The 70,608-nt window shown below is 53.2% G+C and overlaps 2 long non-coding RNA genes across 2 annotated transcripts; one reads left to right on the top strand and one right to left on the bottom strand.

Moving 5' to 3' along the window:
• The first annotated feature begins 26,612 nt into the window (after positions 1-26,612).
• LOC119086766 lies at positions 26,613-38,469 on the top strand. The gene is made up of 3 exons (XR_005090123.1): positions 26,613-26,791; positions 35,000-35,216; positions 37,218-38,469. It is a non-coding gene; the product is annotated as an uncharacterized LOC119086766 (long non-coding RNA).
• LOC119086765 lies at positions 34,305-39,864 on the bottom strand. Its single transcript, XR_005090122.1, has 2 exons — positions 39,094-39,864; positions 34,305-37,424 (listed from the first exon to the last, which is right to left on the bottom strand). It is a non-coding gene; the product is annotated as an uncharacterized LOC119086765 (long non-coding RNA).
• Between the last annotated feature and the right edge of the window lie 30,744 nt (positions 39,865-70,608).

Below are 70,608 nucleotides of genomic sequence, written 5' to 3' on the forward strand. Positions count from 1 at the left end.
AGTCTTATTTATGGCACATTCCCCACCCCCCACCCCATAGCTCCAGGAGCCTGGAGGCTTCACAATTGCTAAACCTCAGTCACTTACCTCAAGGGACACTCGGGGACGTGGCCTGTTCCTAGCTGCCCCAGGAGTGGCTGCTCTGGTCATCGTGTTGGGCTGGGAGAGGCCCTGCATTTCCACGCGGCTTTGAGGATGTCACCTGTGCATCTGGAGCCAGCCAGCGTGTGCCAGGTGCTATGTGAGGTGGGAGAACATCAAGGGAGGGAGGGAGGGAAGAACTGTCCCGTCCCTTCAGGAGGGTGGTCTACCAGGGTATCTTACCTATCTCTCACACATCCTGGAAGGTCACATTGTTGCACACGCACGGCCCGATGACCAGAGCTTAGGACACAGGACCCTATGGGCATGGGAAAGAACGCAGCCCCAAGGCCCAGCCAACTGGACTTTATATAGTTCTCATAAATTCACAACTATCGCCTCATTCCTGTCTCGGCCTCCACGTCTTCATGCAGAGTGCCATCCTCCAACCAACAAACAGATCTGTGTCTTCACGGGGTGGTGAGTGCCCAGGTATGTATGTGCATGTCTGAAAGAGTGCATGTCTGAAAGTGCCCTGGGAGAAGCCTGCCCCTCTCTTGGTTATAAAGGCCCTGCCACCCACCACCACCACAGGAGCATCCAACTGGTAGCTTCCGGGTGCCTCTCAGCCCAAGGCCAGGTCAGGACCGCCTTGCACTGGCTTGCACGGTATTTTTGAGAGACTTAAATACATTCCTCAACTTTAAAATCAGAAGATTATTCTCAGGAATCCAGGCTTCTGGGTTAGCTTGAGAACAAGGAACAGTGGGGCAATATCAGGGAAGGGCCAAGTGTGGGTGCTGCAGCCGGCGGGAGCCAGCTCTGCCCTGCAGCCTCGCAGCCTCTGCAGCCTCGCAGCCTCTGCAGCCTCGCAGCTCCTGCAGCCTCGCAGCTCCTGCAGCCTCGCAGCCAGCTCTGCCCTGCAGCCTCGAAGCCTCTGCAGCCTCGCAGCCCCTGCAGCCTCGCAGCCAGCTCTGCCCTGCAGCCTCGCAGCCTCTGCAGCCTCGCAGCCAGCTCTGCCCTGCAGCCTCTGCAGCCTCTGCAGCCTCGCAGCCAGCTCTGCCCTGCAGCCTCTGCAGCCTCTGCAGCCTCGCAGCCAGCTCTGCCCTGCAGCCTCTGCAGCCTCGCAGCCTCGCCTCTCTGCTCGTCACTCACAAGCCTCCATGGCGGCCCCCGGGCACCCTCACAATGGGCTTCTTTGCAGTTCGGGTTCCTCATCCTTTGGCATGAAGTCCCAGCTTCTTCCAAGGGCACAAGCCTTCCTCTGCCGCGATCTCTGATGTCTTGTCTCTGACATTAGCTGCTGCCCGGCTCCGCTCACGCTGACAGGAAGGCCCTCTTGCTGGTGCACCTCCCTCCTCCCTCCCTCCCTCCTCCCTCCCTCCTCCCTCCCTCCCACGGTACCTACACCTCCTTTCCTTGTAGATTTCTACTCACTCCCACTAAGCTTTTAAAACTCAGCCTATGGCAGCTATCTGGAGTGGGGTGTCGGGGGAGTACTGGTTGGAAATCTTTCAAGAGGGAACTTTTGGGGGGCAATGGAAGTGTTCTGTATCTTGATGGGGGTGATGATTGGACACAGGAGTGACAATTTATAAAGACACTGAGCTGGCAACTCAAGCTGGGTGTGTTTATTATTTCTTAAAGTTATAGTTCTTCAGGCGGACTTCCGTTAGAGTTCAGTCCAGTTCTGTCAGGTTCAGGAAGCCATCGCAGGTTCCCCAGGGGGAGGCCCAGAGCCTGTCACTCACCAGCCTAGAATTCCAACACCCATTCTCGCCTCCGGTCCAGTCTACAGGGCTCCTCAACCCCCTCACCTCCAGGAGTGCTGGCCAGAAGGCATCCCGCGTCCAAGCGCAGAAGACAGGCTTAGCCTGAGCCTGGCCCTTTATTCAGGCTTTAGGGCAAACACCTCCCGGGTTCAAATTCCACTTTTGCCACTTCCTAGCTGTGCCTTCTGTATGTGGCTTCCCTTTGAGCCTAGCAGAAATGCCTATGATAGGTGGGAAGCTTAAAGGTCTTAACAGGGGCGTGCGGCACTGCCCCACCAGGCATCGCTTGCAAAGGCTTCCCGAGCCAGGCCCTGTCCACAGGCTTCTCTTGACTCCATGGAGTGAGTTTGGCCGAGTGTCAGTTCTCCTCACTGTGGATGAAGGAAGGGAGACACAGGTGGCTCAGCGCCTTGCCTGGGGCCGAGTGGTAGAAGAGGCAGCCTCGGCCACTCCCCTACACCCAACACACAGTAGCTGCTATTGGTATTCCGCCATTCCCGCCCCTCCCGCCCCTCCCGCCGGACACCAGAACCACTTCCGGTCTTTAAGGTCACAGCGACAGCGAATGGAAGCTGGTAAAGCAGACTCTCACGCCCTCCACAGTATTTCTGAAACAGAGCCAGGTGGACGACGTGAACCACTTTAGAAATCAGGGACCTTGCAGGTCAGGCCGTAGCCCATAGCCACACCCGCACAGCACCAGGCTCCTTGCTTAGCTGTTTGAAATCATCCAACCATACTACTACCAGTGCCAAGAGGGGTGTGGCCCCTCCATTGATTACGCCACTTACTTCTGGCTTTCCCTCAGCTGCACACTCGCCTAAGGGATGTCCCCACGCCACTTACATCACTAGACAGGGACATTGTCGTTCGTCAGCAGGGTGGGGACCTTGTGAAGATGGCTTTGGTGTCGTGTACCATGCCATCCAACAAGCAGAGCAAAGTCCTCCCTCTTCATGTAACAAGGTGGCTCATGTATTGTGTGCTGCAGTGAAGCCAGGGACCCGATCTCCTCCCCCAGCTGACTTAGACTTCCACCTCTATATAGGGCTCCCAATATGCCGCCCAGTGGTTATCTCACCATGGGTTCGACGTGAGAATTTTGGACACACTCCTAGCATTGGCTTGAAATCCAACTGTGGGCCCAACTGGTTGTGTCTTCAGTGATCAGCTCAGGCTTGTTGCCACGTACACGGAGATGACCTCCCCTGTCGAAGTTCCGGCCTTCATTGTGGACAGATTCTCTCATGCCACTCTGTTACTAGAGGTCGGAGCAGGGGCAGCTGGGGCAAGCTTCAGGACATGGGGAGTTAGCACCTGGCAACTTCCGGGAGCTCCATAAAGGCGCAAATACGTAGATGCGGAAAAAACTGAGGGCTTGTTTCAAGACTAAGTCAGACAAGGAGTCCCTGTCAACACTTCAGGGAGAGAGAGAGGACCTCTCCAGCAGCCTCCATGAAGAGGGGTGTGGAGGCCAGGTGCCACCCGGCTGAAGGAGGTGTTTGGCTCTACCGACGAAGATCTCGAGACTGCAGCCGATTCTTTTCCACCCAAGGCTGAGATTCTTCAAACTCATTTAAATACACTTTGAGCTTAATGTCAATAAATTTAGAAGGAAAAAAAGAAAAAGAAAAAGAAAAGAAGCCAGGCCCCGCCAGCCAGTAAATCCAAGTTCTGGTGACAGGAGCCAGGCAGATTAACCACGCAGATGGCTCCGCTTAATCCGAAAACATTTAGCCAACACCCACGAGGTGCCAGCCAGCCTGTTGGCACCAAGGGGCCGAAAGAGGCGGGGAAGGTGGAGGACACACTGAAGCCCGGGGACTGAAAAGTGTCTGAGAGGGCTGGCCGTGGGGGCCGCCAAGAGAGACACAGCAGGTCCTACCCTCCACCCCAGCCACCAAGGGTTTTCTTTTCCTCCCTCCCGTCTAGGATTTGAATATCAAGTTTGGTATCAAGTTTGTTGTTCTCTTGGTAACCTGTACTTAAGAAGTTGATGAACCCCTCATCCTTAAAGCCCCCCCGCCCCCCCAGTGCTTTGTCAGAAGCCTCTGTGACCAGGCAGAGGCCTATGACCCACATTCCACCAAGGTGGGGACCCACAGGATGAGCAACGCTGGAGGTGAGGCACCTGACCCCTCAGGTTGGTTGTGGCTGGAAGAATGAGGTGGGGCCACAGCGTTCCAAGGTGTCCTTTGGTGCAGCCACACAGTCTCCATCCAGGGCGCTTTGCACACTCCTTTTCCACTTCGACACCTGGGAGCTGGTGTGAAGTGAGACCTGGCCTTGTAGGTTTAGTCACTCTGGTGTGCTGGATGGAGAGAAGATGAAGCCTGCAGGGCATGAAATAAATTCAAAACCACTCTAGACAAACACAGCCCATGTGAAGACCTCCCCCATGGTCCCTGACCAAAGACAATTGGTTTGCTTTTCCGCTCATCCTCCCCTCTCTCCCTGGACCAACGCAGACTCTTGTTCTGTGGCGCTCACGCGCCTCACTCAGATCTCCATCAGCATGGAGGCGTCCCTTCAGGGTCATCGCTGCCAGTGACTGTGCTTGTCCTGTTACTCACCTTCTTTCTGCCCTTCCCTCCTGTTTCTTACAGTGCTTGTCACATGACCGCCTTACACAGGGCCACCCTGCCAGCCAGTCCACAGAGGGGTGTGCATACGAGCTCGGGGACCCATGGCCCTGCTTCTCACTGTGGAACTCCCATCCTGCCCTCCTCCACTGTGCTTCCCTTTCTCTTCTGGGTGGGCTGGGAAGCCAGCTACATTTCCCACTACCCTTAGAGTCCAGGTTGATTGGTCTGCCAATCGGATCACAAGACACTTGGGGTTGGAACTGAGTTTTGCAATGGTGTCCAGTGCTCGAGGGCAGCTTTTCTGGGAGCTGCTCAGCCAGTCTGTTTTGTTTCTTAATCTTTCAGCGCTTTGTCAACTGCCTGTGGCCCTTTGTAAGTCCCTTTCTTGCCCCAGGAGATGCCATGTTGAGAAGTGTGATCTTGCCTCACAGAGTGGGGGAGGGGTGACTCCTCCTGCTCTGGGGTCCTCGCGCTGTGCGACCCTGGCTACAGAAACTTCCTGGGAACGCAAGCCAAGCCTAGAAGCCCGGGACTCCCAGAGGGCATTGTACCACGGTAGTTGTTGCTACCCAATGAGGCCAGGGCATCCAGCAGGCAGCCCCTCAACCCGAAGTTGGGTCACTGCGCCACTCAGGACTCCACTGGGTCCTGTGCAGTCTGAGCAGAGACAGTTGGGGGTGGGGGCAGTTTATAGACCTGTTGGAAGAGCTGGAAAAATGCTCTTATTTAATTCCTGATGACTTGCTGTAGTTCAGGTGCCAAGGGGCCCTGTAGCCTCTCCTGTTAGGAGTCCAGAAGCTTCCCTGGCAGTTGGGTGCAGAAGCACTCTGTGTCTGCAATGGTAGGGGACCACCCGCTGCATCAAAACCATGAGGCATCAAAACCGCGGGGCTGTGGCTGGCTCCCACCCACACGGCTTGTGCTGAAAAGCAGGCCCTCCACACACTTTCCCTCCCACACACGACCTGGCTCCAAATTCAGGTCTTAATTAGTGACCGTAAGCCATATCCAGGGCACCTTTTAAAAAACTTTTTAAAACCTTGAGCATTTTCTAAGACATCAACATGCAAAGAATCAAGCCAGCCAGCAAATCCTTTCCTGAGGGGAAGAGGCTTGGGAGTTCAAGACTGGAACCCAGGTCTCCTGACCTGCAGCTGGGCTCACCCATGCAACCCTGGGGCTCCCTGGGGAGGATCACACATCTCTAGGTATCAGGCATGGCAGTCTGACCCCTTGGATTTTCCTCCTGCCCAGAGGTGCAGAGCAAGACAGAGCTATCCTGAGGTCAGAGTAGGACCGGGGTTAACTCTGCATAGGGAAGTGTCTTGTCCCCATTCCCTTCCTTGGGAACAGTGATTTATGTCTCAAAATAGGCCAAACCTTGACTCCTGGCCCGGGGCGACAAGGATAAGGCTTCAGAGCCAGGAACCCCAGAAACCCCAGAGTGGCAAGCCTTCCCCAGAGTAGTGGAGGGCCCTGCAAAAGGCTTTCTTTTCATGCTTCCTGGTGTGAATGTCTTGCAGAGGGCTTGTGAAGTCCAGGGACTGTGTGCTTCCATGGGTCTGTTTTGAGAATTTATAGGCAGTTAATGATTGCCAGGAAGAGGAGAGACTTTTTCTTCAGTGTATTAGCTCTGGGAAGATGCTCCTAAAATAGCCCATACAATCCTAATTGAGAGAAGAGGGACTTGCCCAAGGACACACCCTAATTCCACAGATAATGGGTCCCAGGAGGACTCCAGAGTCAATCACTGCGCTGGGTGCTGAGTACGCCAATCAGGTCCCGGCTTCTATCCTAGTAGGGTAGGTGTTTGCCTAGCTCCCCCAGGAACTTCCAAAAGGGAGCAAGGGATCTTGGGAAAGAGGAAACAGGCAAGGGAAAGATGAAGAATTAGCGCTGGTCACAGGTGCTCTGGGGCTCCTTCCCTGGCTTTTCCTCCTCTGAGTTGAGAGGGCCCAAATTCTCAGGGAGAAGGCCCTTTGGGCTACTCCTGCAAGAAAAAGGCACCTCCCCACCTTCCGAAACAGCTGCCTGCCCTGGTTGGAGGCTAAGCACAGACAGTTTCCCAAGGCCTTGACGCAAGTGTATTTGACAGGGTTTGTGATGATGGGAAGAGCAGGCTTGAAGTGCTGGGAAGTAAGAAGGCTTGAGGTGGGATCAAAGTCCTCTGAGGGGGCATGTCTTGCCTCTGGTGGGCTCCTCTGGACCACCCGAGAACCTGTCACCCCGAAGTCTCATCCCCGAGGAAGGGCACCTTTATTCATGCAAGTCCCCTGCTGCAAAGGGCAGATAGCTCATGCGCCTGACATGATGGAGTGCCAGGACTTCCTGCCTGCAGAAGCTCCCCAGGAGAGAACCCCTGGTACAGGAGCTTCGAGAGCCTGAGATGGGATGGATGTGTGGCTTCATCTGGCAACTGACTTCTCCTGTAGTCAGTTCAAGGCAAAGGAAACCACGGCCTACAGAGCACCAGTGCAAGGCTCTTGAGTCTATGAGGAGGATGTGGTCTCGGCGGCAGCGGCCTGGTCTGCGCTCTTCCTGCCTGACTTCCTTGCTCCAGCATTTGGGAACACACCTGAGATCAAAACACAACCCAACAGGAGACCGTTGTGATGGTGAATCTTCCTTGTCTGTTTGACTGCACTTGAATCGCCATGGAAACACACCTCTGGGTGTACTTTTGAGTGTGTTTCCGGAAAGGGTTAACTGAGGAGAGAAGACGCACCCTGACTGTGGTGGCTTCCTCTGGTAGGCTGTGGTTCCAGGCTGTACCAAAAGAGAAAGGGAGCTGAACACTGGCCCTCATCTCTCTGCTTCCTGACTGTGAGGCCAGCATGCCCAGCTCTCTCCTGCTGCGGCCATGCCCTTCCCGACGCGGTGGACAGTCCCGAGAACGGTACACTAACACGAGCAGCTCGCACGTTGCTCCCTGTTGAGTATTTTATCTAACTAAGAAGGCCGCATGATAAACCCCCTCTCAGTCCCAGCACCCCAGAAAGGGATGGGAATGCAAGGCCCCAGACAAAAGCCAGGTGTCCCAGGTTGTCCAACCGTTTGGCTTCTCTGGGTCACACTGGACCAAAAATCGTCTTGCACTCCATGTTTAATAGTGAACATCACTGTTCAAATTATTTGTAAGAAATAAATGTCACACTGGACCCACGGAGCCAGTGAACAGAAGCTTGAGGTCCATGATGTATGTTTGGATGTGGTCTACTTCATAGACACATCTATTTCTGCTCTGCTGGTCGCAGCCCATGAAATTGATTTCACCACCCACCACCGGGCCTCATCTTGCTGTGTGAAAAGGCCCCACTGGGGCCACCTCTTGGGATTATGTCAGGGTGACCACGAGAAGCCACTTCTGCTGTACGCTTGGAACGAGCCAGGCTGAAGACAGCAGAGCATCTGCGACCTGCCACTGGGAGGAAGCAGCAGCTCTCGCCAAGCCGCCGCCCCAACAAGTAGGGCTAGGTTGTCTCACGAAAAGAGATCTCCATCCAGAGCACCAGGGAGGCCCTTCAATCGCGTCTCCCTCACTCCCGACTCCCCACAGCCCAGTTCCTCAGTTTCCACCCTGGCGGCCAGGCTGACCTTCTGTCTGTGTCTAGGGCCTCCCTCCCTCCCCTGCTCACCGCCTGGCTGAACTGCATTCCAGCTCCAGCCACAGGGTGCCAGTCCTTCCTGGCCCTGTTAGAGCTGAGAGCCCGCAGTTGCCAAGTCTGGTAGAGGCTTCTTGGTGAGTCGCCTAGAGGCCGCCCTTTGGCCTGGGTCGTTACTAATGGGCCTGGGTCCCGGGATCTGTGGACTCTGGTTCTTTGTTTGCATGCTTTCTAGAACACGGCCCATCCCAAGCATGTCATTTTCATTATGTGAGATCAGCATTTAGTTTCAGCAATGGAAATGTCAACTGTAATTATCTTCAAGGAGCCTTGATGGCTCTGGGAATAAATCAATATAAATAATGTTTTCATAAACCCTGAATCATATTTCTAATAGCATTATATCTATAATTTTAATATTCAAAACCATTTTTCTTCACATCTTAGCAATTAATTGTTGCCAAGTGTTCATTTTTTTTGTTTGTTTTGTTTCTCTGAGCTATCAGCTCAGAGCCTGGGGCTGAGGATGTGGCACAACAAGCTTCAGGACCATGTCCATGATCCCCAAACCATGCCTAGCTTTACTGCCCAGCCGATCAGGCTTGATATCACTCTTCTCCAGAAGACTGTCCCCACTCTCCCAGACTTTTTAGTGGCCGCCCAAATGCCAGTTCTGGACACCTCCCACCCCAACACACCACAGGCCCCTCCTACACACACCCCCGTGCTTACTGTTCCCAGCCACAACCACTTCAGCAGTGACTCTGTGTGGCTTGTCTGCTGTGTGCCACTCACTTTCAAAACACCGACTGTGACCAAGGGCAGGTGTCACGAGTGGGGCACGGAGCTCTGGCTGGTGCAAGTTGCAGAGAGTGATTGCCATAGATTTGAGCAGACACAAATGGGTGAAATAACACCAGACAACAGAACTGACTGTCCTTCAAACTCGGGTGTAGAGCTGCTTCAGGAGATGCCCTAGTACCCCCAAAAGACCTCACCCCAAGGTTTGCACAAGAGCTCTCAGACCTTACTCCTCAGGCCAGCACACCTGCAAAGGCATATGGGAAATTGAGTATCTATTTTTGGTGTTTCGCTCAACACAGAGCAGAGCCTGATACCCAGCATGAGATCTGATGATGCTGAGAATCATGGGAAGAGCCAGGTTCTGTGTCTGGCTGCCCTACCCCTCCTCTCCAAGCTGCTGTGAGGTGGGTGTTCCTCCAGTCAAGAATGTCCAGATGCTCAAACCCTGCATCTAACTTCTGTCCAGCAGGGAGATGATGGGGCCAGCGGGAGGCGTCTTGGGTCCCTGTGGCAGTTCTATTTTTTCAGCGTGAGCACATCTCTGGTACTCTGGGTTTAACAACTGGCCTTTTGGGAAGATTACAGATTATGACCCGGGGTCAGGGTCTGGGCCCTTTGGAGCCATTGGGCTGGCTTTTGCCTCAGCTGCTGCTGACCTCTACCCAAGACCTTGAGCCTATAGCAAGCTTCAGTTGATTCACAAGAAGGTCTTGGAAATCATTCCCATTAAGGCTTTAGTGCAACACCTTTGCTTTTACAAGTGAAGCTTCACTTGGGATTCTCCAGAAGACACCAGGGCAGGTTTCTCCCCTGTGCTCTGCTCAGTCCTGGGAACCTAACAGTTTCCACTATGGGGTAGACAATGAATGGATGGATGGATGGATGGATGGATGGATGGATGGATGAATGAATAAATGAATGGTTAAAGATCCTAACTCCCTAGTCCAAGGTCTGACAATCTTAATAAGGATTGGGAGTCAATGAATCATGGATGTGGAAAATCTGTGACTAGATTACTCCTTCTTTGCGAGACTTGTAGGGAGGGGTGAGCGTCGAGGAAGGGCAGGGGGTGGTGAGGTAACTTCCCAGGTCCCTCTCTGGGAAGGGTCTCTGAAGATGTCCCAAGAGTCAGGACTGGATACAACAAAGAGAGCAGAAGGTGACCGGTCTACCGAGCCCTGTGCGCTTTGTTTGAAGGGCTGGAGCAGAGGCTCCAGTTGTCCCCGTGTGCGGGACGGCAGCAGCGGGGACGCAGAGGCCCTTCTTTCCAATTCCATTCCTTCTAACAAGAAGACAAACATCCCTCCAGCTGAGCTGTTGTGTGGTCACTGCACCAAGAGCTATGACTCACCTCATTCCTAAGCAAGCTCTCCAGAAATGAGCTCTGTACGCCGAAGGTGGTGTCTGCAACGCCCAGGCGAACACATAAGCTACACTAGACAATGTTTTCAGCGCCCCCAAACTCTCCCTGAAGTTTCCTCTCAACAGATGCACCAACCCCCCTCCCCCCTCCTTTACTCCTGGCCCCAGCACTAGTAAAGAGTGGGTCTGTGCGCCCCCCCCCCGCTACCCCCCCCCGACCTCCCCAGCTCCTGCAGACACAGAAGCCTCCATCATGAAGAGAGGTGTGACTGGATTGTAGGGTCTAGAGGAAGAGGAGGAAATGGAGGAGGCCACACAAAGAAATGGAGCCTAGAGGGAGTGGGGTCAGCGGGGTCAGCGGGGTCAGCGGGGTCAGCGGGGTCAGCGGGCTGGGGTGGGGTCAGGCGGGCTGCAAGGATGGCAGCCTTCTGAGCTGGCTTAAGAAAGAAGCCCAGATGCAATGGGAGTAGGGGTGGTTGGAAGGACTGTCTGATCCCAAGGACAAGGTTCTGGGCTCCCTGCTGTGTTTTCCTGTACAGGGGGGTGGGGGGGTGGGGATGCTGCCAGGGCCAGCACTTCCCCTCACTGGCCTAGGCCTACCTCAGAGGGACGAATGGGCAGTGCCTAAAATGGGGCTAGGGGATAGGGAATGGGGAACTGGCCTCAAAGTAGTTACAAGTACTCCAAAGACACAGACATCCTTCCCTTCTGCCAGGACCAGCTGACTGTGCAGAGGGGTGCCTGGATCAGAGCCATGCGTGAGTGAGCCCCAACCCCGACTTATTGGGGTAGATGTGGTGTGAGCACCAGCCATCTCTGGTATCTGCTACTCAACTTGGGATTCTGGTGGCTCTTGGAGCCTCCCAGGGCTGCCCAGTTCCAGGCAGGCCATGGGGGGGGGCATGCTAGGTTGTCCTTCCCCCCGGGGTTAAGGAAAAGCACTTGTAGACAGGTGGAGATTCTGTATCTTTGTCTGCCATCTCTGGCTCTCCCTGGGTCACTCCCTCCTCTGAGAGGAAGGCTGAGATTGCAGTGATGAGAGAAGGATGTCCCCAGCCTAGAGCTGGGAGCCCCCCTCACTGGGCCAGTCCCACCGACTGAGGCTCCGGTGCTTGAGGACGCCTTTCAGGACCACTAGCCATCGACCTACTCCTACACCGCTCTCCTTCGCCTCTGCATGCCCTCACCTGAAAGCCTGTAACAGGGTTCTCTTCCCCTCCACCCCCGCTGTAAGGTACCAGAGACACTAGAATAGGGCCATGCCCATCATCAGGGGCCTGCTTACCGATCCTGCCTTCCCTGGCCCAAGATCTGTGCTGATTCAGCCTCAGTACCACCATGAGGTAGTCCCGAGACAGAGCTGTGCTGGCAAATCCTACCTAGAGCCACACACCCAGGCACCCTCAGAGTGTCTCTGGTCGGTTCCTCTCTGGGTTTAGGTCATGAACACTCCCCTGGGCTCTGAACTTCCCCCAGGCTCTTTTCTGGCCTCCACTTCCAACCTCCAACTCCCAACCAAGTCCTAATTCCACCGCCCCTCTTCCCCCAAGGAAAGCGCGTCCAAAAGGAGATGTCAGTCTTGGCCGTTTAACTTATTAAGAGATGCAACAGCCATGCGTGGGCCCCTGGAGACAGCGCGTTCCACCCTGGGAACCAGCCTGTCCCGAGCAGCATGTGCTGGCTTCTCCTCTCTTGCAGCCTCCCTGCCGGAGCCCCTTTCCCACCTGACTGTCCTGAGTTAGGGTTCCGAGTGTGTAGGTCAGGGTGTGGCTTCAAGACCAGAGACCCCCTGTTCCCTTGACCTCCGGTGAGGTCCTCCTGCCTGGAGACCCGATTCTCCTTATCTGTAAAGCCAGGGCAGCGGCCCTCTCACCTCCTAGCACACCCTCCAGCTGCAGGAGGCAATTCATTTTTGTTGGGAATATTAGCCCCCTGTCCTGTTAACAATCTGTTTCTGTGGGAGGTGATGGGGAAGTAGCACCCCCTTCCTGTCCTGGGGGAACTTGGCTGAGGATGTGGCACCAATGTATGCCTGTGTGACAGGTCCCTGCCTGAGACACAGGACTCAAAAACCTTCTGCTCCTCCCTCCATAGTGGAGAAGGCCCTAGAAGATGCTCAGATACCGTTGGTGTACACTCAGTAGGGCTGGCTGCCGCGACTGGCCCCTGTCTTCTTGGGGGAGGGGTCACGCTGCACCCTCCTCATGGCTCAGCTGCCGCCTGGGCTTCCTGCAGAGAAACAAGTGTTTTGAGGAAGGATCAGGAGCTCCATAGATCTTGCAGAGGAGCTGGGCTTCTCAGTGGTCCTTCCTCTGATCAGGGTGTCCTGAGGATATGTGTATGGGAAGTGATGGGTAACACCCCCAGCAGAAGCGGGGAGCTCTCTGGGTGTCAGGTGGGCAGTCGCAAGGCTAGTTCCGAGGTTGTCTCTATGGCTGTTGACAGTCCCTGTGTGTCCCTTAGTTGGCCCAGCTGACTCTGGGACAGATGTCACAGGTGCACACAGCGCTTTCCCACTCATCTAAGACTCAAAGAAAGACGGGGCTTAAAGTCACAGTGAAGCCATGCTAACGGCCATGTTGATCCTCTCACTGAGGTCCCAAGCCCTGGGCCTGGGCCAAGGGGCCTGTGGGGACATCGCAAAGGACAAGGAGGGCTTCCCTGTGCACGGACCACCATGCTTTGTACCATGTGACTCAACTAAAGAGGCCAAGAAGAAGAGACCAAAGGAAGTGTGTTCTGGGTGGGCAGGGGCAGCTCTGTAGGTGTGTGTGTGGGGGGCCCTCCTTCTTCCCAGGAGGAGGAAGCAGGTAGCCGGTGAGGAGCACCTCTTCCAGGACCCTGGAGACCATGGCTCTAGGCTTGGCCTGCTGCGCAGCTCTGTCTATAGGTCTGGAGCACAGTGAATGTAGAATCTTGAAATCAGTGCTTTAATAACTCGGTACAGATGCAAAGCCTCCTATCTGCTCAATAAGCTTCTTCAGCATCTTGTCAGATCATCCATCCACCCGGGCAGTTGCCAAGGCAGGTAATATATCTCCATTTTACAGTGAGGACGTGGGCTCATGCTAATGGGGGGGGGGCAGCAGGGGTCCGGCTGGGGACGAGGGCACGGGCATTGTCCCTCCCGGTTCTCCGGCTTCTGCTTTGTTCTCCCTGCTCGTGAACTGGAGTGTGAGAGAAGTGTAAGGAGACTCGTCACACAAGCGGAGACGAACAGAGCGGGCCGTGGAACACTCCAGGGTGGACGGTCTGGAGGAGCTCAGAGCCCCTCGGCTCTCCCAGTGTCCTTGTCTTCACTGTGTACCAACAACTCATTTTCCGCAGAGAATGAAGACAAATCGCTCCACTCCGCGAGCCTCCGTGCAGCATCTCCTTCCTTGTGCGGGGCAGGAAGCTTTCACTACAAAGCATTCGCATCACAGATGGCCTGCCATATGTCACTTCCCCTCAGCTATCACCTTGTAAGCAGATTCTGTCAGGTTTTAGGAGTAAAAGCTTAATTAACAAGTGCTGTGTACAATTATGTACTTAATTATCGACTGCTTTTATTTCTTTGTTGTTTTTTTGTTTCAAAAGTTTGGTAACAATTACAGGCAACTGTCCCTAAATGCGATCCCTCTATCTCTGCCTCTATTTTACGTTTGTCCCCACCATTCTGTGACTGTGTAACTACATTCAGATTGCTGGCGGGGGTAGGGGTGGGAGTAGGCAGGCCTCTCCCACCCCACCCCTCCACCCCAAGATCCACTGCATAGGACACAGTAGACCTCACTCACCCCACAGTGGCTCAGGCAGGCGTGCTTTTTAGGAAGATGCGGGTCTCCACCTGGCTGGTGGGGCCCCCTCTCTCTTTCACCCTCCACCCCTGCACCGGGGTCCCGCCTGCAGGCCAGCACAGGCGGTTACGCTAAGATGGGTTCTGAGGGAGAGGTCAGGAACTGCCGGGGACAGGCCTGCCTGGGGTGGCGAGAGGTGTGAGGACAAAAAGCCGCAGAGGATGGGACCTTGAGGAAACTAGGAAGGAGTGTACTGGCCTGACCTCCAAGCCCAGCGCTTGGGATAAAGTGTTTGGACTCGTCCTGAAGCAGTTCTGTTCAACAGCCACCCAACCCACGGGGGGGGGGGGGGGGGAGCCAGACTACCCAGAGCGGCCATCTTTGAATACCTCTGTCCAGGGGCTTTATTCTCTTTTAGGAAACCCCACTAGGGAGTCAAAGACTCAGTTAACTGTCAGCATACAGTGATAGACGCAGCCCCCCAGCAGGCAGGAGGAGTTTGACCTTTGAGCTACATGCAAGCCAGACTTTCTAGCTACCCAGACAGCAAGCAGAGGGGCTGACTACAGGCGTCTGGGCTGGCAGGCAGGTGCCCTGGGGCTCCTGGTTCTTAAGTGCCCTCCTCACCATGCCACCAGCACAGCTGAGGCTGGATGCAACCTGCAGGGAGGCCTGGGATTGGGGCCGTGGGAGGGATGCCGGTGCAAGGGCAGAAGAATTGCAGAATCAGATGGCTGCTTCCCTTCTTTGAAGGTCCAGTAGTCTCAGAAACAGACAAACCGAGCTGCAGTTATGCCCAGCAGCACCGGAACCAACTCCTTCGGCCTGCCCTTCACCAGGCGGAAGCACCCTCAGGTGATGTATTGCATGCCACGCCTCGTCTCTGTGATCAGTCTCCTCTGCGTGTGACCCCTGCTGAATCTCAGGGCTGGCTGAGTCCCTGGCTTCTGCCAGGTCCCCACGCAAGTTTGTGTTCTGCGGACACCCCATCTCCTGTTTCTTAGAGAAGAGCCCACTAGGTGCCAGAGGACCAGTTTGGCTCTGTCCTATCTTCCTGACAATCTGTCCCCAGGGCCTAGGACAGTGGCGCTTCAGCATCTGCCGGACTCGCCACGTCCAACAGACACAACAGCTGTTGATGCACCATGCTCACACCATGCTCACACCATGCTCACATCATGCTCACACCATGCTCACACCATGCTCACAACAACTAAAGCCAGCTGGCCTGACCTAGAGCAGAGTGCTACGGATCCTAGCAGACCGGAGGGCAAGCCAACCCGAGGCGTCCTGGGGTTAAGAAATGGCGCAGGGTCAATGGAGTCTCCTCCTCAGAGACTGACCCGGAAACGGCTCAGGGCGCAAGGTCACTAACTGGGGACTGGAGTGGAAGGAACAGCTGGTGAGAACAGAGATTGGTAAAGACGACAGACCAGGGACCGCAAGGCGAAGGCAAGGGCTGGCCACTCAGCCTGAGGTGACGAGAAAGATTGCCCAGGCAGAGGCCAGCTTCCCCGCAGAGGCCTTCTCTGAGTTCCCCTGACTCAGTTGCCCCTTCATTGTCATTTTAGAGTGCTGGGGTGGGGGGGGCAGATGGAGGTGGGAGGGGACACGTTCTCATTCCAGCCCAGAAAGCAGAATGTGCCAACTTCAAAAGCTGAAGTTCACTCGGGGAGAGTGGAGTGTGGCTCATCTGAACTGGGGTTCGGGTGTCGGGGGAGCTCTTCTCCCTTGGGGCTCTGCCTGGGGAGGCCAAGCAAGGCTTCGCGAGAGGCTTTGGCCTGGTGCAGTGTGGGAAGCGTGGAGGGTGTCGTCTGAAGGGTGCTGCTGGAGAACACAAAGTTTCTGGGTGCAGGGTTGGCTTGGAAAAGGTGGGAAGTGGACCCCAAAAGCCCCAGGGATGAATGAGAATGCCCTTCTCACACGTGGGAGGGAAGGTGGGGAGACAGGGCTTGTGATGCCCTCTGCCATTTCTGAGGATTACACTGTTGCCGGCCACGTTCATCTGGACTTTCACCCAGTAAATACTCAGCAAATAAATAGCCAAGGAGCTGAGGGGAACGGAAACCGGAGCGAAGCCCAGTGTGGGCCACCCAGGACCAACCACGGATAAAGTTTCCGTCATCATACGCCCTACCCCATCCTCCTTCCTCCCAAGAAAGGGAGGTGGCAGACAGGAAGGAGGGGTCTAGGCTTAGGCCACCTTCTGTTCCTGTGTCCCGGTGGCCTGGAATGGTCCCCCCCCCAGCACAATCACTCCACAGCTCAGGCCACCTCGGGTCACTAAGTCCCCTCTGTCCTCTTCAGTCCAGGGCTTTTCCTCAAAAGGAATAGTCTCCCCTCCCCCCCATTTTCATATATGTGCTAGTGTTGCTAGGAAGGCCTTATGAAATGTTGGTGAGAGGCAGGGGGGACAGTCTGGGAACTGCTAGAGAAAGCTGAAAACTGCCTTCGTGTAGAGGCCCAGGAGAGGGAGGGCCACTCACTTCCTGAGGCAGAGTGCAACTTCTTCCGGACTGGGGAGGAGCTGGTATGCACTGAAGGAGGAGGGGACACACTGCTGTGCTTTCTGGGGGCACCTGCCACTTCTACGTCCTCACCCCAGGCCTCCAGTCTCTCCCACCTCTATTCCTTTCATCCTGGCCTGTCACCACCACATCTGGAGTGGTGTTCCACGCTGGGCTACTGTACCACATCTGGAGTGGTGTTCCACTCTGAGCTACTGCACCACATCTGGAGTGGTGTTCCACTCTGAGCTACTGCACCACATCTGGAGTGGTGTTCCACTCTGAGCTACTGCACCACATCTGGAGTGGTGTTCCACTCTGAGCTACTGCACCACATCTGGAGTGGTGCTCCACTCTGGGCTACTGAGACCCCAGCTCATACTGGCCGAGTTGCAAGATTTCTGTTGCCATGAAAATATCAGGGCACCCCAGGAAGGAGGAGGGGCCGGGAGAGAAGTGCGGCTACCTCGACATTGGAAAGTTGGTTGCTCCATGCTCCTCTCCTGCCGTCTGATGGACCCCTGCATCTATGCCAAAGCCTCTCGCGGAGATTGGCTTGGCCTCCCAGACAAAACCAACCATTCCCTCAGCAGACTGTCTCCTCAAGGGATCATAAAGTGGTCACTGTTACCCCTATCCCAACTGTACCCATTCGCCAATTATCTTCCTGGTTGGATGTAATTACTCTCAAGCCCAGGGCGCCTCACTGGGTACCAGGACTCAAAACCCATGCCCCCCCCCACTCTGCTACACTCTTGCAGCTCGGCTATTGGCACCCCAGAAGCTCTTGCCTGAGCCCCTAGCCTCTCTGGAGTCTTTAGAGCATACCATCCAACTAAGAATGGCTTTAACTATTATATGATGGGCCTAGATGGGTTCTGGAGCCAGGACTAGAAAGGAAGGGCTAGGGAGCAGGCTTCTAGACCTGGGTGCTGGGGCAGGTGGGAGGGAAGGGGCGAGGGAGCCAGCGGGATAAGAAAGAGCAGGTCTGTCTTCCAGCCCGGCTAGCCAGTCCACCGCACAGTGGACTTCAAGGAGCTTTCCTGGTGACCTTTCACTCATCTGAAAGAAGAGCCTGAGGGGTGGGCGTGCCTCCTTCCCAGGAGGGTGAATCCAGCCACCCTGAAGATGTCCCAGATGGAGAAAGTGTGGGGTGCAGTGTACAGAGAGGGGCCTCTTGGCTGCCAGTGTGCAGGGTTCTTTGGGGACAGGAGTGGAGGCCCGTGGAGGCTCCAGGAGGCAAATAGAGGTCAGAACCCTGCATGGGTTGACCCAGCTCTAGTCAAGGATGGGTGCAGGCATCAGCCACTGGGGTCCGGTCCTACTGGACACACGCGTCTTCCTCATGCAGCCCTAGTCTCATTCCTGGGTTGCTTTTCCTTCTGGGCTCTTCTTGGTCAGCACTTCTCGGCTCTCCCAAGCTAGTCAGTCTGTGCGCTCTTCTTGCTGACCTCACCAATTACTTTTCAGTGTTAGGTCAAGGAAGAGGCCCGCTGGGGGTATGCTGGGGCCTCCACCGCCCATTCGGACTAGATGATTCTTTGTGACGCGAAACATAGTCCCTGTTGTTCTCAAACCCTACAAAGTCAGGGCCAAAGATAAGACTTTGGGAGTGGCCTGGAATCCTGGAAACCTTGGCAAACTGCCACCATTGAGAGCTGAAGCTAGGTCCGAGGCCCTGCCTTCTCCGTACTTCGAAGCACACATGAGTTTCTTGACATGCAATTAGCACGTGTCTTGCCAAGTTATTTTTGTGAATGTGCCAGGCTACTAACAGATAGTATCAAGTACAAATTAATGGAGCATCTCACAGCATTATGAGAGACGACCCGGCAATATCTCCCACCTCTTCACAAGAGGTCCCCGGGGAGGAGAGACGGCAGGTGCAGAGGGCTGGCTGACCAGCAGGTATTTAGAGGGAGGGCAACCAGAAAAAGAATTGTTTCAAGGGAACCAAGACAAGGCAAAGCAATGGGCTTCTGCTGCCCACTCTCAGGTTACTTTTTGCCTCTTAACATAGATGAAGAGCAAGGCAAAAAAGGTCACCTATGCAGGTTCACTCAGTCCCGGGTCCCAGTCAAGGGGAGAGTACTCCAGTCAGAGGGTACTCCAGGCCCCATAGGGGTCACAACCCCTGGGGACAGCCATGGAAGGGTCCCCTAGCCCTCTGGTCTAGGAGCCTGCTCTGCCCAATCTGGTCCCCAGAGGTAGTCATTCCAAGACTTTCCAACATCAGCACCCTCTCTCCTTGCCACCCTAGACCTGAGGCTGCTGTCTTGGCTCCCTCTGCTCCTGGTCCACTGGTTTTAGAGAGCAGGGTGCAACCTTCACAGATAGACTCCTCAGCCAGCAGAGATCAACACACCAGGAAACGTCAGCACACTCACACCAGTGCATGCACACCAGCCAGGAGATCAACACACCAGGAAACGTCAGCACACTCACACCAGTGCATGCACACCAGTGCATGCACACCAGCCGGGAGATCAACACTCCAGGAAACGTCAGCACACTCACACCAGTGCATGCACACCAGCCAGGAGATCAACACACCAGGAAACGTCAGCACACTCGCATTCTGTTTATTCATGCACTCACAGCAGTGCATGAATAAACAGAAGATCTTGATGGTCAAGAGGGGGCTGGGAGGAAAAGGAAGCAGACAGCTCTGTCTGGAATAGCTCTGCATTGCCCCTGGCCTCGTCAACATGGGCAGAAAGACTCATGACCCAGGCTAGCTACTTTAAAACCCATGGTCACATTTATCCTTGGCTGACGGGCCTTATTCTCTGGTGGCGAGAGGCCTTTACAGAGGCCCACTAAGCAGAGCCACTGAAGGCAGGCTTATTGTTCATCTGCCTTTGGCCTCCCTGGAGTGCAAGACTCCAGGCCACTGCCTTCATGGGGTGTCCAGTCTGTCCTCCTGCTGCCTTACCAGTTTGCGAGCTCTGAGGACAGGAGCTGGAAGCGGGTGCCTGAGCCGAACATGGAGTGCCTCAGCACTGAAGCACACAGCCAGGACCAGAGGAACTTGCTTCCTTGGCTCAGCTCCCGGCAGTCCAGATCCACAGCAGCCAACCAGCAGAGAAACAGCAGAGGGGAGAATGAATGGCTTCAGGAGGAGGCCTGGCCCAGTGTTCCTTCAACTCGAGTGACCATAACTCTGGCTAGAATAACCACCGGGGGACCGTCACCCACCTGACCCCCCTGCCAAAGGGAAGCGCTTGGTGGTGTCTGTTTGCAGAACTTGGCAAGGGCATGGTAGCTTGGTAGGGTACCCAACAGCCAGGCTGACAGGGCCTCCAAACAGCTCATTTCTGTACTCTGGCCACTAAAAGCTCCATCCTGGCCTTTGAGGAGCACAGGGGAAAACCAGCTAAGCCAATGGTGTAACACAAATCTTAAAAGGTCTTATTAATAAAAAAAAAATGGAGCCAGATATTGGGGTGAAAGCTGAAAGATCAGAGAAACAGAACAGGCCTTCCTGGAATTCTTACCTCTACTACACCCTCAGCTTTGAGAGACTTCCTGTTGACTCACGCCTTATATACCTTCTGTGTCCAGCCATCTTCCTTCCTTCCTAGTGCTGGGATTAAAGGTGTGTGCCACCACGCCTGGCTCTGTTCCCAGTGTGGCCTTGAACTCACAGAGATCTGGATGGATCTCTGCCCCCTGAATGCTAGGATTAAAGGCGTGTGCTACCACTGCCTGACCTCTATGTTTAATGCAGTGGCTGGCTCTGTCCTCTGATCCCCAGGCAAGCTTTATTGGGGTGCACAATGTATCACCGCACAGTGCAGTGACAGCGACGGTTTCTTAGGGCAGGGGCTCCCTGCCAGGTGTGGGTAACAGGACTGGGGTCCCTCTGAAGTATCCCCAGGAGGGAGGGACAGGCTGGTGGCCATTCTCAAGGAGTGCTACCTGAGCAGGGCTTTTCCAAAGGGGCCCAACACTTCCATTCCTATTGCTCTGGGAAGTTCCCTGAATCCTTACATTCTTGTGTAAATCACTTCAAAACTTGATTCCTTTAGAGCTGACACCTAGCTTAAGTCGGCCCATTCAAGGAGGGGAGGGGCACCCCAGGATGAGAGGCAGGAAAAAGAAACAATTGCTAGAAACTGGCCCAGTGGGCTGGGCCAAGTTACTTTGCAGAGTGTGCTCTAGAGAGAGCGGGTGCTCTGGAAGCTGGGTTTCCTTCCACAGATGTGGAAGCTAACACAGACTTCTAGCTTGGTGAACAGAGATCTCTAACGCTCCAAGATAGTCCTGAGAGTAGCCCTGGGAGACCCCAGCTCTTTACTGCGGATCTGTGGCTATCCTTCCTCAGAGTGAGTGGAGGACACAGCAGTTTGGACTTGGGGCCCATGAGAAGGGAGCAGGATGGAGCTCTGAGCTGAGAGTTTCCTCCTCTGGGAGACGGCTGGGGGGGGCAGAGGAGTTAAAACTAAGGATGCCTGTGGTGACTGGGGAAGCTCCGCAACCCCTACATGGTCCGCTGTAGTCCTCAAATCTCTACTTTAATCTGTGGAGTTGGCAGTTTTCTCCAAGTTTTAGGCTTGCTTTGCATATCGGCCCTTGACCTCGAGAAGTGGGTATCAGGAAGCCATAGACCTCAGGACTCATGGTAGCTGGGATAGGGTTATTGGTGACCGTCCTGCTCAACTAGTAGCAGTCATAGCTCTACAGGTCAAGAGCAAGTGGAAATTTATTAAGTAGTGTCGTGCCCATCAGTCTTATTGGCCATTACCAAGGGTCAGCTTTGAGGTGGGCAAGAAACAGCAACTGGGTCTCGGAGAGGTGACTTGTTCAAGGGCATATCATCACTGGAAGATCCAGCAATGGGGTCTGTGCTCAAAGCTCTCACCTCTCCCTGCACCAGGCTGCAAAGGGGTAGTCCCCAAGGAAATCCCTCAGATCAACAAAGAAAGAGTCACAGGACTGAGGCTGCCTGGGAACACTCATTTCCAGGCACCTGCCTCTGCGTTCAAACACATTACAAACATGGCCTGGGAGGACATGACAGGAACCCACTCCATCTGCCACTTGCCTTCACCTTTGAACTTTGTAGATGGGAGACAGGGCACTGGATGTGCCTCAGGCTACTGGGAGCAATTCCAATCCATCACTAGTAAGGAAGGGGAGGTGATGGCCAGCCAGGCCCTCTGGCTCCCATGGAGGCCTGTAGGACAGCTGTTTTTCAGGACTATGGACAGCGGCCTGCCTGATGAGCCAGGCAGAGTGGAAAGCTCCCGCAAACCCAGGCATAGATTCTGAAATCATGGGTCTACTAGCCTGCCTCTAGAATTTCATCTCTCCATGTCACAGCCTTGGGTCAGTTCAAGTAGGCACCCTTTGGCAAAGAAGTCTTCACCCTTCTGGGATCTCCTCGGTGGGGAGGACCTTGGAAGTGTGGGTACCATCAGACTGAATTTCAAAGTTCTAAATCCTAGTGAGAATAATGAGATGGGTTTGAGAAAGACTTTGATCTTGAAACAGGTAGTCCTAGATCTAGGTCTTGGATTTGCCACTGACTAGCTGTGTGACCTTGAGCCAGTCCCCTAAAAACCCTCAGATGCCCTCACCCCACCCCGCAGAGTCTCTGTAAGGATCAAATGAGATAAAGGGCTGGCAGCACTTTGCCGCTGTAAGGCGTTTGCCAGTGGACTTGAACTTGATTCTAGGGCTTGCGGTCCTGAGGTATGAAGGGGCCAGGTGCTTTCCCAGAGAACAGATGCAAAGACGGTAGGAAGACAAGTTTCCTTTACTTTCCCACCTTGATATGGGGATAGGGAACTTTCCAAAATTCTAGGGCTGCCAGCCTGGCTGAGAGCTGCTCAGAGTGGTGAGGCACCCACTGAGCTGTGGGAAATGAAGCTTCGCTGGCCACACCACTTCCCCAGATCTTTTACTACATGACATAAATTACTACCCTGTTTTATTCTCCTTTTATAGCCTCTTCCAGGCCGTTTCTGGCAATTTACTCTGCTCCGGGCCAACTATGTTAGAAACGGTTTCCTGGTCTTTATCTTTCTCTGTCAACACTTGGATCTTGTCACCTGACCCCGCAGCTGGAGGGCAGCTTCCACAGCCACCTGTTGGAGAAAGCATCAGAGCCAGGAATGCAGGTGGATACCAGGGAATTAGAACATCTGGTACCGATCCGGTCCTCGGGTGGCCCTCAGACCCCATTTCTACAGCAGGGCGTCTCCTGGGGGGGGGGGCGAGCCAGTGCTTCTGAGTAGCCAGCCCCCTCGCTGGGAGGGGGTGACAGGAGAGAGACTGCTTAGGTGCTGTTATCAGCAGCCTGGGGTACTACCTCAGCGGCAAGAGGATGTTGGGGCCAGCCTGGGGTTCTGGACCAACATTTCTACTTTAGTTCTGGTTTGGCCCAATGCAAATCCCTCCCTCCAGCTGGGTGCCAGTTTCCTCATTTGTAAAGAGAAGGGGACAGCCCTGGCTGGCAGTGCCACTGCAGCTGTGTGCCAACTGCCACCTCAGCTTGTCTGCCATGGGCACCTGTGACCCCAGAATGTGGTGTCAACAGCCGAGCACAACCTTCTCGTTTTAAACAAAGCTTTGGCTTTTCCTAGGGGCAATGGCTCAGGGGAGATCTGAGTGATGCTCCATGGCTGGGAGACAACATCTGGTGGAGTTTCTGTGCCCTGATTAAGGCAAAAGCGAAGCAAGCTCTCCTGCCATTACTCGACTAGCCCAGGAGCTCTGGTCAGTACAAGTGGCCCTCCATGTAAGCCAGCCCACAGCTGTGCTTTCAGATCTACTTCGAGAAATGGTCTAAAAGAGAGAGCCCTGCACATCAATTGGGTGATGCGAGGAAAGGGGCAGATGGGGTGGGCCTGAGGAGTGGAGCGGAGCTGGAGGAGCAAGAAGAGGTCCGCCTTTGCCACGCCAAACAGAAGGCAGGAGCTGGCTGCCTATACGAAACATCCCAAGAGCTACACAGGACAGGAGAAGCAGACGGTTGGGTCTTGGGTGAAAGCAGAGAGAACGATGTTGAAGCTGAAGGATCGGAGGAAGGCCCTTCCTCTCTGGGCTCCAGTCTCCTCATCTCTAGAATAAGGAGGTTGGGCTAGCTGCACTCTACCCCCTACCTGCCATCCAACTGTCTCAGCGTGCCCAAGACAGCCAACTCTGTTAAAAGAGGGGACAGAGGACGTGAGGGGAAAAGATTCCTGACTTCACAGTACCTCAGAGAACATCCCCAACTACAGAGGACAGAGTAGAATCTACACTCAGTCTTACCAACAAAACAGATTTAAATGCTATTCTCTGGGTTTTGTTTATATTAAAAAAGAAAACTTTAAAAATTAAGAGAGACAATTCCCAGGGCGAGTCACTGGGTTAGTGATGGTCCTCTACTTGGTACTCTGGAGCGTGTGGGCCATTACTGCCTTGGCATGCTCAACTCAAGGGAACCACTGAGATGCAGCACACTTTTGATTTTCTTTTAAATTTTTCATTCTCTCCATGGCTTTTGTGCCAGAGGTTGCAGAGGACTGAGGGGCAGATATGGGCTTGGGAGATGATGGCGGAGGATTTTACAATTTATCAAGATTCGAGTACAGGCCCATCTTTTTTTTTTCAGACAAGAATTCCTTCCCTTGAGTTTCTTAATTTAAGAAGTTTATTAATCTCTTAGTGGCCACCCTGGGGCAAGGCCATCTCTAGGACGGCAATTTAAACAGTCAATGTGAGATCAGCTCAGGGCTTCAAAGATGATGGAGAGATGCAGAAGACCCCAAAGGTGCCTGTTACCGACCACTCCCCTTTGGGCGGGGCAGAGGCTTGGAGAGAGCTTATGGAGGTCTGTCTCCAGAGACATCAGGCCCCAAGGAATGAGTGAGTTCTCAATCAGTGCAGCTTGGGAGGTGGCTGGATTCTCCTCACCCCCCAAATCTCCTTCCATCCCTAGCTGAAGCTTCTATCAAAATGCCCAATTCCTCTCTTTGGGCTTCTCCGATTTTAGCAACAAGCCTTGATTTAGCTGTTCCAGCTTTTGCCTGAGAATAACCTGTTGAAAATCTAACGAAGGAGAAACTCACCCATCATTTGTATATCACTCCACCCATGCCCAAACATCACACACACACACATCTTGTGAGATGAAGTTAATCTGTGAGGTGAAAATATATTTCAATAGCTCACTGAGTCAGCAAAGTCCCATCTCCTGACGATTCTGGAAGGGGGTGGGGTGTGTTCAAGGGCATGAAGATCCTTAGTGGGTAGAGCTTCTGGGAGATTTCCTCTAATGTGACATGAAAAAAGAGTGAGCTGAGACCTGCAAGTATGAACTTATGTACTCTTCAGTGTAGTGTACATGACGTGAAGCTGGATGCTCTTGGGGGAAAGACAGGGGCGCAGGCCTTGAGTCCTATACAGTTTGGCTGGGGTGGTCAGGCTGCCCCCAAATTCACTGAAGGGCTCTGAGAGATGAGACCAGCCATGCTCCATTGCTCCATCTTGATCAAATCCTCCATTCCCTCCCTGACTTTACTACAGTGGCCACCAGGCTCCTCTGGCCCTGAGACATGCCTACAACCACAAGACAGTTCTGAATCCACTTTAGAAGGGAGCACAACCCCTCCCGTCTTTAACCTACTCTCTAGCCCATTTCACTGGTTGTTTCCATGTATTGCAGAGCCCGGAGACCTCATTGGAGATATGCTTCCTACTTCCTTGTGGCCAAAATAGAAATATCACAAATAACAAGACACAGACTCAGCCTTCAGGGGCCTGGCCTCTCATGGTTTCTGACTTCCATCTGGAAGAATTGTTGGAGTTCAGTCCCCTACTTTTAATGCCCAGAGGCAAGAGGACCAAGATTGTTCTTGTCTTTTCTGTGCAGGAGGCTAGGTGGACCAGTAAGCTGCAAGGCCCCCCTGCATTCCAGGGTTATCTGGACTGTATCCTGATAAGAACTGCTTAGCTATGCATACCTCTTGCCCTCTATTTAAACCCAAGCTTCATGTCAGGACCCCCAAGATGGACGTAAAGGTCACTGGACCTCTTTGCTCCTCTTCCCAGCATGGCCACACTGAAAAAAAATCTCCATCTTCTGCTTTTTTTGTTGTGACTTTTTGGACCTCTTGAGGACAGGTGGATGAGCCTAAGCTTAGCTTGTGATGGTCAGGGGCCCAAGTTCTGACCTGACACAAACATGACCACAAACGTTCTGCATCTATGGCAGTGGAAAAATGATCATTTCAGAGTCTCTAAACTGCTCATTTACCGTGTGCTCCTTAAAACATCTTATTGAATAGGGATACTTTGGGGATGGGGGAGGCTGGAGTGCGGCAGAGATGGGTGGCAGAGACTGAGTGACAGCACTTCCAGCAAGTTCCATGAGAGCGCCTTGTCTCCCACCACCTCTCCTTCCTGGACTGGAACCTTGGTGGGTGAGAACAGCAGAGCAGGCAGAGCGGAGCAGACCAGACCCTAGGACAGACAGATGATCCTGGGCAGGAGAGGGCTGTCCGGACCAGGGACATGAAAAGTCAGGCGGCGCATCCATGTCTTGCATCCAGACGCTGCTGGTGGAGGAAGCAAATTCCTGTGACTTCAAGATGGATGGGAACAGGGCCCAAAAGTACTCAAAACTTCTGGCCAGGGCTTTCAGGCTAATTGTTTGAAATGACACCAGCTCCCGGGACCACCCAATCCCTATCTCTGTCTTCGAGTAATACCGGAAGATGCAGTTTTGATTTCCCGTACGACACCTTGGAAGGTCACCACTCTAGCCCACTCCCTAAGAGGTTTTTGGGACTCAGGGGCAATCCGGTGTGTCAAGATATCCGATTTAGCTGAGACTTCCACTAGAGTTCTCGATAACTTCCACGAAGTTTAATTCATGCTCTCTCAAAGTGCATCAGGGCACGTTCTCCAAAGCTCAGGGGGAGTTGCTCAGTCTGACAAAACAGGACAGAATATTTGAAATCAGGGATGTCCCGGGAAACTCTCTAAATTGGTTCTTGTCCCTGGCCTGGTCGTCCAGGGTCGCGGAGGGCTGCACACACACTTGGGACTTCAGAGCCCAGGGACATAGAGGTGGGTGGAGCTGGATGGGAAAGGGCGGGGCTCTGAAGGCTTGGCCCCACCCCCAGGTTCTCCCAACTATGGCGGTTGGAGGCAGTTATGGGTGTGGCCTAGAGGCTGATTGACACTCCCTAACCCCACCTCCGCTTCCGCACCGGTGATTGGAGGCAGCAAGAGGCGTGGTGTGGGCGGCTTGACCTAACTTACACCCCGAACTGGGATGATGCAGTGAGGGGCGTGGCGCAGCAGGTTTGACCACACCCCCAGGCCCACGGCGATCAGCAGTTGGTGGCGGTGAGGGGCGGGGACAAAGGTGGCCACACCCACAACTGTTTTTTTCTTGGGCGGTTGGTGCTCACCTAAGTCAGGACGCTGAAGGCTGGGGAGCTTTCACTTCTCTGTGCCGTGGAGATCTGTCTCCGCGCTATCCCCTAACAACGGCCTGCATCCCTCCACACAGCCTTTTAGGGTTTCCTTCCTGAGAGTGGAAACTGTCTTTGATCCCCAGGAGAGTCCGTACAGGGGCTCAGGAGAGAGCAGGGATCCCAGGACCTTTGTAGGCCCAGCGTTTGCTGCTGCGCCTCCCTCTTAGTACCAGAGAGAGAGATTGAAATGCCTTTTGCTCAAACATGCTGCTGTCCAGAGCCTCTTTTTGTTTAGTGGGTGCTGGTCGCAAAAATAAGATCCAGGATAGACGCCAGAAAGACAAGATTTGCAGACATGGAAACACTTAAGTGCAGGGCAGACATTGCAGGACCGTCACGATAGGTGTAGTATGTTGGGGTGGAGGCCTTTCACCCAGGGATGGAGGATCTGGGTCCCGTCCCGGGCAAGCAGTCATTCCCCTTGCCCAAAGGTGTTAATACTGTGAGATATTCTGGGGATAGAGGTCTTATAGTTTCAAGGCTTGGCACCTCTGGGCATATGCGTACTGGAGCTGCCTCTGAAGTCTGGCACACCTGTGAGCCTTTTGAAGAAATGCTGCCATAAGGGGTTGGGACAAGGTGCCTAAGGAAGAATACAGGGTACCCAGAATAGACTGAGGTCAGATCTCAGCCAGCAGAAATTAGTGACAGGTCCAGAAGGGGACATGGAGAGAGAGAGGGAAAAATCAAGGGACTTGGACCAGCCAACAAACAACGCACGTGCCACAGGAAGGGGCACATGCCAGTCAGGGCTCTAAAGTGGAACTGGGGTATCTTAGGATAATAGAATGGAGGGGGCAGTGATCCACTATATTTAGGGACTATTTCCTGACCATGTGATCGGTGTGTCAGTGGAATAGGGAGAAGATCTGGGGCTTTACCTGATCGAGGCTAAGTAACTCAGAAATGTCTTTTACAGATTAGAGGAAAATCTTTGGGACCCTGAGTTCCAAAAGTATGGGTCTAGAGCAGTCCCAGTTTTTTGGTGGAAAATATCTGGAAAGGGGTTCCTTTCATTCCAATATTCTCTCTGCCTAGAACCCAGAGGCAATAAGACACCGTGCCAATCTCCCCTTCCAGAGAAGAAAGAGCCAGTGGGAGAGGGCCCCCGAGCAGCCACTTGGTAGGGCCACCCCTTCCTTCCTTCCTTGGGTGTGCTGAGAGGGGGTTGCCAGGTGTCAGGCCAGTGATGACCTTAGCTGCATTTTTAAGACTTTGCTCGGATGATATATGTGGATACGTGCAAGGTTGCCAAGGACTTTCTTTCTCCTTAACATTCACCCATTTCTTGACCTTGAGGGGGTAGACTCCCCAGGGAAGTTCACCTATCTACCCCTCCCCCCATCTGGTTTTGAACTGACAAGATGGTTGGTGGTGGTGATTTACATACTGGATCTTGAAGGCCAAAACCATACGTGTATAAGATCCACAACAGCAGTGGGATGCTGAAGGGGGGGGGGCGGGGGTGCATCCGAGAAAGGTGGGACGATTTGAACTCTCCTACTGGGGAATGCAGCCTGGGCAGGTGCCGTTTGCTCTCCCTTTAGATAAATGCATATTTTCCAGACAAAAAGAACCAAGGAGGTTCACTTCCTCACAAACCATGAAGAACTTCTGTATGGACACTGTACCTTTCTGCTCCCTAAAATGTACTGTGTGGAGTCTGTTACCTTGCCTAATCAGGCTAAACCAAAGGACTAAGATTCTAAAGAAAAGGAACCATGGAAACCTGCCTGCTCAGCCCCAGGAGACTGAGTCAAAAGGGGGGCTACCTTTAAGGTGGGATGACTAGTGTAAAGGGGGCCCAGCAGCGCTTGGGTCCTAGCTTTTGGAGGGAACAGATAATCCTGCTTCTTTGTTGAGACTTCCTGGGTTTTCATGCTCTGGACCTGTCCATGTGTCCCCCTACCCTGACTCTATTGTCCCAAGATGATTATGGTAGTCTTCATTTGAGCTTGTTTCATTGGCTGTGGCAGAAACTTTGGTTCCAACAAAACCGCAGAATTAGAGCCTCCACAGGCCAGCAAGGACCGTGAACAATGTGATGCCATAGGAACCACAGGGCCATCACGAGCACTCAGTTGTGAGGTCTCAAGGCTCCGATGTCGATTAGTCACAGCAGCCGCTGTGAAGGTTGTATTCATGAGGAAAGCTTCCGATCCGCCTCTGTGATGGGCTCATCATCTTCCTGGAAGAGGCATTGTGGAGACAGAGGTGGCTTCTCCTGGCCCAAGCACACAGTCGCACCAGGTGCACTTGAACAATAGCTCCTGGCCTTGCTCACCCTCAGAAAAGAGCCCTCTCAACAGAGTATCAGACAAGAGAGCAGAAGTAGGCCTCCCAAACTCAAAGACTGAAGGACTGTCAGAGTTCTGGACAGTGGTCACTGTCAACATCTGTGCTAAAGACTGGGCGACTGGCAAAAGCTCAGGAGGCACTGGTATCTGGGGTGGCATTCACAGTCCCTGCTAGAACTGTTGCTAGAGGGACCACGCCACACTGGTTAGAGAGACAGAGTGGCTTGATGGGTCCCCGTTTGTATGTTGGGGAAAACAGAACTTGAGATGTAGGACTCTCTGTGGACTTTGATGAACCCAGACCACCCATCCCTGCTAAGTTCACATCACCCCACACATACACAGCCTCTGTCACCAGCTAGTGAGTCCGGTGGTGAGCCTTCCTCAGAAATTTGGGCACCAAAACAGGACAGGAATTGGCCTGAGGAGGCTGAGGTACAAATGATATCACAGTGGTCTAGGCAAGAGCAAACCTCCTCTTGGCTGCCTTCCCCCAGATAAAGATGGACTCCAGAAGAGAATCTTGGCCCAGCACACCACAGGGCCTTAGCCACCAGAGAGAGTCATGGGTGGGCCATGGCTGTGGCAGGACTGGGGTTGGAGAGTTAGAGGGGGATGGGACAAGCCACCTTCGGGAGCAGTTTGGCTCCTCACAACCCTGGTCTTTTCTGGCCCATCTGAGTCTCTGGCGCTCTAATACTCTGAGGCACACGGTCACTTGGCGGCTATAAAATTGGCTATGGTGTCAGTAGGAATCTGTGCTTGGAAACACCCTTAGCTTGTCCTTCCTCTGCCATGGACAACTCCAGAGACCAGGAGACCAGGGTCTAGGCGGGGGCTAGGAAGAAGAGAGCCTTGGAGGCAAAGCTTGCCTTTCTTCAGCCAGCTCTGGCTTTGCAAGTACGCGTCAAAAGTAAGGCCTCTGACTGTGCGAGTCCCTCCCAGCTCTCTCCACCCAGCATGTCCTAAGCTGCCTGGCACTCAGAACACTCCCAGGTGTGCTAAAGACTTGGGGCTGTGCTGGCAAGTGTCCCCTTCCCAGCCCAGTTCCAGAAAAGCACTGGGGAGGATCGGAGATGAGATCCATGGGCCTGAATGAACCTTTTCTTCATTTAGGATGTCAGGAAGTCTTTTTGGCCCAGGAATATTTCAATAGCACCACCTGAGCAAAGGTATCCCACATCTCACTGTGGGCAGGGGGCAGAGCCTACCTGAGGGCTGGTCTTTTCTGTTTGGACAGGAAGTCTAATTCCAATTAGACTTTTCCAGATCCATTGGAATAACAGCAGCAGAGGGCATCTTGGCAGGACAGGGTAGAGCAGCAAGCTTGTGGGTGGGTGAGCCAGAAACGCCTACAATACAGGCTTGGGAGAAAGAGGATCCCCCTGGCAGGGAAATCAATAAGTAAACTTGATTGAGTGAGCTGATGAGCAGAGGATCCCTGCCCAGCGATCCTTGAACTCTGCCTGTTGCCAGTAAATACATTGTACAGTAAATATTTGGGGGCTTGGGAGGAGACAGCCACTTAGAACATGCATACCCATGCCTAAGCACAGAGAGAGCCATATTGCTTCCCTTGTTCTGTCCCTTGTCACAGCCTGTACCTCTCTCCCCTACTCTTGTCCGCAGTAGGTAATCTAGAAGTCAAGGAGCCCTCCACCCGTGGCCCTAGCAGAGTACACACGCACCTAAAAAAGGTGATGTCAGAAACTGGGCCATGTTAGACCGCCTCTTAGGAGACGTCCATTTTCCTGCCTTTCAAACATGCTCTCCTGGCTTCATTCCCAGGAGCTTCCAAGCGTCTTGCCTCCTCGGCGTTTCCCTTTGGCGTGTGGCTTCTTTTGCAGATCGTCCTTGCTTTCAACTTTAGAAGGACTAGGACTCCCACCAGCCAGTCTTTCACGTACATTCCTGGACAGAGAGAGTGACTTGCTGCCCAGAGAGCCTTCCACAGCCTCTACTCCCCTGGAGAGTGGCTTTCTATCTTCTCTAGATCAATACCTTGCATCTCAGTCTGACTAACTGGGCCTGGAGAAGATGTCATGGGCCAGTTCTGTACCCTATCAGCTCAGAGGAACAGGGGAGGTCCTGGGGCAAGTCCGGTCCCTCGGCCCACCCTCAGCAGGTGCTGCCATTGAGGCTGTACCTTCAGACGAAGAGCAGACGCAGAGGTTGGAGCAGATTCAGCTGGCACATTAGCTGGGGACATCAGCCAGAAAAAGACCGAGCTGAGCTGAGATAAAATTTCCTGGCCAGGTGGTTGGAGGTGGGGGCAGGGGATGAGGTGTGCTCAGCCTGCTCTGGCCAGATGCAAGGGGACTGGCACTCATTCGCATCATCCCTTCCATGAATTAACTGGAAGCATTTAATTCCTCAAAGCTTTGATCTCCCAAGGGCCTTCCTCGGAGACTCTCTCACTGTTATTACAGCGAGCAGCCTTTTTGCCTCTGAACAGAGGGCTTTGAAATGGAGCAGAACCACATGGAAGCCCACCCCGCTTAACGCCCAAATTGAGAGGTGATAACTGCTGGGTTCTCCACACATTCAGAGCCCCAAATCCCCCAAAGAAGGAGTTGTACCCAAACAGGAACTTCCTTCTAGGGGATCCCTCCCTTTTTTCCAAGGTTAATGCCAGGGACCTGGTCCTGGCCCCAATGAGTTGGGGGTCCATGGCTTAGTGGTTGGTAATCTGTGGATGGATACCAGGAGGCCCAAGTGCCAGCCACAGGAAGCTTGCTAAGGGCCTGCAGAGCTTCCATGGCCTGTGGGTGGAAGCTTGGGAGAACTCCCAAATCTCCATAGCACAGGCCCCTTGGGGCTGAAAACAAGGGGTGAGATGCTTAGGGGAAGAGTTCTGGGCCTTGGAACTTCTCTGGGAGTGGGTAGAAAGGGTCAGGCCGGAGGGGTCTAAATGGGGCTGCTGGGTTCTTTGACAAGAGCCAGCAAATGGCTTGTCTCAACCATGGTGAGGCTATGGTGCTGCATCTCTTCAGCCACCTTCCTCGGGGACAAGAGAGTCCCCAGGATGGCTTCCCTGGGCTTCAGTGGTAGTAGCTTTAGGCTGGAAGCCAAGAGTGACTGGCATGTGAGGCTCCAGAGCTGGTATCACCTGCCTGCCCCAGCATGTTGGTAATGCCCATGGAAGCTTTTGGGTAGCCAGATGGGGCAGCCAGCAGACGAACCACCACCCTCTGGAGAAACTTAAGTTACACAGATGAAGAGGCCGGAGGCCACGGTCACGTTTGGTGGTGGTTTCTGGGGAGTTTGGGCAGCACCTCTGATAAAAAGGGATTAGTGTTTTGGGGGCTCTACTGAGAGATGCCTAGACTCCAAGAGCAGAAATGAGCAGTGGGTAGCAAAATACACCCTGGGCAAGCCCAGTCCGCAGGTGGGACCTGGTTCTCATGCCTCAGGAATCAAGGGGAGATTTGGTAAAGCCAGGAAGGAGTTAAGCTTCCAGGTCAACCGTGTCTTCCTGAGCATCTGCCTTTGCGGAACCCAGAGGCTTTCTTGCCAATGGCTTGTGTAGGGAAAGGGGGCTGGCTAAATAAACCCACCCTGACCCTGGAGCCCAGAGCCAGGGAAAGAAACACAGCCTGGATCTGGGGCCTGAGCCAAAGAAAGGAACACTTTATCCCTAAACCCAGAACCATGGAAACATGCCCTGACTCTGAAACCAGTACCAAAGAAACATTCTTGGTCCCTAGAAGCAGAACCAGTGAAAGAAATATGCTCTGGCCTTAGAATTAGAGTCAAACAGCTAAGAAAGGCCACTGAAAGAAACACAGTTTAGCTCAGATCAGAGCCATCTCTGGCCCTGGCCAACTGACCAGTGAAACCAACCAATCACAGAGTGGGAAAGTAGCACTCTGGCCCTGGAGCCCAGAACCAGGGAAGGAAACACAGCCTGGGTCTGGGACCAGAGCCAGAGAAATGAACACTTTATCCCCAAACCCAGAACCAAGGAAACATGCCCTGACTCTGAAACCAATACCAAAGAAACATTCTTGGTCCCTAGAGAGTCAGTGAAAGAAATGTGCCCTGGCCTTAGAATTAGTGTCAAAAAGCCAAGAAAGGCCATTGAAAGAAACACAATTTCGCTCTGAAATCAGGGCCATCTCTGGCCCTAACCCACAAAACTAAGCAATCCCTGGTTGACTCTGCCCCTAAGACATCCTATATAAACTGCCCTGCCTGTTCAGCTGGGGGCTGTTCTCTCCACCCTGGTAGATGCAGCCACTCTCCTGAACTCCTCCTTCCAAAATAAATCTCTTTCTCAAAAGAGTTCTGAGTGTGAAGGTCTTCACTCACCGGCACAGAGAAGAACCTTGCTGAGATGTCCCTCAGGAGACTGAGCAAGGGGGAGCTGAATAGAAGAACCTTGCTGAGATGTCCCTCAGGGGACTGAACAAGGGGGAGCTGAAAAAGTAACACTTTTTCCTGGAGCCGGAGGAGATGGCTACATTTCTGTAGGGCTTTCCCCTTTCGCAGAGTGAAGCAAAAGAAGCAACATCTTAGGCCAGAGAAGAGGCAGAGCTCTGCTAGGAAGCCCCCTGAAGTGGGGGCTGAGCAAAGCTCAGCTGCAGTGGTTCTCCAGGAGAGGAGCAGGATTGCTATATCCTGCAGGGAGACCATCCCCCATCCCCCACACCCCAACTCAAGGTATAGCCTGACTCTCCCGAGCAGTCAGGATACCTTCGCTTCCAGGGCTGAGCGGTCCCATTGCAGCTCCAGCCGTCAGAGCTGTTCTAGCAGCTCAAGGTGTCGCCTGACTCCCCAGGTAGTCAGGATACCTTTCCCCCAGAGTTGCAACACTCATTTCGGTGCCAAAACCCAGGACCAAACCCACAGAGTGGCAACAGTTACTTACAACTCGTAGGAAGATTTTTGAGGTCTGGCCAGGAGAGACCCCACCTCACACCTGCAAAGGATATGTAGAGACTTAACTGAGGTGACAGAAGGAGGCAGGAGGAGGGAAACACTTGCATTCCACTTCTTCCTGTCAGTGTATGACAAGCCCAAGGACCTGGGAGATGGAGCAAGTGTTTTTGCTTTTATTATTTTCCATGGCTAGGCATGCAGACAAAGTCAAGAGCAGGAATTACATAAAACACACATCCATTCCACCTGCTTGGCTATCCAATGGCCTCATCCAGGCCTCAGCTGAGCAGCAAACTTTATTCTCAAATTTGGATGCCCCTCCCTCCTGGCTCAGTCTTGTGTTCCACTGTGGAGTGCGATCCCCACCCTGCTTCATCACAACCTGGCCATCATTCAGAACACTGTTCCAATGACATTCCCTGGGGGTGGGTACTCTCTGGCCCTCCAGGTCAGGCAGCTGGGGTCAGGGGACATGCAAGGGACACTGGGGTTTTTTTGTTTGTTTTTAATATGTTAACATGCGTTCTCAATGCCTCTGAGTTTGAAGAAGGCTTGTCCTGGGGAGATGGTGCCTCTGGAACAGCTTGAAGGTCCTGGATCAGTGGCAGGAAACAGTTCCTTGATTCCAACAGCATCTAGCCCTGACAGATCTTTCTTCTCTATCCGTGGTTGCCAAGGCACATCCTCAGTGTCCCTACCTATAATTCATAACGTCCCGTCAGCTCTTCACTTCCTCATATTTGCAACTTTGTGAAGATTAGGAAAGTTTCCGGGTGCAATCACATGGTGGCCCCTCAAGCCTGAGTGCTTTGAGATAAGGAAAGTCTGATCCATGCTTCTCCCTTAACTCCAAGGTCACAAGCTGGAAGGCAGCAGCCTTGGCGCCACTGTTAGAGGTCATCGTAGCACACAGAGCCGCAGAGCGGAGTGGACTAATGAACGTCTTTCCTGTTGGTCTGACACTGCTGTCACCGTCTGCGTCAAGAGCACCGACAGCCTTCTGATGTCCAAACTGTGGCGGGCGAGCTGCTGAGCAGCATGATGAAACCCTTCTGTTAAAGCTGAGCCCAGGTCAGTTGGAGGTGGTTGATGTCCTGGTTTAGCAGTTGGGTATAACACATTAAATCTTCCTGTTGTGGTCTTCCAACCACATAGTCCATAACTGCAAGAGCCACCTTTACAACAAGATTTGTGTGTCTAGAGCTGAGTTGAGCATCGGCGGGGGGCTATGGTGCTGGTTTTCCTGTGGCTAGAACTACATCCCCACAGTTAGCAGTATGAAAGGGTCCAATACAGCTCTGAGCTTCATGTACAGATGAAAAAAGTCCACAAAAAGGCTATTGTTAGTGTTGATACAACACCTCCCTTAGTCATGGGAATGACTCTTGCAAGTTGTTCAAGGATAGTCAAGCAAGGAGCCAGCAGCCTTAGCTAGAGAAGGGATGCAATGATGCTGTCTTCAAGGTTGTATTTAGTGCTAATGACTGTTAGAAGGCACTGTGTTATGAAGATCAGTGTAGCCCGAAGCCAGGCATCTCCCTGAAGCCAGGGAGACCTCATCAGTGCTTGCCTCTCCCTTCCAAGGCTGACTCAACCTGGTTGGGAACAGCAGCCTTGATGGCACTCACTAGGTACTCAATAAATATTTGTAGAATGCATGAATGAAAAGGCTCTTGTCTTCTGTACCCTCAGCCTTGGCAGCCTCCGTCACTGGGTAGCTTTAAGTTGTGTGGCTGCTTTCTCTTGCCAGGCTGAGCTGCAGAGGTCAGAGACCCAGAAGGGACCTTGAGCTCTTGGGGAAACTGGAGTCAGAGCAGGCAGGTTTTAGGAAACAACCTTCAGAGTGGGGCAGAAGGAGCTAGATCAGCGGGGCTGCAGAGGTGGGGTGGGGTGGGGGGCGGGGAGGCTTGAGAAAGCGATGAGACATCTGTGTGCAGTGGTAGTGTGGAAGCAGAGTTTGAAGGCCACCGTAAAGGACCCATTATCAGGTCCCCACATGCAGAGGCACATTTACGCACCCCAGTGTTGGGTGCATAGGACCCAGGGCAGCTTTTGTTGTGTTTGGGTGGGATATTTAAACAGAATCAAAAATTCTGAAGAGCCATTCCACTTCAGAGACTTTATTCCACAGAAATACTGCTCTAACCGCGCAGCTCCAGGGGCAAAGAAGTCATAGCAGCCTTAAGAAACTGAGCTGCAGTGGTGGGAAAGGCTGGGCACGATGTACCTATACGGTGAAGTGCAATGCAGTCTTGATGGAGTGATAAGGCGGGTATCAACCTACATGGAACTTTTCGGACAAGTAGATTGAAACAGACCACAGAACAACACACACAGCAGCGCCCCCCCCCCCCGTGTCTGTGCAGAGGGGAAACGACACCCTGCCTGGGTGCTTCTCCCTCCCAGAGAATGGAATTTAGGGTAGCAGAAGAGGGACTCACACTCTGGACTCCCCTTAAACGCTGGGATGAGCACATGCCGCCTTGGTGATAAAAAGGAAAAGGGAAAGTTGTAGGATGGAGCACTGGAGAGCTGAGCTGAGCTCAGCGGCCGGCCGGGGCTCGGACTCCAGGCGAGCCCGGTGGGATGACAGCACCAGTGAGCAGGCCTTCTCCAGACCACAAAGCCCTTCCAGAAGTTTCCCGGCAGAAGGTGTTTTTGAAAGAAGTGTTAGCTGAAGGAAGAGGTCTGGTGGAGAGGTTTGAATCTAATGGAAGACAGGCTAAGCCCAGGAAGGCTTGAACACAGGCAGCAGGCAGGCTAAGCCTAGGGAGGCTTGGACACAGACAGCATGGAAGCGTACAGAGTAGAGGCCGCTTGGCTGGAGGGCCACGGGATCCGAAAGCCGAGGGCAGAAGAATTTTCCATGAAAAAGGATGAGTAGAGCATGTTGTGGGAGGGGTGCGGGCAGATGAGCGGGAGCGTTCACAGGGACGGCCTGGATAGTTGTGACGGAGCAGCTGTGGCCAATTGGAAGGGAGGGGAATTCAAGAAAGGAGTGGAGGGGTTTCAGTGATTGGTGATAGCTGAGATGGGAAAAAGAGGCATCAAGCTGTCAACTGACCCCTACAGAAGCGCTCGGTGCGGACTACAGAGGAGTCAACGGTGGAATACTCCAGAAGTGCTGCATCTTTTAGCAGGACTGGAAACAGTTGAGGTCCGTCTGCTCCCAGGCCGTAGATGGGACAGGCAAGGCCGGCAGGCAGCTTGAACATGGTTGAAACCTGATATACAGCTCTTGGGAAAGTTTCTCACGCAGATTTGTCTGTCGGGATGGGGCTGCAAAAGTAGGGGAAAGGTCAAATGTCTGGGTTGTGCCTCGGTAGGGTGCAATGGGTATTAAAGCAATGAGTCTAAAGCCAGGGTTCTCCGTCCATTCATTCCACAAATATTTATTGAGCACCTACGATGTGCCAGGCTTCCTGTGCCTTTGCGGGGTGGTGCCTACGAAAGTCCACCGGCTCGCTGATGGATGGAGACGGGGGGAAGTGGGTTCTGCAGCAAGTGGGGAGGGATTCTGAAGGGAGGGGTCTAGAATGGTTGGGGAGATAAAGGCTGTGCGGCCAAGAGGGTGCTTTCTGGCTTCAGGGCCTTGCCTGAGGTCTGGGGAGTCTGGGATGGACAGGACAAAGAAGAGCTCTCTCTGGGAAGAAGAACCAACATGGAGGCAAGGCAGGCTTTGAACAAGATGGGAAGTCCAGGGCCACTTCCTTCTTCAGCCCAGCCTGCCCTCTCAAACACCGTGGTTCTCGCAGAAGGGCACAGGGGTGCCTGCTGCCTGGCAGGAGGGTGAGGAGAAGGACGAGCATACCACCTTCAGCCGCCACGTGGTGAGCCCTCCCCTGCCCTATGAAAGTGGAGAGATGGAAGAGCATCCAGAGCCAAAGTAAGAAGCTGGCTGGGCAAGGGAGGAGGGCAGCCCCGGGAAGAGGGCTGGAGGCGGCAGGCACACGGGAGAAACAAACGGGACCCCAAGGAAGAGAGGCCCTGCTTCGTCCAACCAATCAAGGTCCTTCTGGTGGCTTTCTGGGAGCTTGAGGGGAGGCCTCTGGAAGCAGTGGTGGCACCAGGGGCCTGGAGTAAGGACCCTAGTGACAGCTCAGTGACCCCCGGTGACCCGTGGTCCTCTAGGAATGCCGCTTCCCTTCCACATGGGCACCCGGCTCTCTTCCGCGTTCCCCTTTCCAGACTGAATTCCACTCTTAACAGTGGCCGCCTTTCCTTACTCTGTTCCACCACCCGACAGCCTTGTGCACACACGACCTGCCCATCGCTGTGACAGCGACAACCAAATTATACTCTTGATTTCCAGGCTCCTGTGAGGTCTGCCTCCTTAAACCTGAGAAGGTTCCTGCGCGCACATGAGGGAGGGAGGGAGGGAGGGAGGGAGGGAGGGAGGCTCTGAATCTGGAATGGTCTTTCTGGAATGGCTGCTGGGGGAGGGGAGTGTTTGCAGAGCGATGTGAGCAAGAATCCCTACTGGATGTCTTTTTCCTCCTTTTGCCCTCAAAAGTCTTTGGGAGGCTCAGGGAGGGACTGATCAGTGACCTCAGCAGCTCACCAGCAGGTGGCCAAGGGTTGCCCTCTCTTCAGCCCCTGACCCCTCTTCCAGAAAACACACACACACACACACACACACACACACACACACACACACACACGGCCAGCTGAAGAGTGAGAGGACTGGGCAGTCTTGGGAAGGAGATCTGTCTTGCTCTTCACTCTGAACAGTAGCGGGGTTGGGAAGATGTGCTGAGAGGAGGACCCCAGGGCCCAGTGTGGGAAACGAAAGTCCTGGCATGATCTGCTTCCGGGGTTAGTGGGTGTTAATCTCCACAGTGGCTCCCTGAAGAAGGGGAGGAAGAACCCCCTCCCTCTTTCTGCATTCCTGGGGGCATGCTGTGCCAGTGTTCCGAGGCCCTGGAGCCAACCACAACCCTTCCCACACCTCAGGCTTGGCCTTGGTCAAGGCCCTTCCCCAGCCTCAGCTCTTCAGTGCGCTGGCTTTCTGCTGAGCCCATCGGGTGCAGGTTGCTTGGGAACGGCCACGGCTCTGGTTTCTTCTGGAGCCTCCTTTATTTGCTGCATGAAGATCTCCTTACACAACAGTGTGTTGTCCACAGCGGTCTGAAATGCAAGTGCTTTTCGGCCCCTGGGCCTCACACGGAGGGCGGAGGGCGGAAGCTGAGACAAGGCACAAGGCTTGGTGCAGGGCCCGGCCACCCGGCGGGGGAGGGGGGAGCTCTGTCATCCCTCCAGCACTCGGTCACCTGGGGCCCGAGACCCCAGACTCAAGAGAGACAGAACTTCCTGCTTTCTTGTGGGGGGGGGCAGGGCGGGGGTAGAAATGTTGCAGTCCCTGGAGCACAGGTCCTGCCCCCCCCGGGGGGGGGTTGGGGGGCAGCCAGATGCCACACAGGCCAGCTCAACCCTCTTCTTTCTAACGACACCCCCCCCACCCGCCCCACCACTGCCTCAGCTGCCAGTCTCTTGGGGTTAGAGAAACTGACAGGGGACCTTGCTGGGGACAGAACAAGCCGAGCAAGGAGCAAGCATGTTCCCAATGGCAACATCCTGCTGTGGCAACAGTCAGAGGACAGATTCTCCTGGTGACCTTTCACTTCTCCCTGCCCCACGTGCTCAGGGTCCACACAGGCCCCTCGGTCTCTACCACAGACCACTCTGGGAGTCAGGCTCTGCCACTTGCCCATTGTGATGTATCTCTCTGGTCTACCAATTCCTCATTCGCATAAGTGGTGTGAACTATGGCAGCTCCATCATAGCGCCTCAGGTCACCATCTAGTGACAGTTCTCCACTGAGTGGCCTCTACAATCAGCCCTGCTTTCGAGTGTCCTTTTGGTGACCCGTTTCTCCGTCCATTCATGACTTTGACACATATTTCTGTCTCAGATTTCTTCCTCCTTAAAACCTGGTCGTGCAGGACCTGCCCATTTCTTCTTTGCTCCATCCCTGCCTGGCTGGGGGCAGGGGTAGGGAGGGTCTCAAGAGGTGGGAGGAAGGCAAGAATGACTTCATCCTGCCCCCACCCCCGCCACAAACATTCCCTGCACGGGACAGGCATGATGGCTGTCTGTACTGAGGCCTGGAGCAGCTGTCCCAGCGGACAATCCAGGAGGAATTCGGGGAGCCACAGAGGTGGGGCAGGGACCCCAGAGAGGCTTCCTCTTCCTCCTTGAAGTGTCACCCACAAAACTCAGCCTCTTGGGTCCCAGGCGGAGCTGGCCCTTCACTTCATTTCTGCTCCTTCTCACATTCTTCTCTAGGGTGTATCTCCATCGGGGCCCCCTGCCTGGGTTTCCCACCTCCTCTGACCTGCTTGGTTGGGTCCCAGCTAGCATGCAGGCCTGGGTTGCCCCTGTGGGGGCCTGGCTGTCCTCTTTGGGTCCAGGAACAGGCCACTACCCTGCTCTCAGGTCTTCTGTTTCTTACTGAAGCATGACCAGCCTTCGGTGGTGGAGATGCAGCGTGGTGGTCCAGCTATTTCAGACTGCCCAGGATGGGACTCCCATCCCTTGCCAGGCTCTTGTCTCAAGACACAGCTCTTGTCTCCGGTGTGGTTTCTGGACTTTGTAAATGCAGATTTCCTTCTTCTGAAAGACTTTGGGTCTGTGGGGCTTTTGCCTCATCTTTTGAGGAACATGGGACACTCACTCCACTCCAGTGCCCATGGTGGTGGCCACGTCCCTCTGCACCCCCCTGCTAAGTCTGCTGAGTCCTTCAGTGTGATCAAGTTAGGAAGAGCAAACACTTTTGGTTTGTGTTCATGTTCTAAACATAAAATATAAAGACAGCCTTACTCAAAAGACATCTGAGATTTCAAAGCTGGTCCGGGATGTCCGGAGGGAGTGGCCACGTAGGCGCCTGAAATCGAAGGGGAAGTGCAATGGGCCTGGGAAAGATGGTGTCCCCAACATTGTCACACCCACAAGAGGCCCCAAAGGAGAGGAACCCAGGACCTCGGGAGAGCTGCCATTTCAGGGGTGGACTTGAAGAACCAGCCTGCCTCCCCCTGAGCTATGGTATGGTGAAGACAAACTGGGCTCATTGCCGTCTGTGATTAAACCTCTGCTTCCCAAGGGCCCACCTGTGACCTTGACTACAAAGGTTCTGTACTGTTCCAGGGATGGCAATCGTGTCTTTGTTTCAAAAAGTTGTTTATAATCATACTGCAACCCTGCCTTTGTGTCAAAGGTTACATAGCCACCTGTGACTACTTTGTTACGCACATCTTGCGACCATGTCTGCTTCAGGAGGGACTAACTTGTTAGGCTTATGGTCTCCTCCTGTAACCCACCCACTTTGCCCACCAAATCCCCCATTTGCAAAACCCCTACCCCTGAGCTATAAAAGCCTTGTCTTCCTCACATCCAATGCTGACCTCTCGAACCCTGCCTTAGGGGAAGGCAGCCCATGCACATGAATAAAAAAAGCCATGGCGATTTGGGCGGGGGTCTTTCTCCTCCCATCTTTGGGGTTAACAGGCTCTGAGCTCTGAGAGTCAATAAAGGGGATGGAGAAAGCGGTAGGGTGGGGGTAGAAAGTGGTTAGGGAAAGTTTCCCAAACCCAGGGGAGGGGCCTGAGCAGTTCCTATCACCCCTAAAGGCTGAGCTGCCGCTGTAGTGAGGGGTCATCCCTGGGAGGGGGTGCTCTAGAGAGGGAGGGCCTGAGGACTCTGGATGGGGGAGAAGCCTTAGGGGACAAGCCTGGAAGCAGTGAGGACCCATCTGTGGCCTGTGGGAGAGGAAGGAGCAGACCAAAGCCATCAAACTTTCGGCCTCACATTTCCTCCGAGGAACTGGCACAGGGGCATTTTCTAAGTCTTCTCTTGTGGCTGCAAGAAATCTGGAGAAGGTGAGTGGAGGGCTGAAGTGTCTCCATCCCAGCCAGGGGAGGGCAGACCCATAAGCCAGTTATGGCAGGGAAGTAAGGCAGGCTGCTGCCTGGGAGCAGCCTTTCTGAGGGCCGAGAGCTTGGGTGTTGCCTCTGGGTGGGGGACTGTGGCATAGATATAAGAGCCCAAATGGGGTGAGTGTGGCAAGAAGGGCAGAGGCGTTCAAGGTCAGTGAAGCTGAGGTGTCATGTCCGCAGACTGAAGCGCTCTTTGAACAACGGCTTTTTGTGATAATAAGGGGGAAGAACAGCTAAGGCCGAATGCCCGCTAACAAAACAATGGATTGATAATTTGAGGAATGTTTCTAGAATGGAAATGCAAGGGGGCTGTTCAAATGTATACATAACCACGGAGCAAACGAGATCAGAGGTAAAGGGCTACAGAGTATTGGCCATCATTATGTCAAGTCCAAAATGGAGGCCCAGCCAACTGGTGGAGATGAGTTCAGGAGAGTGACCACCCTTGGGCTGGTGGGAGATCCCTGGAAAGGATCGCAGGGGCCCCTGAGGTGGGACTGGCAGTGTTCTGTTTGCTGGTCTAGATGCTAGTGCCATGGTTGGAACACTTTGGCCTAGACACGGTGACTCGGACAATTTTGTTTGTTTACTTCCACCAAAGGTTAACTTTAAAAACATGTGAACATGGAGCAATGCCATTGGGCTTCAAAGCCAGTCACTTCTGATGTCACCTCCAACAAATACCGTCACATGCTCTGGCCAGCCAGACACAGCGAACACCAGAGGGCCAGCAATGTTTCCTGCCCCTTGCTTGTCCTTGGCCACTGCCCTCACATGCAAGTGACCAACCCCAAGGGAACTACTAAAGGCCCTCCTGGAGCTGACTCTGTTTCAGGCTCTCCGCCTCGGCCCTGCACTTAGAGGGTCACCCTGGGGCAGGCTGTATCTCATCTCCTGGATCCACCCAAAGGGGCGCCTTTCCCCGTGATCCCCAAGGTGCCCAGTGGGTTTGCAATTGTCCTGCGGGAGTATTAAGCAGACCTTCTAGAGCTCTAACAAGCAGGATCAGAAACAGACGTTAACAATCAATGGAGCTTGCTTGACACGGCTCTGGAGCCGTCTGCTGTGACTGGGGCAGAGTCAGTTCTGGCACAAAGGGCAGATGCAGCTTGTCTGGTCTGAGCTTGTCTCCTCAGATCTAAAGGGGGGGGTCACCTTTTGGGGTTTCGGCCGGCGTGATCTGCCCTCACCTGTGTCAGCAGCATACCAGACGGTCAGTTGTTGCCATTTAGGTATAAAACACATGTGCCTGGAATCTGAACGTCCTGAGCCCAGTGGAGTCCTGGGACCCTTCTGGAGCCTGTACACAGACGGCATCTACTTGGTGCTTTTGATGCTTGCAGAGAGCATGTCGCTCTCCCAGCAGCCTCTGATTAATGCATGGTGGCCAACACGGCTTTTCCTTCAGCTGCCTATCAAGCCTCGTCATGGGCCTGGCCTTTTGGTTCTATGAGATGTTTCCCCCTCGCCTGTCTTAGTCAGGGTTTCTATTGCTGCAATGAAACACCACGACCAAAAAGCAAGTTGGGGAGGAAATTATTCAGCTTATACTTCCACACTGCTGTTCATCACCAAAGGAAGTCAGGACAAGATCTTAAATAGGTCAGGAACCTGGAGGCAGAAGCTATTATAGAAGCCGTGGAGGGGTGCTGCTTACTGGCTTGCTCCCCATGGCTTTTTCAACCTGCTTTCTTACAGAACCTGGGACTACCAGCCCAGGATGGCATCACCCACAATGGGCTGGGCCCTTCCCAAATCGATCGCCACTTGAGAAAATGCCTTACAGCTGGATCTCATGGACGTGTTTCCCCAACTGAGGCTCCTTCCTCTCTGATGACTCTAGCTTGTGTCAAGTTGACACAAAACCAGCCAGTAGACCCACTTTCAAATATTCTCTGGGGTTTTCTGTTGGTTCTTTAGCTCTTTAAACAGTCTTTTGATAGTTCCTGGCACTGGGGACCCCATTTCATCATGGGTCCCCTTGCCTGAGATCAGGAACCTGGGAAGGGTGTGTTTGGGGTCTTTTCTCTCCCACCAGATTTATTGTCATTAATCAACAATTGTTTATCCTGCTGGAGTTAACACTCGAAGTGCCACCTAAGGCCCCACCTACCCTAGACGACTCTCTGGAGAAAGTGCCCAGTTGACTTTCTCTGTGTAGACTTGAGGAAGTAGTCATTTACCTTAACTGAAAGCTGCCCCTCAACTCCCCGTATTGAGGAAAGGGTAAGGGAGCGAGGACTGTCTCTCATCTCTCCCAGGGGTGAAAAATGTCAACAGTGTGGACGACATATTGAGCTCATTATCCGGAAAAGTGCAACTGGAGAAGATAAAGTTCTAAAAAGCCCTGGGGACATTTGAGGACAATGAGTAAAAATAAGACGTCGCTACTGAAAAAGGAGTGACTTGTGGTTCCATTTTACAGAAGTGTTCGCTTATCTGTGGGTGACAGCATTGGTTGTTGCCTGCGGGGTGGGGGGATGGAGGGTGGGGGGTAGGGTGAGGAGGGGGCTGGGGGATGGGCTGTAGAAGTTCCAGTCCTGCCATCGTTCAGTCACCATCCACGGATCCTTTTCCACCACTTCCACTGAAATGATGGTGCATGCCACAGCTCTTGTGCACACGGAAGACCCTGCGTGCTTTCGGGTCTGTTTTCTGCCACTTCTAAGCCTGTCTGTTGTCAGATTCAGCGGCCGACAGCTGCTGTTAGCCCTGGTTTTCCCAGTTCCTTTTCTGACCGCTGGCTGGCTGGTGCCAGTCCGACCTATAGTTCGATGCTGAGTGGCCTTTCTTCCAGTATTGATGGGAAAACTGCCCTGCCGCCACCGGTGGTGTCTCCTCCCAGCGGCTGAGAGCCCTTACTCCGCTTGCCCATTGGCTCTCAGAGGCCCTGGAGCTCACGTACCTTGATGGGTACTGGGATTTTGGATGTGCAGGATGGTAGTAAGATGAAAATACTGGTGCTGGGAAAACAGTCGCTGGCATCGAGGGGAGGCCCAGCCTGAAAGCAGCCTGAGCCGGGCTGAGGAGTGTGCAGCCAACGGGGCGGGCCTTTGCCCTGTAGGGATGGATCTGGAGGCTGGAGAGAATGGATAGAGTGGGCGGGGCCTCTGAGCACACTCTGGAAAGACAGGGAGGCCTGGGAGACCTGGGATGGGCCAGGCAACTCATAGGGTGGCATGGAGGAGGCAGGTATGAATCTTGGTAGCAGGGAGATGAGGCTGGGGGATGAGAGTCATCCTTTGGACCACTGTAGCTCATCCCGGGCAATCTGATGGAAAATGTGCCTCCACTTCTTCTTCCAGCTCTCGTGTAGGAAGGGACCTGCTGGGGCCTTGTCTCCTGCTGCGCTTCAGCTCCTGCCTTCATGTGTGCCTATCAGCTTCCAATCACCTACCTGGGCCAGCCAGAGCCTCCACCCCGTCAGCTTCTGGACACGCACTGCCCCGACTCCTTCCAGATTACCCAGGCCCTTCCCTATCAGGGAATTTCCCTATTAGCCTTTTCACCCTGGCAGACTGTCTCCAGATGTGCACAGTCCTCAAGTGGTGTGTCGTCACAAGCCAGAGGGAGCTTGGGGCTGCCCAAGGCCTCTGTGTAGCATCTTTCGATACACTTTCTGGAAAACTGCAGGAGAGGTGGAGTATATAAAGTCTTCCTTTGCCCTGAGTCCTGGGAAGCCCCATGGTATCATTAATGGGTGCTGTGGCAATATGGAACTGGTTCTTTCGGGACCTGCCGCTTCCCACTTGCCCCTCTTCAGCATCCTCCCACTCGCCAAGCCCTTCCGTTCCAAGAAGTCCTCTTGGCTTGGTCCCTATCTCATCTTCCCAAGCCTAAGGCTGCCCCTGGAACTCTGTAGTCCATATTTAGGTACCACTTCTTTTGTGCTCTTTAGGCACCAACTGCTCTGATCTCTTAAGAGCTCCTCAGGCAGTCTTTTCTCTTTCTAGCAAGATGACACACCTTTTGAGAAGAAGGCTTGACCCTTCCCCGCCCCCCCCCCCCACCGCTTCCTGGGAAATATACAGAGACATTCAATGATCATCAGGGACCCTAGCCTAAACACCACTGCTGGAAGTGGGAGGCAGATGGTTCAGGACTGACTGGCCTGCATTGTGTGTTATCTGCTAGGGACAGCAGTGGTACCCACTCGGCTGCAGTAACAGGCAAGCATCTCACAGGGGCTGAAAGACATGAGTTCTCCAAGGAAAAGGAAAGTGAAACACGGTGCTTAGGACCCTCACGGCACCAGTGGGATGTGAGAAGGATCGAGACACCCAGAGGTGGGGTCAGAGATGGGGTGGGACCAAGCATGGAAGGGTGTGGACACGACGAGAAGTGAGCCAAGAAGACACCCCTAAAGGTCCCTGGGTCAGACCTGCTATCCAAAGTAGGTAGGCTGGGCTGGTAACTTTGTGTTAGGAGACCGTAGAGACCCAGAAGCCACCCCTGTCCTCCCCAGCTTAGCCCAGACATATGGAGGCTGTGGAGAAAGTGGGTAAGTTTGAGCTAGTGACAGAAAAAGAGAGGCCTCCCCAGGCTCTTCCCAGGGGTGCACAATCCAGGGGCTGACCAGTGCAAGCTGAACTGGACTGCAGCTGGGGTGCTAATCATGTCTTCATCTTTCCTGTATCTTAGGAAGGAGTGGAGAGGACTCTGCTGAGACCCCATTCATGTGCATTTCCATTTAGGAGCGCTTTGCTTAATCCAGGCCTTGGCCTAAAGGCAATGGGGAAGTGGGGGGGGGGTGTCCCATCAGAGACCAAGGCACATTAGACAGCCTCCCTGCAGAAGCCACCAGAGGAGTCTGCACAGTCAACCATTGTTCCTTAGGAAGCCACCTCAACTCATCATCTGCTCTTGCTCCCTTGGGGCTTTTGTGACCTCCCTGTCTTCTTCCGAGGCCTTCTGGTCCTCTGACCCTGAGAGCTAGAGGTCAGTTCCCAGAATAGAAACTGTCCCTCAGGCCTTCAGTGTGGCTTTGCCAGCCTCTGGGGAAAGGCTGTGGGGCTCCCACAGTAACAGACTATCCGTCCTCAGGCCGCCTTGCCATCTGGTAGTCTTGTTTTCTTCATAGCACTTATCATTATCTGGACTCATCCATCTCTTGCTAGTTGTCTTTTTCAGAGCCCTGTAGAAAGCTCCAGGCAGGCAGACGTCACCAGGGTGGACCCACCCACCCAGACAGGACTCAATGAGTGTCCCACCCACCCAGACAGGACTCAATGAGTATTTGTTGAATGGATGAATGGGTGGATGACAACAGATGGAAAAGTGCCAGGCTCTGGAGGAACCAGGGCCACATCAAACCTCCTTGATTCGCATCCCAGGACTCTTCTGGCAGAGTTGCTGGCTTGGGAGAGGGCCTGCTGAGTCCTGGTAGAGAATGTTCTAGGCCAAGGCTGGCCCTGCCTGCTCCCTGACAAATGGCTAGCTGCAAGATTTATGAGTTGGGATTGCTACTCCTGTTTCATTTGGGCCTGAACCCTGAAGGCAGAGGAAGTACCACGAAATGCGGTCATTCTCCCTTTCCCTGGGCCAAGGCCTCCTCTCAGGTACCAACAGTGCAGAATGGAGTCCACAGGCAGGAGAGGAGAAAGCGTGGTCTCCAGGCTACCTGAGGGAGCGGGAGGAGCAGTGCTGTGTATAGCGACCCACAGGATCCTTTGGGATGGTGGCTAGTCCAGAAATGGGCAGCAGGGTACCCAAAGGCAGAGTTTTGTGTCAGGTGCAGGAGCAAGCCTGCTATCCCACTCTGCCCCTGCCCTGGATTTGGGGTGTTTGGGATGGACTTTGGCCCCTGATCTCTTTCCAGCATGCAGTGACCAGTTCTAGCTCACAAACTAACCATACCATCACTACCGTCTCAGAAGCCCCACCCAGCCAGCATGCTGGGAGGTCAGAGGCACAGAGGGCATCACGAGATCCTCCCCCCAGGATCAGGGGATCTAGGACAACAGAGGTGGGTGATGGGGGTGACATAGAAGGGGGGTGTAGGGCAATGGGGGTGTTAAACACATAGGAGCTTTATCCCAAAGGGGTTTCTACAGACTGGTAGGTGATACATTGACTGGTCCTCCCTTGTGTACTTGTTAGACAGTTTGGAACTTTTTAAAGGGAAAAATACCTTGAGTTTGGGAAAGAGCTCACAGAGGTCTGGTCAGGAACATTTAGGCCACAATGTATCTGCTGGGCACAAGGAGAGAAAGAACTGCCTGTCATTCACCCGGTATGCTGTGGCCCGGATCTGCTTTGTCCTGAATGGAAAGACCCGCCGCACCCATCACTTATCCAAATAGCAGCCAGGCTGGATCCTCAGGAGCCTCTGTGCCTTGACGTGTCCTCGGGACAGGGGACCACAGCTTTGGACACGGTGTGCCGCTCTAGCCTGTAAGTTGTGGACTTGTGTCTGCAGCCACCATCCCTCAGAGCACCTGGTTCAGGGAGCGCTGCTTTTGCAGGGGCTGCTCCATTCCCCTCATCCCCGTCCCCTGCTGTGGAACAGGGATCTGATGAGGTCTCCTGCTTCCAGGTCTTGGGTCGTCCATCTTCCATGCACTCTTGGGCGCCTGGGCCTAGAATTCTCAGGCCAGTGTCTGCTTCCCTTCACAGCTGCAGCCATCTGCCTTGTCTTCTGAGATCTGCTCTCTGTCCCTCAGCCGGGCTGCGGACAGTTCTGGCTCATTTTTTCCCTGTCACCTCCTAGACAAATGCGAGGTCTCTGTCAATCTTAAATGTTTCTGTGCTGAGAACAGAGAAGAGGACCATAAAGGACACGAGGATCTGAGGACCTACGAGACTTTGATATATCTCAAAAGGGTCTTGAACATGTGTCCTTGACCAGAGAGGCCCATGGGTGGGGAGGCAACCCTGGCTGGGTTCTTTACAGAGCTGCTGGCTCACCACTTCTCTGGATTTTCTTGACCTCAGGATACCTGGGATCTAATTTGTCCTGAATATTGTATGTGGGCTCACAAGCTGCAGGAAACTGTGGGGCTGGGTGGGGTGGGGGGCAGGAGGCAGAAAAGCCAGCTGTCCAAGATGGCAGAAGCTGAGGCCGAGAGCTGGAGAGGTGCATGTGTCAGCCGCTGTGAGGCCTGGGACCTCTGTAAGTAGAGAAGACTTAGCGAGGGGCTTATGTAAGCCTTGACTAGAGGAGAGGGACTTTCTAAGCAGGGACAGGCGACCTCCAAGTATTTTCAAGGAGAGACACCTACCCTGGAGGCTGACTCTGCCTGAGGCTCTGTCCACAGCGGTGGAACCTGAGCCAGGAATGCCAGTTTGGTACGGAAGTGGGAAGTGGGTTTTCTAACGGGCAACATCACTACTGTTCGAGTTTCTTGGGATCCATATGCTTTGGAAGCTTGGTAAGTGAAAGTCAGGGGGTGTGGGACTGAAGGATGGCTAAAAATAGTCACCAAGGCTGAACTCCCCTGCAGTGTTGGGACCCTGGCAGTATAGAAAGACTGTTAGCGTAGAGGGGCCAGCAAAGAGCGCTGCTTTGAGCTGTCGATGGCTGAGGAAGTTGGAAGCCTGGAGTGGGAGGCTGGTTGACAGGTTCCTGGTGATTACAGTCTGGCTTTGAACTCAGCTTGGATGGCCAGACTTGCGGTCTACTCACCTCACCTCTTTGTGAAGAGAAATTGTACAAGATTGGGAATGACAGGCTGTTTGGGGCCAGGCAGGCTGGAATTTCATGTGCTAGGGCTGGTACCATAGGGGATCAGCAACTAGCCAGTTTCCATATCTAATGCCCCTGAGAGCAAGTCCAGGAATTAAACCCAGGTGGAGACGTGAGAGGTGAAAATGAAAACCCAGAAGCCTCTCCAGCTGTTCTGGAAACAGCGAATGTGGCCAGGGAGAAGAGCAGAGACACATCAACTGTGTTAGCTACATTCCAAGAGGTGGCAAATCTGGCTTTGGTCCTGAAGGGAGGCTGTCTGCTTCCTTCCCCATCAGAAGTGTGTTGAGAATCAGGCCCTAGCTGAGGCCCTGGTGGGGAAGAGAAAGAGAAAAGAAAACCTGCTCTCAAGTGCAGCTTTGGGACAGGGAGACGCACGCCATCAGGGCCAGGTCAACATGAAGCCTGAGTTTCCCCACAGCCTCTTCGCCATGGCCACCTGCACAGGCAGGGTGAGGAGGCCTTGCTTTCCCTAACTGTCATGGTTTGGATCTTAAATGTCCCTCAATGTCACATGTCTTGGAGACTCTATCCCAAGGACCCAAGTTTTCAGAGGTGAGGCAACTGGTTCCCAGAACTCTGCCCTCACCCATGGATTAATCCACTGATGGACTCATAGTTTGGTGGGTTTGGGGGAGGGGTTGCCACCTCTCGCTCCCTTGCCATGATGATTTGGATCACCACAGGCCTGTGGGGACAGGGCCAAGGCACCATGGGCTGAAACCTTTGAAACTTGAGCCAAAATAAATCTTTGCTCCTTTCTCAGTTCCTCCCACATCGCTCACGCTGTTTGCAAAGCTGGAACCATCCTTGTTTCCACATGCTAGAGAAGGACGCAGAAGAGGCGCGTGGCCTTTGGAGGTGTTTGATATGCAGTATCACTCCAGTGTGGAGGCCAGGTTAGACCAGGGGAGGTGCAACCTGGTCAAGAGTGCTAGCAGGCAAGCAGCTCGGCAAAACGTTCCCGAACCAAAGACGGTAATGAGCCCTGGTGGGAGAGACTCTTGTTACTATGTGGGGTTAAATTTTGATCCAAATCAGGCTTAGGGCCATATTTTTAAGCTGTAGATCAAATAAAGATATGTCATTTTCCCTGCCCACTGTGCTGGTTAAATGTTGGGACTCTGCCTGCCCTAGCAGCTGCCCTGGGGTATCTGGAGACAGAGCCCCTTCAGTTTTAAGAGGCATCCTGGCCCCATAGTTCCTAGTCTTTAGTTTGCCGGAGATATTCGTTCTGAGTGAAGGGAACAAATTAGTGATGCCAACATGTGGCCAGGCCCTGGCATGCCCTGCCCTGAAAAGTTTCTGTCCTGCAAAATGGTAAAAGGTTGGCCAGACAGGTCTCTGCCTTCAAAGGGTGAGGTGGGCCTGGCTGCTCCTCCCAGGTGCTCCCCCAACCCTAAGGTCCTAGATGACCCTTGGAGGTGGGGTCAAGGGAGCCCCTCATCCAAAGTAGGGAGTCTGGCAGCCATCACAGGTGAGCAGGGAACCAGGCAGCACATGGTCCCTTCTTCGAGGATGGAGAGGCTTGAGAGGATTCCAAGTGACCCGGAAGGGCAAAGCCTAGGAAGATTCTATGGGGTTCCCAGGCTAGAGAGTACTTCTGTCCCCAGTGGGCAGCCAGGATGTCCTAGGAGGGTGGGAGGAGATCTTCTCCAGGGCCTTAAGTGGTGAGGCAGGCTTAGCAGCCTGTCCCTGCTATGTGGAGAGAGTCAGTTGGGGCTCAGTGCAAGCCTTGAGGACCTTGCATCTCTTTCTGCCATTCTGAGCATGTCACCTCATGCTCACACTGTCCTAGTGTGTCTCTAGGCATCTTGCAGAGGGAAGGGACAGAGGCCTGGTGGAAAGGCAGAGCTCTTGCAGACCTAGAACCTTCTGCTTCTATCTCATCAGTCAGAGTCGACCCCAGGCCAGTTCCGTGGGCAGCCACTGAAGGTGGCCAGGGAGGAAGAAGGGCATGAGGCACAGCTAGAACCCCTCTCTCGAAGTCTTGTTTCCTGGGCCAGCTGTTCCCTTCTCCAGAGGCCCTTCATGTTGAGGGCTGGGTCTGGACTCTACCTCCCTTTCTAAGGTATAGCAAGGGTAATACCTAGGTGTTCAGGAACACCCAGGGGATGATAGTCAGCAGGGTGGCTGGTGTCTGCCATCACCAAGTGGCCATGTTTACTAAGAATTTTTAAGCAGGGCAGCACAGGTGTCAGGACAGATGCAGAGGAGGAACTGGCTGTGAGAAAGGGTAGCAGGCGGAGAGCTTCCGGGGGCTGAGCAGTCTGAGCCCAGACCTAAAGGACCCACTAGATCAAGCCAGAGAAGTCAGGGTGGCAGAGCTGAGTGAGGCATGATCTGGAAGCTGTGACTGGGGAGGAGGAAGTAGGCCAAGCCACGGCTCATAGCAGCCTCTTGAGTGGGCTGCACGAGGCTGGGACCCTGGGTGGTTGGAGAGCAAAGGACAAGGGAAGAGGCTGTAGTCATGACAAAGGCAAGAGGGAGGCCATGCCAGTTAGGCTTCTCTAGAGGGACAGAGCCAACAGAATGTATGCCCATCCTCCTGAAAGCTGGGGAGTCCAGCAATGGCCTTCTGCATGATGGGGGGACAGAGAACCTAGAGGCTTCTCGGTCCAAGAATTGTCTCCAACACTGAGGCCTGGAGCTCCTTGAACCAGAAGAAGCTAGAGTCTGAGCCCTGGGCAGGTGACTGGTGGCAGTCGTGATGCGCATCGTACTTCGGGAAAACAGTGCTCAGGTAGGCTTCCTTTTCTTCCAACTTTTTTTCCATCCGGGCTGCGTCCCTTGGACAGTGTGGCTCACATTCAGGGCATCTTTCCACTCAGTCCTGCCCCACTCATCAATCCTCTCTGAAAATGCCTCCACAGACACACTCAAGGCTTGATTGTTGTACCGGTCCCAGGAGTCTGCCATTCCAGGCGAGTTGACAAAACGAAGACCAGCCAGCATGGAGGACTAGGCCTGAGCTCAGAAAAGGGGGAGGAGCCTGGGGGAGGCCTAAAGATAGGCTGTAAAAGCTGAGGGAGAGGCAGGAGGTCACATCTACTGCAGAGGCGTGTGGCCTGAGGAGAGGGCACACCGGAAGCTGGGCTGAGTCTGGCATGAAGATCCAGACACCTCCCTGGGATGCCACATGTGCAGAGACCATGACCAGAGACAAAAGGGTCCTGGCAGCCAGGACAGCAGGTGACAGACAAGGAAAAGACGAGTCTTTGCTTTCCTCTGGGCTGACTTCCAGCCCCAGAAGGGAGCTCCCACCCTCTCTTGCCTTCTTCACTGTTCCCATGGATCCCCACACCCTGTCTTCCTGCCTCCTGCCCTGGCAAGAGTCCAGTGGGCAGTTTCCAGATATGAGGTTCCAAGAGTTGCTGGGGGAAGGTGGGTAAATTTTCCTCAACTAGTTCACAGGTCAAGGCAGTCTCCATTTGTAGTGGCTCTGCTGACTGCCCTCCTACCCTAGCATGCAGCCTACCCCTCGCAGAGGCTGACAGTTTCCACATGAGCTAGAGAAACTCAGGGCAAATCCAGCAGGCTCTGTCCAGAACCAGGGCTTCTTTAAGATGCCCCTGTGGCCTTTGTGTCCCAAACAAGGGGTCTCCCCGTCAGCGTTGGGGCAGGGAGCAGGTAGAGCTTAGAAATTTAGCCAAGCTTCTGTCCCGGACACCCAAAGGAGGTGGTAGCTCTGAGCTCCCGGTTCAGGATGAGATTGCTACGTGTGGCCTGCCCACAAGGAGCGCTTGCCCTGCCAGATTCCTCTCAAGAAATCCCCTCCCTGTAAACTAATCCAGGTGCTTTCATTCTGGCCTGTGTGGTTCAGAGGGGCTGTGGACACTGGCCCCATGGATGGATGGCTCAGCAGGCTGCAGTCTAGAGTGGGCAATGCCTCCTGGAACCGGGGCACAGACAGGAGCCCCAGGCAGAGTCCCGTGGTGAACCAGACAGGAACTGAAGGCCTGAGGGGCCAGGCGGGGGCTGTTTTAGTTTCCTCGCCTGTAAAATCGGGGTCACCTGATTCACATGTTCACTCCACGGAACAAGTATCTCGTGAAGCAGGACGGCATGCCTCCGGCCTTAGGAACCCACAGCAAGAGCAAAGAAGAATTCCCGCTCCTGTGGGATGTCCGGCTGAGAGGGCAGGGGGAAAAAAAACTAATGCACAATGAATGCGTACATCGACGGCCACGAGCTTGGGTGTGGCAGAGGAGAGGGGGCGGGGGTAACGTGGCGGGGAGGGGGGGCAGCTGCTGTCTTGGGGCTTTGGCAGCTTTTCTCCAAGCTGAACTGGACCAGGAGGAAGAGGTGCAGCCCTGTGAGTGTGAGAGAAGCAGTCCGGCAGAGGGGACGGCAGGCCTCCGCCTAGCTGCCTGGTTATCGCAGGGTGTGTTAGAGGCAGGGGAATGATGAAATTAAACCTCCAGCGAGCCTCTGGCTCAGCAGCCTTGAGAGGGCTCAGTCTCCCAAGCAGAAGGCAGAGACTCAGGGGGTACATGCGGCTGCTAGGCGAAAATGGCGGAGAGCAGGAACAGAGACAAGTCTGGTAGCTGGTCTCTGGAATAGAGGGGCTCTGAGGACTGGAGGACACAGTAGCCTCCCCAGGAACTAACCATGGTCTGCTGCAGGTCCCTCTGGGATTTCACAGTATTAGCCAGCAGCCTAGGGACAGGGGCCATCAAAGCAGCCCTGTGGGGAGCTGAGAGTTGGCCCTGGACTGTTGATTAGATGGACGTGGGGATGTGGCCAAGAGGCTGGAAGAGGCAGGCCCAGTGGCCCAAGGCCCAGAAGATGAAGAAAAACTAGGAGTCTGATCCAGAGAGAAAAGGGGAGCCCAGGGTTGGCTGACCATGGTGACATTTGGTGGGGCAAAATCAGCCAGAGGTGGTGTCAGCTGGGGGCTGTCATGGTGGGTGGCCAGGAGAAATTAACCGTATGCCTCACTGCCCTCCAGTTACCTAAACCCCAGATGTCTGTGGCTCGTGCCGTTGTGGTCACTGAGACCTCTTTAATGTCCATTAGTATCCCAAAAAGGAAACTGGGAGAAGCGAAATGTTTGTGTTTGCTTGAACAGACATGAAATGAGATAGAGTCACTTGGAGCTTCTAATCAACAACCAGGAATTTTCATGAGGCACTTTGTGTTGCTGGGGCAGAGAACAACGGGAAGAATGAGAAACACTTATTTTAGTGCCTACTGTGTGCACCCTCTTTGCAGTGGTGTGCAAACCACCAACAGTCTGTGCCCTGGCATTACTCCTAGGCCACGAAGTGGCTAGCTTGCCCTGTTCAGGGGGTATGAGGCCCAGTGGAAAATACAGTTAGTCCAGAGACAGCCTTGACACTAGCTGGGTGCAGAAGCAGATGGGTGTGTGACTCTGGTGTCCCCTGCTTCTCCTGCTGGGTCAAAGCAGGGAGATGGCTCGGTATCGCATCCATAGGGAGGAGAAGGGATAGCCGGGCTGGGGGTGCTTGAGGACACAGTCACCCCCAGTCCTAGTGCCCTCCCTGGGCTCACTATCCTTGTGCACTGAGGCCTGAGGGATCCTAGTCTTGAAGATAGAGTGGGCTTGGCTTCTAGAAGAAGGAGAGGGCACCTGGGGCATCTGGGATAATCCCAGACGCGCGGGTGGCTGTTCCTGGCTCTAAGAGCTGGAATGCCCCCCTCAGAGCTATTCAGCTCCCCCACTTTCCAGGGCTCCCCTTTGCCTTCGGTGGCACTTCCCACATGGGCCCTATCAGGGTTTCTGAGCCCTGAGCAGGCCACAGGAACAGGTGTCATCCGTGGGTGACTGGCGTCCCCACAGCTGGCGGCTGAGGCCCGGGACAGACCCCCCAATGCCTCCAGCCTCACAGCTCCACCGTGAAATGGACGGCATCTGCATTGGAGCCATGTCGTTGACACCTAATGCCTGGGACAGTCGACTTGGGAAGCAAAGAGGTTTATTTTGGCTCATGAATCTGGAAGTTGAAGTTCAAGATTGGGCAGCCTCGTTGGTTTGGGCCTCTCTGAAGGGCAGCACAATGTAGGGGAGCCACATGGTAGGGTGAGCCAGTTAACAGCTGTAGCCAGAAAGCAGAGAGACCTATCAGCCTGACTCCCCCTGTGAGGGTGCACCCCCAGTCACACGTGGCCACTCCCACAGGTCCAGTTCTTGAAGGCAGCGCCCTCTTGGAATGCTGCCAGCCCGAGCCCCCTGCCTTTAACACTTGGACAGATCCTGAACCTGATGCCTGCTACGTAGTAAGTGCTCAATAAAAAGTGAGCAATGCCTTTAGGGTTCAGTGTCACGGGACATAGATGACCATTGATTTGTCATTCTACCCTGGGCTGCTCGCCCAGCTCCAAGCTCCTGGTGTAACCCTGATTCCACCCAGCCTCAGTGGTCCCCTGTGCTCCTCATAGCCTCATTCTGTGGATTGGACACGTTTACTGCTCAGTCCCTCTTCTCCACTGAGGCTCCACAACTCCCTGTGGCTGTTCCAACCCACAGGACGAGCCTCTGGATAAGGCCATCGCTCCTCCTTGGTGTCCTCAGTCATGTATTCCTGTGTGGTTGACCAAAGATCCCAGCTTCCAAGACGGCCAGGTGGTGCCTGCCCTGCTAGTAGGGAACAGACTCTGTGGACCCCCCTCCCGCATTTCTCGGGTCCTAAGACTATAATGAATCCCCTCACCCCCTGGTTTCAGTACCTCCTGAAGGAAATTAAAAGCACAGGAGCAGAAAGGCTGGACCAGCACAGTCTCTCTGAGTGCTCAGAACCGAACCCAAGTCCTACCTGTAGGATAATGCATATCCTATCCTGCCCCCACCCCTGACTCCTGGGCCAAAGTGAGGAGCCCTCGTGGTAATCACTGTGGCTCCCACAAAGACTAGGCTTCACTGGTGTTGTTGGAGTTTTTCGTACTTCTCTGGACAGTGCCCTTCCCTCGGGGGTAGCAACAAGGCAAGCCCTCTGTAGTGCCCCCTGGCTGCCCTGGCCAAGGCCTGCCAGGGGGCCCTGCTAACTCATGCCACCTTCTTGGGACCACTGCTGGCCCTGGAAGCAAAGGAAGCCACCCTGAGCCTGGGGTAGTGCCTGTCAGGTAAAAGGAGACTGAACCGAGCCTACCAGGCAGTTGGCACTTCTGGCTGGGCTGCCCGGGGTAGGGAGCCTACCTAGGCCATGGCAAGTGGTTGGCCCTCAGGTTCCTCCACCCTGTCCTCCCCAGCTGGAGGCAAACAGTGATGGCTGCCGTCTTGGAGCAGGAGGTGGAAGTCATATAGTGAACATGGTAAAGGATCACGTGTCCATGACACCCCAAGACTAGCCCTGGATTTTCCTATGCTACAAGGGAAGAAGACACTTATCTTGTACCTCTTTTGTTCTTTTGTGAGGTGTGTGTGTGTGGGGGGGTGTTTGCAGGCATATCTATCCTGACACAGAGATATGTCTCTCCCTCCTGTTTGCCGCACTGACGTCCTGCAGGAGGCCTATGGAAAGCAAAGCCACTAGAGGCCATTTAGGAAGGGCCAGGATGTCAAGGGCCCAGATAATGGAGGGTGAGAGTGAGGCTGCCTGTAGGTGCAGGGATGGTGGGGATAATAGCAGGAAACAGGTGGGACATGGTGAGGATGCCGAAGGCCTCAGAGCAGACCACTTCTGAGTCGCAATGGCTTCCCTCTTGTCTTAACCCTGCTTTCCCCGAGTCTCAGCTGCAAAGCAGCCTGACTGCTCAGTGAGTTCACTGAACAAATTTGCAAAGAACAAGAGGAACTTTGTCCTAGGACAAAACGAAAGAAAATGAAAAGGAGGGGGAGGGCTAGGGGACTTTTTTCAGAACTTTGCAAACTCTGACCAACTTGGAAGATATTTCTATGCCTGTCATACAAATGACTTACCACGTGACTGCTGGCCTTGCCCAATGTCTGGCCACCCTTTCCCCTGCTCGACTTGGCTCCGGTGTAGCCCCTAACAGAGAATGAGACCAAAGCAAAAACCAAGCGGTTTTTAATGGGTTCTTGTCACGTTGGGCACCAAATGTAGATGTAACCAAACGTCTTGTTAAATAATAAACACAGAACCAATGCAAAGAAGAAAGCCAGGAGATCAGAGCTAAGAGCCTCACTCGTCTGCTGCAGTTAGCTCTTCCGCCAAGAGACCTCTCTGAAAGAGAGCTACTTCCTGTCTGTTTGACTTTATATAGACTTTCTGTTCTGCCTCCTCATTGGCTGTAAACCCAATGACTGCCTCATCACTGCCTGTATGTAGAGACTTCCAGGTCTTCTATGGTATTGAGATTAAAGGCGTGAGTCACCACTGCCACGCTCTTGCTATGGCTCTGATAGCTCTGACCCCCGGGGCAACTTTATTAACATACAATTAACATTTTGGTACAAAATAAAATATCACCAGAAGGAACAGTACACCTTATGGATTGTTTCTGATTGTTTCTGTTTGTAGTTGAATATGTTCTTCTTTGTCCTGTGTTTTAAGTCCTTGCAAGTTAAGGTTTCTATTTGTAATTAAGAATAAGTTCCTGTTTCTTAGATTGATGTAAACCACAAAACGTGTTTTTCTGCCTACACTAAACTCAACCCCATCCACGTGATACACATCCTTGCCCTGTTCCTCCCTTTCATTGTCTTTTTCTAACAATGTACAACAGCCAACTCTCTCGCCCCTGTGAACACCTTAGCTCTCCTGTAAAAGAGACCCTCAAGAAGTCAGCAAAGGCTGCTCTCTCAAACCCCAACTTAGGCGGAGGCAGCCTGTTGGCTGGTCCCGGATGCCCACCAAACTACAGCTTGCTTTACCTGGACAGTCATGGATTTGGTCTTTTCTCCTCAGGACTTCTGGGTTTATTGAGATCTCTGGTACTTAGTGTCTCCGCCCGCCTGTATGCGAGCAGTGAGCCAGCCTTTGGCTTGCACTGGACTGGTGTGAATATTTGCCTCCCACACTTTGGCCTCAGTTTCTACCTAACACATGCCCACATGCCCCACAGCCACCCAGTCGTCCCCTAGAACTCTGAGGCCTCCCCCGCTGCTTTCTGGCTCTTCAGTGCTCCTTGAGGTGCGCCCCTGAGCTGCTGAAGGGAGTGGGCTGGTGCCCTGTGAGGAGCTCTGTGGAACTGAGAGCAGGAGCAGAGGGCGTCCCCCCAGCCCACCCTCCACCCACCCTCCAGGCTCGGCATCAAGGCCCTCTGCCTTGTGCTCTGTTGTCTTGTGCACCCTGCAGCCATCTCTTCTCAGATTCTCTTTGCAAAGTCCGCACTGTGACAGTCAGGCCTGTCCCGGAGGAGGCCGCCACCTGCTGCTGCTGCCCCAGGGAGGCTGGGGGCCTGTCAGCTCCCTTGTCTTTGCCGCAGCAGCTGTTTTGAAGGAAGGATCATCCCCTTCAGCCCCCTCAGCTGCCTCAGCCTGCCACTGAGCACCCCAGCTTCATCTGCTCCTCTGCTAGCAGCTTGGGTCAGGCTCACCGTCTGTGGGCAGCCTGCAGCTCTGAGTCTTTATGGCCTCCAGGTAGGACATAGATCCCAGCCCCCAAGCCCCAGGCACCATGGGCCAGCCCTGCAGGGGAGCAGCTTAATGACCTTGTGAGCAGTAATTACACCCTCGGGCCCACTCTTAATAACCAGTATTCCCCCGTCAGTGTGCCTTCATTGAAAATGAGTAGGCGATACAAGTTGCTGTGAAGCTGGCTGGCAAGCCCTTAACGTGATATTAATTGTAGTAATTAGTAGTCGCTTTGTGTTGGAGTCATCTATAAATAGGGGGTCCATTAGTTTAGCAAAAGAGCATGATTTAAAATGCAAATAAAAGCCCAATTAGTCAGCTAAATCACTCATCTTTCGGAGCAAATTCCCACGTTCTGTAGACCAGCAGCCATTTGAAGGTACTGGTCAGTTCCAGGCCTCGGCACACTCCACTGCGGTGGCCCAAGTTCAACACTGTCCCTTTAAGTAGGCTTGCCCGGCAGGCGCTGGTTCTTGGAAGGTTCCTACAGAGGCTTACTTTATTGGAACAGCTAGTGGTCACACTCCCGAGCAGTTCCTCCCTCTGCTTTCTGATTGGTTTCCTCTGGGAGCAAAGGAGTGCTTCTTAAAGGAACAGCAGCACCGTGCACGCCAAGGCTCTGGGAGAATGGGTGGTGGAGTGTTAAGCAGGGTAGGCTTCCTCTCCTTAAATGCAGCTCTTGGCAGTCCAGACAGACCGAGCCACCAATGCCAAGTGTCCTGTGACCCAAACAGACTTTGTGAGAACAGTTATTTTGCAGACTTGAGGGCACCCATTTAAGATGGACCCAGTATTTTTCACAGCCTGGGGAGGGAACATATTTGTGATGGACATAGTGTTTCTCACAACCTTGGGGAACACATTTGAGGTAGAACCAGTGTTCTTCACGGCCTTGAAGGAGACCACATCTGAGGTGGGCCCAGCCTTCCTCACAGTCCTGGGGCTCACATGTAAGGTGGAAATGACTGCAAACGGAAGGCAGCAGCTGGAAGGCATGAGAGGACCCAGCTGCAAGGCTGTCGATGGGTGGGGGAAGCCTAGAGCCCCCACACTTTTGTTTGGGGAAACACAGAGGTGGGGAGGCTGCTGAGATGCTACCACCTGGGGTGCACAGTTCCTGCCAGGTGAGGCAAACTGAGACCTGGCTCTGTGACCAGACAAGTCCTTCCCTGCGCCGGGCCTGCCCGCTCCCCACCCCTCAAAAGGCCCCCACTCCTGTGAGGCCCACCGACGTTGCTTTTGATGGAATTTGCATTTTATCAAGAACTGAAGAGGCAGGAGCCGTTTCTGAGCATAGTAAGAAGAGAAGCTGTCCACTCTCCCTCGGTGTGGGGAACTGTCCTTCCTCGCCCTTTCTCCGGTGACTCAGCGCTTGTAACAGGTGGTCGGACTTGCTATTTTCAATGTCCTATTTGACAAAATAAAACATTGGAAACCTTATGTTGGTCCCCAAAATATCTTTTGGAGATTTTTGCCAGGGAATGAAATCCAAGTGTCTGGGGCTGCTGAGCTAAATGGCTGAATCAGGAACTGATTGAGGCTGAATGAGTCATAGCTGTGTGCATGAAGGATGAATGTGTGAGCGTTTGTGTGTATGTGCGTGCACGTGTGTGTGTGTGTGTGTGTGTGTGTGTGTGTGTGTGTGTGTGTATGTGTGTAGAGGGGGAAGCTGGTGAAATAAGGACATTTATTGTCCAAGATTTTCCAAGAAGATAGCTCACTGGCTGGAGAACTGTGTGGAGGCCCAGGGGTCAGCCGTCCAATTTGCTGTCTTACCCATGAGGAAACAGGCCCAGCCTAAGAAAAAGCAGTCCCAGGCCACAGTGAGCGGACAGTCCAGGCTTTAGCGGTCACACACTGGCCACCTAACTTCCCAGCTGGAGAGCAGCTCCTGCCCGAGGATCGAGGACCGGGAAGACACAGACAAGAGGAAGAGTGAAGGTGTTGGTCTCACTTCCTGAACATGGATGGAGGCGCGATGGGGCTGACAACCAGTCACATCAGACGCAGCAAAGTGTAACTAGTCAGCAGCAGAGCACTCGCCAAAGCCGCGTGAGGCCCTGGGTTCAGTCCTCAGTACTGATTAAACGGAGGGGAAAGGCAGGCGGTGGAGCAAGGACAGACGGAAAAGCTGAGACTAGAAAACGAAGGGAAGTCTGTGTGTTGTCTGCTGTTCGGGTCTGGAAGGTTCCTCAAAGGTCAATGTGTTAAAAGCTTGGTCCCCAGCTAGCTGCTAGTCCTAGCGATGTTGAGATATGGACCTAGAAGTGGTCCTTTGAGCTGCTGGGGTGTCCCTCCAGGGCAGTGTGCAACTCAAGTCTTTCTTTTTTACTTCTGGACCACAAGGGGAATGGTTTCTCACTACCACATGCTCCCACCACGATGAGCTGTCCATCCCAACAGAGGTCTAAAAGCAATGCACCCACCTAGTCAGAGGGCCCAGCCTCAACAGGTGCAGGCTTACAATTTTTTGAGATGCTCTTATACAGTCAGGCCAGCCTTGAACTCCTTACCCTCCTCCACCTCCTCCCGAGGGGAGGGATCACAGGATTGTACCATCATATTCAACTTTCTGTAACTTGGTTGTACCAGGTATTTGTTGTTGCGGCAGGAAGCTGACTGACAGCCTCAGCTCCCACGATGGAATCTCAGCCGGGATGGCTCAATGGCTACGAGCAACGTGAAAAGACACCAAGCGAACTGTGGGCTTCAAAGACTCAAGAGCGTGAAGACAACGCGCAGAGGAGGTAGAGGTGTTGCTAGCTGCAAATTACACGTCTACCAGCGGACTCCGCCTGATAAAGGACTCACGACTCAGAAAAGACAAGAGACAAATGATCTGAGTAGAAATTCCTCCCACATCCGAATGGCCAGCCAGTAAGAATAAGAGCAGGTGTGAAGCATCCTTAGCCTCCGGGGGAGTGAAGTCGGAGCCAGAGAAGATGCCCCTTTACATGGGGAAGGTGCAATTCCAAAAGTTCTAGAAGGGTTGGTGAGGAAGTAGAAGAACTACAGCCCGCTCCTCGGGTGAGAATGAGACACAGCCTCTGGGAGAGAGGTCTCCTTGGTATCCGAATGGCTGCAAGCCCCAGCAATCCCACCCCTTGGCGGATGCCCACGAGAACTGAAAGCATGGTCTAGGCAGCGGCTTCCTTGTGACATTGGGTATAATAGCACAAGAGGTAAGTACCAGAGTCTGATGGACAGTTAGAACATGACCTAGTGTCCAGTGAGCATGCAGGGTGAGGATGCGCATCCTCACCTCTCTGGGACCAATGCCCAGGAATGAAATGCTTTAACAGTTTTTAAAATGACTGCACAACTGGGCAGGATGATCCACACCTACACTCCCAGCACCTGGGGAAGGAAGGCAGGAGAATCAGGAGTTCAAGGTCAGCCTGGGCTACTGCATAAGACCCTCCTTCTAAACAAAAACAAAAACAACCAAAAAACAAAACAAAAACAAAATTACCAAAAACAAACAAACAAAAACAAACAAAAAAACCCAAATGCCAAAACAAATAACAAAACCCAACCACACAGTTTTCCAAAGCCCTCCCGCATTTTACATTCTCAGGGGAAGTTGGCATTTAAGTTGGGAACTTCACAGATGGGAAGAGGTCAGTTCTGGGTCAACAGGAAGAAGCCTGGCAGGCACCGGAAGCAGCTGGAGTGAGTGCCTGAGATCCCACAAAGGGGAAAGAATGGCTGCTGGATCTGAGGGACAACAGATCTGCACTGTTCGGTGTGTGGGGGTGAACGTGAGGGATGAGGACCTCGTGGGACATAAATGCAAGCCACCCGTTCAAGGCATCAGCTCAGAGTGGGGCTAACTTGCATCTGAACCCTGCCTTAGCCTGGAAGACGCTGCGTAAGTGTCTCAACCTCTGTGACTATGAAAAGCGAGCCAAGTTCCCTGCGACAAGGGGGTCTGAGGGCCACGCTGGAGAGGGGAAAGGCCCAGGCAGCCCATCAGACTGGTGTCAAGGCTAACTCGTGACTCTGCAGCAGCAAAAGCCACCCCTGGACTCTAGAGCCAGTCAGGACTCTGAGCAGGGCTGTGCATCGAACGATCGTCCAGGAGTACTTGTCCTGCCATGACTGGATGCAACCCAGGCACAGCCACACAGGGCTAGGTGTAGGGAGGAGCATAGGCTCCCTTGCCCTCTCGGGGGTCCCCACACCAGCACCTCCACCTCAGCAACCCCAGACTCCAGGGCTCCATCATTTCAGAATATTTTTGGATCTTCTTTATGTAGCCATCACCACTGGTGACAGAGTTCATCTTCCAGCCCTCTCCATCACCTCGCAGTGTGAGGCAGGAAGTCCCACTCCTCTAGTCCTACCTGGGTCTTTCTGGCGACCAGGCCCTATCCTAGAACTACTCCCAAGGGCCCCCAGGCTCCTGAGGACCTCATCCACACGCCGAAGTTCCAAATACAAGCCAGAGGCCCAGCCGCAGAGCTGAAGTGACCGTCACACACACTCCAAGAACAGGTGAGTCCTGGGCACCCTGGTGGGCACTGGAGCATGCTGGTGTGTGGCGTGTGTGGGAGTCTATGTTGTATGAACACATGTGAGTGGCAGACGCTCAGTTGGACCCTAGGGTCTACTGAGGCTTTAAATGAGACCTTGTGGCTCCACTAGCCCCCCTGTTGCCAATGCTTTTCTTCCTCAGGACCCTGCCACCTTCCCTGGCCACTCAGGCAAAGAGAGACTGCCTGGGGAGAACCAGGCAGGGGCCAAGGCAGGGCAGCCACAGCCCCTGGAGGCTCGCGGGGCGCGGGCTCCTGACCTTGCCTCCTCCTCTCTGCCTGTGCCAGGAGACCTCTGCGTGACGGCAGGTGGGTCACTTGTGTTCTGTGCACCAGATAAAAGGACAAACAGAACCAGACTCTAGGATTCTAAAGGACCTGCCAGGGGAGAAAAAGAAAGCCAGCTTCCTCCCACCCTGTTTAATCTTCCCTCACCCCTTCTCCCTCCTCCTCCCGCCTCCTCCCCCCTCCTCCCCTCCACTCTTCTTTCCTCCCCACCCCCCATACACTCTGTGGTGGAGTCTGAAGGACCCTCTAACATCCAGGAGTCCCCTCAGCAGCCTGCCCCCATTCCAGCCCCTTGGTTCGATCGGATCTGTCAGGAAGTGCCAGAGGTTGCAGGGCAGGAGCAGAATGGGACTTAATCTTCCCTGGAATATTAATGGTCCCGTCAGGAGTGCCAGGGACGAGCTGAGCAGCAATCTGCCTTTATTAACAAGGCGGTGCCAGCTGGAGCACCGTCCCTTCCCCCACCTGCAGCTGGGTCGCTGTCACTGTCAGCAGTAGCAACGCGGAGGGGACAGTCCCAGGGCAGGGTAGGTGTGACAGAAGGAGGGGCTTGGCGGAAGCCCCAAGACACCCAGCCCCACCTAGCCAGCTCTGACCTGACCCCTCCACCATCTGCTCCTGGGGCTACAGTCTGTCCCTCTGGGCTGTGCCTGTCATGGGCACCTGCCCTCTCTGTAATTGTCTGGCCTGATGCTTCACTGCCCTGGCAACACTATGGAGTCTCCTAGGGAATGCCAACCATCTCGATGTCCTGCCCACTCAGGACCCCTCGCCTCACCTGCTCCTCCAGGTGCGGTACTGTCTGTGGGTCAGGTATGCTTTCACATATGATATCCTCAAGCTGTGAGTCAACTGCTTCGACCAGGTTTATAGTGGAAGAAACCCAGGCAGAGGTGGAGTGAGCTGCTCAGACACGCGGAGAGCAGAGCTTTCTTAGACCTGAGGAAGGGACAGTCCTGGGAGAAGACAGGCACCTATGGCTAGGAACAAACATTTCAGGAGCCATGAAGGAAGCAAGCCACATGGAGGCTGCTGCTCATGGAGCGCTCTGTCCTTGCCTGGGGGCTCACAGGGGCTTTGATGCCCACGTTATTCATGGGGAAACTGAGTCTGGGCATACTGAGGTATTCCAGGCAACTTCTCAGGCCACCATAGTTATGAGCTGGAAGGTGAGACCAGATGTTGAAGATGTGTTGGGGGGAGGAGTGTCTCCTCACCTCCAAGTCTGGATGTGATGTGCACGTGTATGCAGGTGTGTGCCAGAGGATGTCAGTCACAAGTGTGCAGAATATATGTAAAAGTACATGTGTTTGTGCAAGGCGTTTGGGCATGTTTGCTTTGAGCCTGTCTGGGCGCCAGCCTGAACCAGCTCCCAGACCTCTGAGGACAACTGTTTGGTGAGCCGAGTGGACTAATGATATGGCCCTGGACTCTATGAGTACCCCCGGGAGGGCACATAATTTAGTCACCTTTACTCCACTGAACTATTTTAGCCACCATGGGAATGAGGTTATGAAGCTGAGATTAACCACTGGTGCTGTGGCTGTGAGCAATACATTTTTCCTTTTGTTCACCAAATTGAATTAATTGAAGTTGCTCACAATCAATTGGTTCTGATTCTCCTACAGTGAAATGAGGTGTTTGCTTTGGGACACATTTCACTCACTGCAATGAGCCCTCCAGGCCAGAGGAGGCGCAGCAGACCCTCTCCCCGCCACATGCTGTACCCTGACCCCTAAGGAAGGTCAATCTGACCTAAACCTTGTAGATTGAAATGAGTGACCTGTCCCTGCCACTGTGAAGACACCATCACTGACAGAACAGCAGTGTCCATTGGTGAGGACATCCTCTGCCTTAGGCCTGGACTCACTAGCCTAGGCTGAAGAGGTGACGACACCTGCCTCAGGTGACAGGTGACAAAAGTCAGCAACACCCACAGTGGAGGAATCACCCCAAAGCCATTGTCGCACCCCAGGTGTGTCCTTGACTCTGGCTAGAGCCCTGCAGCCCAGCTGCTGTAAGACGTGCTCTCAGACAATAAACGCAAAACCATCTCTGCCTTCTTCATTCTTTTCCCTTCTCATCTGCCTTTGTATAGAGAAACAATCTGATACCAGAGTCACAGCTACCACCTGTGACCATGAGGACATCAAGAAATACGGAGCAGGAAACAGATCACAGCCCCTGGTGACATCTTTGAGCTACTATATCGATTCAGAAATGCTGTGTCCTGGACTTCTGATTGCACAAGCCAAGGAGAACTCACCCATGTCAAAGCCTCAGCTGGCATTTCCCATTATTCTCTGGGCTTTCCTAGCTGATAAGATTCAAACCCAGTTTGACTCCACAGCCCCTTCAAAGTCTGTTCCTATCAGTCTATGAAGGTTCTTGAAAATAGTTCACCCCACCTTTTTTTTTTTTTTAAACTGGCAGCGGGTGGCATACATCTGTGATCCCACACTAAAAATTGCCAAGAGTTCAAAACAAGCCTGGACTATATGCCAGATCCCATCTCTAAAAAGACAATAGTTTTAGTAGTTTTAGGGGCTAGATAACTTGGCAAAGTGCTTGCCACACAAATATGAGGACCTTTTGCATCTCTAGCACATTAAAAAGCCAAGCTTGAGGAGGGCTCAGTGGTTGGGCTTCCAGAGGACCAGAGTTTGGCTCCCAATGCTCACGTCAGTTGACTACAGCTGTAACTCCAGCTCCAGGATATAACACCCTCTTTTAGCATCTTTGAGCATCTATGCGCTTGTGCCATAGATTCACATTTTTTAAATTATAAAAATCTTTTTTTAAAAGGGTCAAGTATGGTGGCATATGCTGGGGTGTGAGGGGGTTGGGGGAGGGGCAGGTGGATTCCTGGAGCTTGTTAGCTAGCCAGTCTAGCTGAAATTTATGGGTTCCAGGTTCAGTGTTGAGAAGCAATTGAGAAAGACACATTTCTCTGGCCTCCGTGCGCGCGCGCGCACTCACACACACACACACACACACACACACACACTCAGACATGCACATGTGCACATACACAAGAACACCCCATAAGACAGCACCAGAGGAAGACACAAAAGTTCTCTGGCCTCCACAGGTACCCACATGTCTGTGCACATGTGAACATGTGCACACCTCACACACATATGCACCAAAAAAGAATAGGTTTGTAGATTAGGTTAGTATCATGTGATTTGAATGAGAATGGCCCCATAAACTCATATGCTGGAATGCTTGGTGCCCAGCTAGTGGGCCTGTTTGGGAAGGATTAGGAGGTCTGGCTTATTGGAGGTGTGCCACTGGAGGTGGGCTTTGGGGTTCAAAAGCCCACTCCATTCCCAGCTAGCGTTCTCTGCTTCCAACTTGCAGATGAGGATATAAGCTACTCCTCCAGCGCCATGCCTGCTGCCATGCTCCCCGTCATTGTCGCTGGGTCCTAAAGGCTCCCTCGGGGGAGGAGGTGAGAAGGCACAGAGTCAACTGGCACAGAGACTGGGAGTCAGGTAAAAAGCAAAGAGCAGACTTGTTTATTCAGCAATGGGGAGAGCCTTATATACCCTCCTCCCAGCACCCAGGCTGCATCCTGATCTGGTGACATTGCATGATCACCCCTCATTGGCTGTGCACAATCAGGACCCCTGTTGCTAGGCCCTCAGGCAGACTCTAGGTTGGCTCATCTCTCAGCCTCGTAGGCCTTATCTTCCTATATATCTATATATCCACCCTTTTTCATTTATTATGTGGGTGCTCAGCAGGAACCAGAGTTCTTTGCTCATGCCTTGTTGACCCTGCCTCAGGACAGCTCAGCAACTGGATTGTGCCTGTCTTAGGTTGGCTTGCCAAACAAGCTCTTACCCATCATTGACCACCAGCCCTCAAAGAGCATCCCTTCCTGGAGAGTTGGGGGACTAGGGCTTTTGAATTTCAGATAACCAGGCATGCATAACCTCCTGTGCAGGACTGTGAGAAGGATGCCTAAGAGCCATTAATACCTGAAGAGTCGCCTTAGTTGCTGCACACTGCTGTTGCATATGCTGCAGGAGACATTTAAAGAGAATAAGGATCAACAATACCACCCCACCAATTAAGGCATATGTGAGCATCCAAGAGGGATCAAATAGCCTTTTTATGTCAAACCTTTTCAAAAAATGAAGAGTCAAAGACCGACCATAACCTCTCCCCTTGTCTGACTGAATTGAATTGGAAATTTTCATGTGTTAGCTGTAATGAATAATACAGAAACTTAGTTGACCATGGGCCCCTTAATATATTTAGCCAGCTCCTGGCATGCTAAATTAACATTCCTCACCTCAAAAGACATCATACAAAATGAGGAAAAGTGAGGGTCATAATTGAGTCTCATCAATGTATTTAAAGTGCCAATTTCTTCTAATAAATTGTTTAGAAGGGCAATGAGAGCAAGAAAGGGGAGTATACACATTACCCATCCTGGGTTATTTCCTCCTTGATGGAAGAAGGCTGATCTGTGGCCAGGCGCACATGGCAGTCTGAGGAAAACCACAAGCATACCCTTGCCGATGGTCAGCAGGGGGCTGGTGGCTGCCATCGGAGGGAGATAGGATTTTTTCCATCTCACCAGGGATGGGTATGTTCCTTGTCAGAGACACCTGGTGCTTGTAGGCCAAGCTGAGCCCCTTGTCATCAAAACTGCAAACATTTATATGGAAAAAGACTTCTGTTAAGACCAGATGAGGATCTCTCCTAGCCTCTGTTGAGATAGTCCTAGCCAATAGCTCAAGAACTCTGTTTGTCCTTTCCACAATGGCTTGTCCCTGCAGATTATAGGGGATGCCAGTGGTATGGGAAATCTTCCAGGATCCCAGAAAGTCACTGAATTATTGAGAGGCATAGGCAGAGCCATTGTCAGTCTTAAGAGCCCAAGGTACCCCCATAACTACCGTGGTCAACTTAAGGGCCTTAATAGCATTGACAGCCTTGTTCCTAGAAAGGTTGGGGACATAAACAGGAGGAACAGGTATGTATTATCACATGAACATATTTAAGATAGCCAAAGGGGGCATGAAGCATGACATCCATCTGCCAGATGGCGTTAGGCAACAAGCCCTGGGGAATAACCCCTGCACATTGAAGTGGTCCTAAGGGGGCAAGGGGAGCACAAGTGGCACATGCCCGGGACAAATGTTCACATTGGGAAACAGGTAATTCTGGAAGAAGTCTGTGCAAATTCTGTGGAGACAGATGGGCTGCTGGTGAAGAGTCCTGGCCTGCTCTAGGAGATCCATACTGGCTGTTAATATGATGGTGTCTGTGACCTTATTCCTCGAGCCAATTTACCACTCCAGGTAATTGGGAGTGAGATCTAATATGTGACAGGTACCAATGCTCAGTCCTCTGATTTAGGATAGCTTGTATGAGCAGCATGCTGCTGGCAATGGGGGTCAGTGAGTCTTTTACTCGAGAAAAGGCCAGCACACAAACTGCCTCTACAGCATACTGCCTGTCAGAAAAAGTTAATGGGCTCAGTGTGGCACTCCACTAGAACCTTGAGGAGGGCCAATAGCTCACCCAGTTGAACAGAACCAGGATGAGGGATATCATATGTAACATTTTTGGAGCCAAGACACTGGATAAAAACACCATATCTGTTTTTATTGGAATCTGAAAAGATCAGGGTGGCATGCAGAATGTATTATGATCAATCCACATGAATCTATTAAATGGGTAACAGAATTTATTAAGATACAAATTGAGGAAATACACTCACAATTACAGAATGGAGTAGACAGCAGAAGTCGTCCTCTGATCTGACTGGGAGTGAATCTGCCTTGGAGCCAGGAGCCAGGAGAAGGGGCTTGTGTCCCTTCTCCAGATCCTTATTAGAGGTCACATGTCAGCATATAGCCCAGGGTCATGGGTGGAGCAAATACCACTACAGTTCCCCCTCATGTCTAAATAAGAAGGTTCTAATCTTAATGCAAATTATATACAGTAAGAATAATTATCAAGTATTGTCCAGAAAAATAAAGGGTAATAACATAAACAAAAATGGAACTACAACCAACAAGAATAACATCAAACAAGAGACACATACTAAAATCCAGAGAAGTCTGGAGCATAGGTAAATGGCACACTACAGAAATGATTCCAAAATGTGTTCTATCCTAAAGAACCTGAATCTGGTACTTAATATGTTCTAGCTAAGATACAGAAAGATTATAACTATAACTATCTAGTCTTCAACTCAATCAAAGACCTGAGAAGGAACACTATACCCGAGAAAACAGGAGATGGATGCAAGCAACTTTTGGGAATCTTGAGAGAGTAGACAGAGACAGCTGGCAGCCTGGACAGTCACCTGGAGTTTCTTAGTATTGTTGGTGCATTCAAATTGGCTACAGGCCTAGAGTGTCTACCTGTCAGACCATTTTCAGAAGCAGGTGTTTTGGAAGACTATCTTACCTTGTCTTGGCAGAGTTCAGAAGTCACTTTTCCTTATGTCCCGCTCATCCAGAAATGACAGAATTCATACTGTCAACAGTTGAGGCAAGGGCAA

The sequence above is a fragment of the Peromyscus leucopus genome, chromosome 16_21 (genome assembly GCF_004664715.2).
Source record: "Peromyscus leucopus breed LL Stock chromosome 16_21, UCI_PerLeu_2.1, whole genome shotgun sequence".
In the NCBI taxonomy this organism is placed as follows: Eukaryota; Metazoa; Chordata; class Mammalia; order Rodentia; family Cricetidae; genus Peromyscus; species Peromyscus leucopus.